The 72,089-nt window shown below is 37.6% G+C and overlaps 6 protein-coding genes across 6 annotated transcripts; 4 read left to right on the forward strand and 2 right to left on the reverse strand.

The window, feature by feature from the left end:
- Positions 1-10,285: 10,285 nt before the first annotated feature.
- LOC133788983 (uncharacterized) lies at positions 10,286-12,399 on the forward strand. Its single transcript, XM_062226685.1, has 5 exons — positions 10,286-10,438; positions 11,268-11,327; positions 11,489-11,572; positions 11,699-11,874; positions 12,005-12,399. The coding sequence occupies exons 1-5, from the start codon at positions 10,420-10,422 to the stop codon at positions 12,101-12,103; spliced, it is 438 nt and encodes a 145-aa protein (XP_062082669.1). The 5' UTR covers positions 10,286-10,419; the 3' UTR covers positions 12,104-12,399.
- Positions 12,400-16,506: 4,107 nt separating this feature from the next.
- Positions 16,507-17,265, forward strand: LOC133788984 (uncharacterized). The gene is made up of 2 exons (XM_062226686.1): positions 16,507-16,905; positions 16,984-17,265. The coding sequence occupies exons 1-2, from the start codon at positions 16,639-16,641 to the stop codon at positions 17,149-17,151; spliced, it is 435 nt and encodes a 144-aa protein (XP_062082670.1). The 5' UTR covers positions 16,507-16,638; the 3' UTR covers positions 17,152-17,265.
- A 3,475-nt stretch (positions 17,266-20,740) lies between these two features.
- LOC133792482 (uncharacterized) lies at positions 20,741-23,023 on the forward strand. The gene is made up of 2 exons (XM_062230389.1): positions 20,741-22,334; positions 22,637-23,023. Exons 1-2 carry the CDS (start codon positions 22,131-22,133, stop codon positions 23,021-23,023), a joined length of 591 nt encoding a protein of 196 aa, XP_062086373.1. The 5' UTR covers positions 20,741-22,130.
- A 627-nt stretch (positions 23,024-23,650) lies between these two features.
- Positions 23,651-41,676, forward strand: LOC133792483 (uncharacterized). Its single transcript, XM_062230391.1, has 5 exons — positions 23,651-23,804; positions 29,760-29,846; positions 40,795-40,921; positions 41,050-41,218; positions 41,290-41,676. Exons 1-5 carry the CDS (start codon positions 23,651-23,653, stop codon positions 41,674-41,676), a joined length of 924 nt encoding a protein of 307 aa, XP_062086375.1.
- A 529-nt stretch (positions 41,677-42,205) lies between these two features.
- Positions 42,206-42,932, reverse strand: LOC133790058 (uncharacterized). The gene is made up of 3 exons (XM_062227649.1): positions 42,875-42,932; positions 42,688-42,792; positions 42,206-42,609 (listed from the first exon to the last, which is right to left on the reverse strand). The coding sequence occupies exons 2-3, from the start codon at positions 42,745-42,747 to the stop codon at positions 42,268-42,270; spliced, it is 402 nt and encodes a 133-aa protein (XP_062083633.1). The 5' UTR covers positions 42,748-42,792; positions 42,875-42,932; the 3' UTR covers positions 42,206-42,267.
- Positions 42,933-43,126: 194 nt separating this feature from the next.
- LOC133790057 (uncharacterized) lies at positions 43,127-45,596 on the reverse strand. The gene is made up of 2 exons (XM_062227648.1): positions 45,022-45,596; positions 43,127-43,569 (listed from the first exon to the last, which is right to left on the reverse strand). The coding sequence occupies exons 1-2, from the start codon at positions 45,548-45,550 to the stop codon at positions 43,277-43,279; spliced, it is 822 nt and encodes a 273-aa protein (XP_062083632.1). The 5' UTR covers positions 45,551-45,596; the 3' UTR covers positions 43,127-43,276.
- Positions 45,597-72,089: the final 26,493 nt, after the last annotated feature.

The raw sequence follows: 72,089 nt of genomic DNA on the forward strand, positions 1-72,089 counted from the left end.
TGAATATTGCATGCGGCTACAGAAACAATTTACCTAAGCAATAGTGAAGAGGAAATTCAAAGCATGCATGAGCAGAGAACTTACAGAATGTTTTGCTGTGAAGAGGCTGAAAGGGTCGTCTGGGTTGGAGCCTTGTCGAAATAGCTGGTGCCAAAGCCTCAAAGGAACTTTCACGCCTGAACTTCTGGAACGCTGGGAACAATAACCGGAAGAAAGAGAGGGTTTTTTGAGACTGAGAAGGAAGAAGAAGATGGGGAAATAAGAAAATTTTCAAATAAACGGGTGGCCCGTGCGTAAGGTGGCCACCCCTTTATATACGTAAGAGGCCAAGTGAGGAGGGCCCTTGGATTGCCTTGATGTAGGATACGAGGCTCTCTACTCGAAAGGCGAAACTCCAGCCGAATATAGGCTAGGCCATTTAATGTAGTTCTCGGAAGACGTACCGTCACCAACCACGATGCTCCACGTATTCGACGCCTGCGTAATGGGCGGGATGTGAAAAGTCCACAAGGAAGCCTAAAAGCCCCCACTGTGGCACCAGGTGGCGTCATGTGCCACGAGCAGGGGCTTGGGGGGCAAATGTACACCCTAATTCTCCCATGGGCTATTAGCGAGCTGAGGTAGGGCATAATTATATCAACCACGTGGATGCCACATGCCCGGAGCTGCTGTTACCGGGTCCCACCTCTTTAGCTCGAGATAACCAAAGGCTTACTAAGGTTACTAAGGAGTCGGGTCAGGAGTATAGACACCACAGGCTAAGAAGACATCCAGCTCGAGGGACGTGCTTGAGTTGGAAGCTGTGACCCTTTATAAAGTAAACCACGCAATGTAAACGTGCATATATCAGACATCACATGTCTGATATATCCCTGAATTCTCGGACACGCAGCATAAACGTGCATGTTCAGGCACCCACGACTGGGTTGGGCCATGCGGCCCATTATCCCCCTTACCTATTGATTAGACCACACTTCATTTGTCAGGTTTTAGGAATTAATCATGAATGTCACAAAAGTGACATGATGGGTAGGAAGGTCACAGGATGACCCCCCTTGCCAACCCCCAAGTGCCTTCTCCTATAAATATGGAGACCCTGGGAGTTGCAAAGGGTTGGATTCTATTGTGTAAAGAAATACCTTGTAAAGAATACCATAAAGCTAGCAATAATATTGGTTGGTGGAGTAGAAGGATTTTAACCTTTGAACCACCTAAAAAAGTATTCGTATCATCATTTTATTAAAAAATCATTCATCTTTTACGGTTCATTACTTAGCACTAATCCCATTCTCTTATTCTATTAATTACCTGTTGGCGAAGAACCGCGTCAACAACAGGTAAGTTTAATCACTGGTTTTCTGATAGTTTTAGATTCTCTCTAAACACAAGTCCTTTTCTAAGCCTCTTTGTTATTTTCTCTTCTTCTCTCTATATCTTTCTCATGTGTTGAGAATTGCCCACACTAGTCTAGGTGGTTATAAGGATACATTGGAAGATTGTGAAGAAAATAGAAGATTGGTTCAGTTTCTTGATAATACTCTGCGACAAAAAGGACTCAAGAGTTAGAGAAACTGAAAGAATGACTCTTTAATTCCGCTGCGTATACTGTAAGTATTCTATTATTTGTTTCTCTTTGAATTCAATTTTAGAAACATGTTTTAGGCTATCTCATATTAATTTGTTTAATATTAGATATACATGAAAATAAATAAAGATCCTGTATAAGTTTTCCCAACAATATCTGCAATTCTTAAGTTAGAAAACTAAGCACTCATGCAAAAAATTCATAGCATAGATCAAAGAGACTTTACTATTCAAAAAAAAAAAAACTTGGGATGTTTTTAGGAAAGTAAAGTAAAGTGTCAAGCAGCTCGGCCGTACGAGAAAAATGTAATAACTATTGAGCAGTGAAGTGTCTTCACAAAAGTATGAGCAAAATAAGTAAATTGTTGGCCAAAGAAAAAGTTTCTACTAGTTGGAAGGGAGACTCTCTGGTCGGCTAAAGCATGGTCACTGGTATAATAAGCTGTTGCCAGGTTGATCAACATCATCCTTAGCATCAGCGATATCCTTCGGTCAGAATGATAAAGCAGGAGGAGCAGGCACAACACCAGCTGGATTGGCTGCCTCCTCGACGGCCTTTGCCTCGCATTTGGCAAGCACTTCTGCCCTTGCCTCCTCTGAGAGAAAGTCGAGTTTGAGGGGCTTGTTCAGCTTCCATATATGGTAGAAGCAGTTGAAACAAATCTCTTCATAACGAGTAAGATTAGATTCTTTGTCTTGTTTCAGCTCCTTATTCTCGCGAGTCATTTTCTCCAACTGGTTAGTCAATATCTTGTTGGTCTGGATTTGTTTCTTATTCTCATCAGCCAACTCTCTTAGAGATCCATCCCGCTCGGCAATGGTCTTCTTCGCCTGCTTGGCCTTGGATTGAAGATCTTCTTTAGATTTGGTTAAAGTTTCAATCTTGGCTTGGGCTTCCACCAATTGATCATTCAAGACCTTGATCAACTCCTTATAGTCAACTGCTCGGCGTTGGGCATGACTAACAGTGACAAGACCCTAAAATAAATAACCAAAACGTATTAAAATAAGAATGATCAATGAGAAAGTAAATGTTTCTGATAAGATACTTACACTCATAATCTGAGAGAGGCCTTTGTGGAGGACAACTTCGACGCTTTGTCAGGGTAAAGTCTCAAATGTCTGAGTTGTAGTTGCATGGTGAAGAGTATGGTCTAATAAATCTTTGTCGTATTCACCAACAACGCGAAGGGGCTCACTTAAGCAAGTTGAATGAGTAGTCTATAGACTAGCAGAAATGGGAAGTGACGGAGGAGCCAAATGTGGAATGACGACTAGCTGGTTGGATGGTTTTCCCTGGCTGTGTAGCGTGGTCTTTATAGCCTTGCTTTGTGGAGTTGAGCTGCTACCTTTTCCATTCTTCCTCTTTTGAGTAGAGGGGGTGTTGAATTGCTTGAACATAGTTGGATTTGCATAAAAAAAAAAGATAGCACAAATTGAGTTAGTAGAGGCAACGAGTGAACACATGTGAAAAGTAAAACTCTGCAGATTCATCACAAAATCCAATTACGGTTACTGTCAGCAAAACCTGAGTTTAGAATTTCGTTAAAAAACTCGTCTTTGTCCTCCGACGGTGAGATATCCTCTCTATCGAGCTCGATACTTTTGCCTTTGCCAGGCCTGGCAGGGAAGGCGGGTCGGTGAGGATGTTCACAAGGAGGCTCTCTAATAATGGGACCACTTAGTCGGCGTGGGCGAGGGGATGGAACAAGAGACAACTTGTCAGTCACTACTTCGGTATTAGCGTTGGACTGATTAGTCGTGTCTATTTCATCAGTCGTACTACCCACATCAATATCTTGATTGTTCGGTAACAATCCCACCAGTCGGAGATTTTCCAAGGAAACTAACTGTTCAATGTCATTTTCTTCTAGAGGCATGTTGGCAAGTTCTTCTGCTCGATCATACATTTCCTTGGTTGGGAGAGGTTGATCAAAAGGGCCGGCATGTGTAAAAGCCAGGTTGTTGGCTTTAATGTCTGTAGTTAGGAAGTATTCCGTGTAATACTTCCTAGGATTTGATTTATGGGCTATACCATGAAGGTACTTAACCCCTTTTTGCCTATGAAAGAGGTGGAAAAAACCTGTGTTCTTGTGGCTGGGGTTAGTCCTAAAATCAAACAAATAATGTACCTCATGAGAACTAGGCAGGTTCCAACCCTGGAAGTGGTAGAGAATGTATAGAGTAGACAAGGCTTGTATCCCATTCAGAGCAATTTGGATGGGAGACACATTGAAGTAATCTGCTATTGATCTGAAGAAAGGATGCAAGGGGATTGTGGCTCCTGGATATATATGATACTTAAACCAGACACAATAGGCTCCACCAAGATTATTTCTCTTTGGTTTGGGTGTGGGCTTATCACATTCACTTCTTCCAGACCCAAAGCCTCGATATGCTTAGTGAACATTTTAGAGTGTAGCTTAAAGGGTTTAGCTACAAACTAGGAAGGTGCAGTGTTTTCTTTGTTCCTCAGCCTACGTGTTGCAGTCTATTGAATTTCTGTGGCAAATGTCTGGGTAACTTTTCACCTAGATTTTCCAGTTTTTCGAGCTTGAGTAGGTCTTGAAGAAGCTTCAGCCTCAACTTCAATCTCGGCTTCTCCTAATAAATTTTCTCCCACACGGGGAGCGCTGTCTACCACCTTTTGTGTTGCTCTACGAGCAACTTGAGGATCTTGTTCTTGAGGGAATCAGTTAGACTTCTTTACCCTCATCGGTTGGTGCTGGTGTTGTTGCTTAAGAAACTGATCTTCGTGAAGAAAATATAAGGCCGACCGCGGGAGGATTTTCTTAAGACGACGGAGACGGCCCTTAGGAGTTTGTTTGCTGGGAGACTTGGAGGAAGAATCAATGCTTGAAAAAGTGTCCCTTGAAGCGGGAGCTGAGGTATCAGAGTCTGTTTGGTTGTCACCTCCCCTATAGCCGAAGCGATTCATCAACAAAAAATAAGGGGAGGTGAGTAAGCCAAACGGAGAATGAATGAAAACAAAATATATATACACTACTCTGCGAAAATAATTTATTCGAGGAGAGGAATCAATTTTCCCCAAAGAAAGACATTTAGGGAAGTCATAATTCTATTGAGAGATTTAAACAAGGTGTTTTAAGTGCCTAATGGTGTTCGGAGGGATAAGGTTTAGGCTATGCCGTGTGATTGAGTGGCTTTGCCGTGTGCCCAAGGGGCTATGCCATGTGCCCGAGCAGCTGTGCCGCATGCCCGAGTGGATGTCCCGTGTGCCCGAGAGGCTCGTGTGGCACGCTGAAGGGGGTGCGCATATGAGGAGCTCCGTGTGTTTGAGCGGATCGAGAGGCACGCTGAGGGGGTGCGCATCCAAGGAGCTCCGTGTGTCCAAGTGGATTGAGGGGCATGCCGAGGGGGGTGCACGTCCGAGGATCCAAGCATGCTGAGGGCTGCTGTCCGAATAGTTGGCCATCCGAGGAGCCGCGTGCCGAGGAGCCAGGCATGCCGAGGGATGCTGTCCGAAGAGATTGCGTGCCCCGAGTGGATAGAGCATTCTCGAGGAGCAAGGCAGGCGTCCGAGCAGCAGGAAACAAAGCACCCATAAATTTTTTTGGTCCCGAGGACCGAATAAGTGTCCAATCGGCTAGGGGTGGTCATGGCCACGGGTTGATGGGATAGAGGGTAAGAAGCATGGTCCATAAACATATTTTCCTAATCTTAGACTATGCAAACAAGATCAAAAAGTGGAATTCTAAGAGTTCAACAAGTCTCATAGGAATTTCATATGTTCTTCTTAGACCCATAAACCCAAAACTAAAATGTGTAGTGGGAAATCATTTTTCTTTCAAGATTTCATAAAATTGGAGGAAAAATCGATTAACCCAAAGCCTAAACTACACTATATCAGCCACAAAGTCTTTATCCTACAAAGATTCATCATGAAAAAAATCCAATAATATGTTTCAAAATAGGGGTTTTGGCATTGTGCTTTCTAGACAAGTTTTTGTGTAAATTTTTTAAGTTTACAAAGCTTAAATATAAAGATGAAGAAGGGCAATCTTACCCAAATGTATTGAAGAGCTCTTGGTTCCTTGAGAAAACTTGGATTTGCCTGGGGAAGTTGAAACACCTTGGAAGAACGAGGAGGGTTCGACCAAGAAGAAATGAAGAAATTTTTGTTTTTTGCTTGTGGAGTCTTGACCAAACCGTGGGTCTATTTAAAGGAGGAGAAGAGAGACTCACACTCACCCTGAAGATCATTGGTATTCTCTCTCCCACGATTTGAAACAAGTGACTGCCATTTTCATGGCTGAGACATTTTATTATTTAAAAAAAGGCGGGAGAAGACCAAAGGTCATTTTTGGAATTTTGGGAAACAATAATTGTTAAATTTACTGCGGATCCTTGCAGAGGGTAAGAAAACTTTATCATTTGAGAAATTCATATAATAAACTTGGGGGGCAAATGTTATCCCAAAAAATATTTATGTTCAATGACGTGGCAATCAGACGGGACAAGTGGCGATGCATGGTCAGTAAATGACACATTCATAGTCAATAAATGTGTTGACTAAAGAAGTGTAACAGTTGGATGTTGACCTGCGGAGTTGTGATATTACTGGTCAGGAAATAGATTTAGTTGACCAGTGATGTGCCATGCCTGACCAGTGGTGTTCCATGCTCGACCAATGGTTGCCTATGCTGACCAGAGGTGTGCTTTGCCTATGCCGACCAATGTGCTTGCCTATGCTGACCGTGTTGGGGTTTTATGCCCTAATTAAAACCCAAATTCTTTGTAATCTCATTTTATTATCAATAAAGAATAGAAATCATTTTTTGACTTGGTCAATCACTTTGCTCACATGTTTTATTTTCATGATTATTTGTTTAATATAAACTTCTATTAAATCCCGAGCATATAGCTAATCTTATTTATAGTGACGTAATCACAGTGGAATATAAATATGATTATATGTTCAAAATAAGTTAGTCCTAAGATTAGTCAGTGCACCGGATTTACACTGACTTGCCAATCTACGATATGATCTACTTACACATTACAGTGTTATGTTCTTTCCAGAACATTAGCAAAGTAGATAAGATCGGATGTATCTGTTACATCGGACAGGACCGATATTGACAGTTGATAAGATAAGTAAACATACCGTTATTATCTATTCTAGTCGAATCATATAGTTGACCATAGGTCAATTCAATCTCAATTATGAGTGGTTAGTATTCTAACTAATTGTATTATTTGAGTTCTTTGACTTGTTCGTTACCAGCTTACCCTACGGACTAGCCCATACTTACATCTTGGGAACTCGGTGGTATAATTGAGTGGGAGTGTTAATCATAGATATGAACATCTATAACTTCTGATGAAGAAGTGAAATGATGGTTTCCTTTTAGTTTGGTTCAAGGTGTTAAATGATAGAGATCTCATTTCAGTAATTAAATTAGTTTACTAAAATATCATTTACAAGGAACTAAGTGTTTTAAGGATAAAATACAATGAGGGGTAAAACGGTATTTTAGTCCTATCTCATTGTAGACCGTCTATAGAGGATTGAGTGACAATTATGGTTGTAACAATGGATAATTAATAGCGTATCTATATTTGTTATAAAGCGTTCTATGAATTCAAGAGTGCAATTCCGAGTCTATAGTGGAGTCACGAGGAATTAATAAGTTAGTAAATTTATTTGTTAGATTTATGATAACTTATTGGAGCTTGATTTCATAGGCCCATGGTCCCCATTATATCTTGGATAAAATCATCTACATAGTCTCAATTAATTGATTTAATTATCAATTAGAATTATCAAAATTGACCAGGTCAATTTTGGATAGTTTCACAGAGTTGTGTAATTTTGAGAAGAAAAGAGAAATTATGGCAGATTTATTAATTAAGATAAATTGGTATCTAAATTAACAAATAAGTTTAAATCAAGGTTCAAATTATAAATAATTAATTTGATAAATGATTTAAATAATTATTTAATTAATTAAATCAATAGAAAATAACACAGACCTTGATTTTAAGTCCAATGGGCTTATAATCAAATGGAAAATTTCACGGGCCTATAGCCCATGATAATTTCGACTTAGGGCTTCAAAATAGCTATTATTTTATTGATTTTTTTAATTAAATTAAATTGCCTAATTGAGTCTATAAAAGGAGTGCTTAGAGAGAAGTAAAAAAAAAAAAAGTTTGATAAGTCTTAAGTCAGATTTCTGATAGTTTTAGATTCTCTCTAAACACAAGTCCTTTTCTAAGCCACTTTGTTATTTTCTTTTCTTCTCTCTATATCTATCTCTGTGTTGAGAATTGTCCACACTAGTCTAGGTGGTTCTAAGGATACATTGGAAGATTGTGAAGAAAATAGAAGATCGGTTCAGTTTCTTGATAATACTCTGCGACAGAAATGATACAAGAGTTAGAGAAATTGAAGGAAGGACTCTTAATTCTGCTGTGTATACTGTAAGTATTATATTATTTGTTTCTCTTTGAATTCAATTTTAGAAACATATTTTAGGTTATCTCGTATTAATTTGTTTAATATTAGATATACATGAAAATAAATAAAGATCCTGTATAAGTTTTTCCAACAGACCGGTGGTGTGTTTGCGTTGTCCTGGTCGACCAGTTACTTCGGGGATGGATTTGGTTGGTCGACTGATCAAAATCTCAGAAGTTACCATCTAAGTGACTCTTCGGTGAAGCCTATGTAACAGCTTCAACCCGAATCATCGCAACAGTCGCGGGAATATCTCAAACATCCCGAAATAATAGCTATATTATTGTAATTTGAATTTGTTTATTATTCATTAATTAAAGTTGTTGAAACAACCAAGGACCCCATCAAAGCGGGATATTTATCATGTACAATCCATGAGCCTATAAATAAATGACTCATGGCATTATTTAGGGGGATCGAATTTTGGGAGATTGAAAAACACTCTCTATTTTGGAAATTTTGGGACCGTCATTTGGGGCATTCTGGGAGTATATACTGAGAGTTTAGTGAGAGAAACACTGTATCTTTTTACTTACACTTGAGAAACTCAGTTGACTCAGACTCATCTGATCTTAAGTGTAGGCTACATATATCACAACTCCAAGTGGATTATGCCATTACCAACAAATTGTGGCTGAACCACTATAAAATTATTTGTGTCGTTATTTTTTATTTAAGGCTTACTGTCATTTTGACATCTACTCATCGTTTGTCAAAATCGTGGTCAACAATATATAATAATAATAATAATAATAATAATTGACTTTATTTTATTTTAGAGTCTAAATGTCTATCTATCTATATATATAATAATAATAAATTAATTACTATTAACTCTATTTTAATTTTATTTATAAATATCTATATATTTTTATTTTTCTTTTAAAAAAATATAATAATAGTAATTAACTCTATTTTATTTATTTGTGTTTCTAAAATCACAATCTATATCTATATATTTATATAGATGAGAGCCTAAGGGGGATCATGTGACACTTTAAAATTATTTTAAATTACTCTATTTATTTTCTTATTTTTTATTCACTTTTTCTAAAAAAATATAGTTTTATTCTATTTTAAAAAAAAAAATATAATAATAATAGTAACTAACTCTATTTTATTTAATCTTAGAGTCTAAGTATCTATCTATATATAATTATAAATTAATTACTATTTACCATATTTTATTTTCTAAATATCTATTAAAAATATAATAATAATAATAATTAACTCTATTTTATTTTTATTTTTTTTCTAAAATAACAATTATAATACATGTCAATTAAAAAATATCTACATATAATAATAAATAAATAATCTATATTTTTTTTTTAATATTTTGACAAAATACAAGGTCAAATAGTTAATTTTTAAAGATAAAATGTTCAATATGGTGTGAACCCTTACACAAAACATAACTTATACATATAATTTACTTTTTTTTTTATAATTTTTAAAAAATAAAGATTTCAAACGAGTAATCAGCCAAATTAATCTTTAAACAAAACATAAATTTATTTATACATAATTTGAATTTTTTAATAAAGAAAACTTTGTAATAATAATAATAAAATCACACGTATAACAAATTGTTTGAACTTTATTTTAGACACTTTAATTATTCAAAATTTATTGAAAATCTGCACGAAATTTGATATATATAATGAACACCATCATGAAAATATATCAGGGTTAAGAGAACTCAACTTATCTATATAAAGAGCATGTTGTATGAGAGTAAGGTGAAAAAGACTCCCTATAACATAATATCCCAAAAAATTATTTAAAAACATATATTTTTTAATCACATTTTTCTAATGTATATTATATTATATTGTATTGTATTGTAATATAAATTTAGGGTATTATTATAATATTTCGTTCAATATTACAATACACTCATAAAAAAGGTACAAAATTAAATAATCGAATTTCGACCCGAAAAATAGAAAATAGAAATTTATCATATTGATTTGGTGCAAAATGCAAATGGCACGGCAAAGAGGATCCTATTGGGCTTCTTACCAAATTATCCTAGCTTGCCCACCAAGACATCTAAATTAATCCAATGAAGTCGGCTTCATCATTCTTAAATGATATCTCCAACAACGCACAAATAATTAATAATCAACAAAACAAGGTTTTCTAATCAACCATTTAATATTCGACACGTGTTTAACTACTCTAGAATCCATACAGACAATTACGGACCATCTCGCTATATAAATCCCAAATCCTGGGATGGGAGAGGTCAAACGTACGAACTTCTCTCTCCTCACCATATTCTAGACTCTTCTTCACATTAGGGTTTATCTTGGTCATCGTTGCAAATCTCCTCAGCCGTCACAAAAATGGCTCGTCGAAGCTCAGGTTCTCATATATATTCAACAATATGTGCTCTGATTCTATTCCATTCGCTTCGCTTAATTTTTTAATTCCTATTGTTGTTTCTATACACCTTGTTGAAATTTAGGGTTATTTTTTTGGGTAAACTTTTTGGAGATAGAACAAATTAGAAAGTCAAATTAATGAGTTCTTTAGTTGAAATTAATGGGTATCTTGATTTGATTTGGGTTTTTACCTCAAGTTGTAATCTTAATATGTTTCTTATTAAAGGATGGCTGTAGATGCATTTGATGGTTTTGGGGATGGTTTTTGAGTTACCTTTTCTTATTTGTGGACGAGGCTTAATCATGATGGTGTTTATGATGTTATATTGTTTAAGAATCGTGAATTGGAGGCATATTTAATAATAGAGGTACATTAGATTCTGGGATTTTCAGTTTTGGTGTGGTTTAGTTTTGCTTGCGGTCGCTAATGTGCCCCACTAAAGGATTTATGTTAACTTTGTTGTCGACAGTGCTTTTGTAGTTGCCTCTTCAATAGTAAAGTATGAACTTGAGCTTCTGTAATACGGTATTACACGATAATAATTCATTGAGTAACATTTTACTTTGTATGGAACTTGCTATGTAGCATTTGAAATGTTATTAGGCTCGCCTGGTTGTATGTGAGTGCCGACAAAAAGTTTCTATTGTTTTCTTTAATGCAAATTAGGAAATGATGCAGTTTATCAGTTGTGTCGATTTAGAAATGAGTTTTTTTTTAGTCTACCGCAGACATCATTTTGCATAAATTTTAATGTCCTGGTTACCCCCCCTTATCTTAGACTTATTGTTGCTTCAAACTTTTTTATTAGGAAGATCTGCCCCTCGTCCAGCTGCACGATCTGCACCTGTACGCAACCCTCCTCAGACAGGTATTGTTATTTATTTTTCAATTTGTTTGTCATGATAAGCAAACAGCTTTTTTCATCCAAATTTATTCTTTCTACCTGTAAATGGTTTGATGTTATTGTTGGTACTTGCATGAGCATCTTGTATAGTTGTATTCAACTTTTTTTTTTTTAATTTGGTTTAGCTAGCCGTGCTCCTCCTCCAGCTCCTGCACAACAAGGCGGCGGTGGTTCTATGCTATCGGGGATTGGATCAACCATAGCTCAGGGTATGTGAAATGAAACATATATCATATTTGAAGATGTGAGTCTGTGGATGGTTGCTTTTTATGGCAGCCATGATGAGTTCACTCTGGAGAGGATTCTCATATTATTTTGTTTTGTTATTTTTGCAGGATTGGCCTTTGGCACAGGAAGTGCAGTGGCACACAGGGCTGTAGATGCTGTTATGGGTCCTAGAACCATCCAGCATGAAACTGTTGCATCTGAGGCTGCTCCTGCCCCAGCACATGCTGCAAACAGTATGGGTGGTGCAGATGCATGCAACATTCATTCCAGGGCCTTTCAAGATGTATGTATATTTCGTTTCTAAACTCATCTCTCCTATCTGAAATGTACTTTTAGCCTTGCAGAGGTATGCTTTTTTCGATAAAGGTGGCTTTGGCTGTGATAATGGTTTAACTTCTGGGTTTTTCTTGCAGTGTATCAGTAGCTACGGGAGTGACATTAGCAAGTGTCAGTTCTACATGGATATGCTGGCTGAATGTAGAAAGAATTCTGGTGGCGTGTTGAATGCTTAAGAACCATCCTTTGGAAATATCAGATATCATCACGCGCTTGGTTTTGTACTTTGTGTTTTTGTGATGATGAACTGATACAAGAGTCCGTGAAGCTATTATTTTGAATAATTCATTATTGGGAGATAAAACTAAACTTCGATCCATATAAGTACTCTTTTTATTGTTGTGGGCACTTGGATCTAAGTCAAGTGATTCTTTGTCATCTTTATATTCTGAAATAGTGAACTCTGTTTTGAGTATTTTGATGGATTAGTCATTTCTTTAATAAATCGATAGTGCGTTCAAGTCTTTTCTTAGCGAGATGTTATTTTTCCTTTCTCGTTGTTGGGTCTCTTGGTTGGTTGATACAGATAGAATTATCTCAGGCCGTAGACTGATAGCTCAGCAAGGGAACGGAAAGCAATTCAATGGAAACTTGAAGCAGAATTCTGTATTTATGCTATGTAAATTCAAGAATCTCAAACCTGGCAAAGATCCTTTATCTAAATCTTTCACTTTTTTAGGTAGGGATCGCACGTAAAATGTAAATTTAAAGTTAATATGAGATGGAAAAGTCATATCATTGTTCATGTAGAGATGTTAACTGGGGGTGGTGATGTGTGATTAGTGTTGGTTTATAGGTTAGTGTTGATTTTGTGTAATGCAATATATTTTAAATAATGTAAAATTAAACAATATTTAGTACTTGTGAAATGCAAGACTATAAAATATAATTATAATTAGGAAATTTTTTAAATTACAAGATTATTGAGTTTTTTTATAATATATATGTATATTTTCTCCAAATTTAAAGTAACAGCATAGTAGCAATTTGGAGTAACTTTTACCATATTGGTTGGAGAAGGTTTCTCGCAAAGTTAAAATTGGTGCTCTGCACGCAGTCAAGGCAAGGGTGAAAGCTGGAGCTAATCCAATACCTACCATTTTTGACATCTTTACCTCTCGCCACTCTATATATAAATAGATCATAAATGTGGGTATCGGACTTGAGGCAATTTAAGAAAAGTTAAAAGTTTAAAATAGTTTGCATTGTTTTGCACTGGTTTTCACCCTCAAAATAAGTCAATTTTGCATTGATATGCATATTTCGTTCGAAATTTTACAATTTTATATTTCTAGATTTAAAAAAAAACCCCACAATATCATGTAAAGAAGTGTTCGAAATATATAAATTAGTATATTAAAGCAATATTTTGGTGAGTTTAAGTTTTGAATCATTAAAATTATAATAGAAAAATTGATAGTGTTAATAGCGAATTAGTGCTTTGATGGTTAGGGTAGATGGTGTTAATGACTGATCAATAGAAATACTCTAACACTCAGCCTTTGTCATATATTCCATACATCACACTTGATAGATATCATATTTATGGAATACGATTCACTTTCAAGATGCCTTGGTGGTGAAATGGTAGACATGCGAGACTCAAAATCTCGTGCTAAAGAGCGTGGATGTTCGAGTCCTTTTCAAGGCATAATATTGAATATTGAGAATGCTCATTGAATTGGAATAAGTTCAACAGCAGATCACGAAATCTTGGTGATTTTCTCTATCTAATGAATGGGGAGTCCGCTTTGAAATCATCCACCCTACACCCACCCCCCGAGTATATGCTTCAACAAGAATCACACAAGGGTAGATCGATACAATAGAAACCTCTAATAAAATGCCTAACCCAACAGATAAAGTACATTACATAGTCCGTTTTAAGGATTGGTGACTAATCCATCTAGTGACTTTGGCACTAGACGTTCCCAAAATGGGTACTATCGGGTCGGGTGAATTCAATAGTAGACGCATGTTGACATTCCAGCTTCCCTTCTCTTTTCAGGGCCTATCCGAAAGAGAATCTAGTACTTATTGGTCGTGAATATCTGAATAGGACGAACCGCTTCGTAGATATCTTTGCTTCGGAACAAAACAATAAGAATTAGTCGGTCAATTGGAATGTGTATTATCCATATAGGGGATCTTTCAATTGAGAAGATCCATCGACCTGGGATGAAGAGAAATGTCTATCTATTTTATTTAGTTATTCAGTTAAACCAATGATTCATTATTGTAGCAGATAGCAACAACCATTTCATCCGGGAAAAGCCATCTTTTTCTCAACAATGTCTTTGTCATTTGATCCAATAACATTCCGTTAGATAAGAACAACTTTGATAAATACTGATAACTCTCAGTTGGAGTATTAGAATAGAAAAATCCATTAGATAATGAACTATTGGTTCTAAGCCATCTCTGGTGATAAATCAACAATTCGAAGTACTTTTCTTGCGTATTCTTGAGAAACCAACGTTTATATATAGATGTAGGAAGATTTGTTTGGGAAGTAAGAAACCCCTTTGACATCTCTTCATCTGCAAAGAATTCTCGATGTAAAAACACAAAGACAAAGGGCTGATCTTTGAATAGGAAAAAGAGTGGATCTCTAGGTCCCAAATGAATTGGCTTATTCGAAAAAAGCCTTGTTCTTTGGAAGATCTATCTCGTGTCTAGTACTGCATGGTTCCACTCTGCAAGCACTCCGAATCATTATGTTGAAGCCCATCCTCTTCATCATAAATGATCTGCTTGCCTCGAAATGACTTGGCCCAATAGGGAAATCCCAATTCATTGGGGCTTTCTATTTGATTGTATTGAAAGCCCCAAGGGTGCCATATTCTAAAAGCCCAAACTATGTGATTGAATAAATCTTCCTCTATCCATTGCGGGTCGAGGACTCCTTCTCCTTCCCTTTCTTCAAACTTTGATTTGTATTTTTCATAGAGAAATCTCTGATGAACGATTATTCAAGATCCATTTGGCATCATATCTAAGGGATTCCTTAGTTCAGGCCGAAGAAGTAATGTCACTCGATCATTATCAAACTCGCTGCAATTGTGTCTATGAGGATCCCACTAGAGTGCCTTCTACTTCTAGTAGGCCATGAACTAGATCAGAATCATTCTCAATGAGTCCATAAGAAGTGATCCCATTTTTTTCATCGAGTTTGAGTAGAGACCAAAGGTCTTGAGCGACCGATCCGACAGAACAACTCAAAAGATAAAGAAGTATCGTTAATTTCTTCATGCTCGTTCCAAGTTCTAAGTACCAATTGTACAAATAAGAATCCCTTTCATTACATGATTTCTTCTTCATATAGATAGATATAGGATCTAGGGAGCAATTGCTTAGAAGTACACTTTGTGCAACAACCCTTTCTATCTGATAGAAAATGATCCCATGATCCTGAACCGATCTTACCTGGGATCGCAAATTCTAAGTTTGTCTACGAAGAACAGATCTAATTATATTAGTGTCTATAATTGATTTCTTTTGTGTAATACTAATCGATAGGGCCTCATTAATAAGTGCTACAAGATCTCGTACATTAGAACCCATGGTTATGGACCCAAATCCATTAGTATGGAACATTTTCTTTTCCAAGTGGAATCTCCTAGTATATGAAAGAGTGAAAAAGTGCTTTCGTTGTTGTGGAATAAGAAGCCTTCGTATCTTAATGCATGTATTTAGTTTATTCAGAGCTATTAGAGCGGGATCCACTTTTTGGGGAATATGAGTCGAAGCAATAACAAGAATATTTCTAGTAGAACATCTTTTACAATCCCTGGAGAGTAGTACACTAATAGACCGAAGGATGAGTAATTCGACTCATTCATATCCAGATTATGAATGTTTGGAATCCATAATGCAAGGAGACATTGCTTTTGTAATGACAAACAGATGACATTGAGTTCACTAGTCGGGGTTCACAATCCCCGTGTGTTTTTTTTCTCATATGGGATGTGTTGCGCTTTGTCCTCGTCGGTAGAGGAAGGGAGAAAGGAGGGGAAGGAGAAGCGAAAATGACAAGAACAATTTTGTTGGAATTAAACTTTGAAAAATTGGCTTGTAATAATTATTAGACTTGGCATAGTTAATTAATATGGGGTATAACCTCAAATTTCCTCTTTAAATCAACCCCAACATCCACATTTACTTTCACAACATCTTCACCAATTCGACACCATTTTTCTTGAACCTTGGCTGTAATAACTTATGTACAGGACGCCCATTTTAATAAGTCAAAAGATGAAGGATTTGGCTTGCCGTGAATAGCCCTTTTCCTTGTATACTTGATTTGCCATGACACCGCAGCAAAAAACTCGAAGTCTTCTTTTGATATGTTCTTTTTGACACTCCAATCCTCACAGCACCAACAATTCGATTTCTTCTGTCCCCAGGCCGTTGCTCCCAACTCGGCGTCGCCTCAAGCTCCATCCCTCCGATAACCTCTACTTTCCATTTATTATTATTATTATTATTATTATTATTATTATTTATGTACAGTCACGCAATCTTGAATAGGGACAAATTAGTGTGTAATAAGTAGTGATGGGATAAAAACACTTGCCATCCTCACCACACAATCTTAGAAACACTAACCGATAAGGCCTCTCTTCACCTTCTCTTGCGCTTACTTCTTCAATCACTACTTCTGTCTATATTCTGAATTTGAAACCATAACAAAATATTTACAAATAAAAAAATGTTATCACTAAGACCATGTAAGAGCCAATGTCAATCAACATTTCCCCCTACAATAACCCCATCATCCAAGCTTCATCAAAGACTAACCCAAACAACAAGAACACTTGACATGAGAAGAAAGGTCATTCGATGTGCTAGCACTAGTCACGAGGGAGGAGGAGAAAGCAAGACCCAAAACAGACGAACTTTCCTGACTATAGAAGAAGCTGGACTTGTCGAAATTTCTGGCCTTAGTCCTCATGAGCGCTTTCTTTGTCGTCTCACGGTACATAAATCTCTTTCTTTTTTATTTACTATTATGTGGTGATGTATTCACGGTGTGTGTTGTTTTGTTCTGTTTTAGATATCGTCCTTAAACCTGCTAAGAGTGATATCAGAGCAAGAAGGATGTTCTATCGAAGAGCTTAATGCTGGCAAAGTATGCGACTGGTTTGTGAAAGACAAGCTCAAAAGAGAGCAGAACCTTGACTCTGCTGTCCTTCAATGGGACGATTCTGATCTTCAACTTTGATTTTCTTTTTTTATTATTATTTACAGTAATTTTATGTTCCACTCAGTTAAATTGTAAGGCATTTATGACATGCTAAATTATCATAATCTTATTGATTTTTAATAGACTACTAAATGATCAGCGTGGTCCATAAAGCCAACCAATTATTGAGTTCATTTTACACTACTTCATAATAGCAATCAATATACAAGTAGAAATTTTCCCCCCTGTAATCCAATTTTTTATATTTCCAAGATTTCTTTTTTATTTTTCCTTTGGGGGCTAAAGAATAAAGAGATGTAGACTAAATAGTTTTCAGAGTGAAACAGTTGATGCACAAGAGATCAGCTCTAGAATTTGACTGTGTAAGGTGGCATTGGTCATAAGGATGCAGCTGAGGGAAAGACGAACCTGCCTAGTCCACCTTCATTTGCACCCGGGTCGATTTTGATTACCATATAATTATTAGGGAATAAACTTAATTTGCACCCTTGGTTTCATTGAAATATAATTTTGGTACCTTCTAATAAGAAAAATTCTTATTTGGTACCCTCTATTTATAAAATAAGTTAAAAAAAGTCCTTTCTACTCTAATTTGGTTAATAAATTATTCATAATACCCATAGTAACCTTAGTTATAAATACTTAATAATAAAAATATATTTGAATAAAAAAATATCATTTTAAAATTACAAAAATAATTAAAAATATGTTTTATTAATAAAAATAAAAATAAATAAAAAAAATATATTTTTCCCTCTTTCTTTCTCTCTCTTCATGCGTGGGGGTTTCTTCTCTTTCTCTGTTTGTAAGAAAGTTGTGTATTGGGTTTCCTTTGGCAGAGTGGTGAGACGCAATGACGTTGGGCGATTGTTGTGCTTCCTCATTGACATGGGGCTGGTGCTAGGGGCGGTGAGACGCGATGGTGGTTGGTTGCTATGGTGCTTCCTTCGTCGGCGTGGGGATGGTGCTAAGGGAGGTGAAACATGACAACGATGTTGGATTGGAGCTCGAGGCTTCTTTCTCATCAGCGTGAGGTTGTTGCTCATGGAAAGAGGTTATTGTTTGCTATGTGTGTCATGGCGACGTGGGCTCGAGGCTGCTCCTTTAACATTAGTTTGTTTTCAGCGGCATTGGCTTTGAGCTTCACTTTCAATAGGGAGGGTTGCAGACGTGGCTTGTGCTCCTTGTAGCCATATCTCGGTTGCTATGCCATTGGTAATGGTTTTCTTGTTATGTTGTCTCTGTATTTTGTGTTTTTTGTTGATTTACTTTAGTTTTCGGTTTTTATTTTTTATTTTGCGAAGACAAAACCTTTTGTCTTTATTTAAAGAAATATTGTTATTCATGCATACATTAGATACATAATGTAATGCCTCGAAATCCCTAATGCGGTTTAATTGCTGGATTAGTAGGCCGGGATGGCCATAACTGTTTAATTATGCCATTAGATGAATATATGCATGTTTATGTGAATTATATTATAATATGATGTTATATGCATGCATGTGGGTCCACATTCGATAATTTTGATATTTTGGTAATTTGGCCTGTTGAGGGCATATTTGTATATTTGGGTGCATATTGTGATTTGTGAATGAGATCCAATTATTATGGAGATATATTCGAGCTATTCGGCATGAGACGGTCTTATATTATGAATTAGTGGTTTTGTCATAACGGGGGTCTTTTATTGGGATATTGAGTTATGAGAATGTTATTTGATGATAAACTGGGAGTTATTGAGATCAGGAGGAAATTCTGGAAGTTTTGACTATAATGTCCCCGGGGGTGTTTTTGGGGCCCCGAGCACTAGGTTTTAATTGAGGTTACTTAAGCTTGAAGTAGCTCGTCAGATGGAACGTACGTTAGAAAACCTCTCGTTCTTCCCGTTAGTTCATTTTTACCGTTCGAAGCGTTTTCGAAGAAATCTCGAGTTCTAGGAGTCGGAATCAAGCGAGGATCGAGGCATAGCGATCCTAGGAAAGATTAGAAGCTTCTTGACCAAAGGGTTTGATGAGAAACAACCCAATCAAAGGTAATCTAAGTTTAAAGTTTTGAGTTTTTAGAGTTTCTAAGCTTATAATTGGCTTTTGTGAATCGTTGAGTTTTTGGTTCGTTTGAGCCTTGGGATTTGATGGTTTTGGATCATTGGGAAGCTTGGGAACTTTTATATGATGATTTGGAAGTGTTTAAGCATGTTTTTGGGAGGTTTGGGATGAAGGAGAACGTATTTGGGGATGGCTTTGGGTTGGGGGCCGCGGCCCTAGCTCGAAGAAGCAGGTGGAGCGATTTTGCCTTTGCTGGGGGCCGCGACCCTAGGTGTTGGGCGCCGCGGCCCTTGCTCCTGGAGTGGCTGGGGGCCGCGGCCCAAGGTGTTAGGGCCGCAGCCCTTGGACAGGTTTGAGCCCGTTTGAGTGTTTTGGCCCCGGGAACTTGGTTTTTGGCCTCGGGATCGTTTCTACTACCTGGATTAGTGGGGATTGATGTCCCGGAGGCTAAATCTTGGTTTGGGAACCTTTGTTAATCATTTTATTGATGGTGTCCCATATTTGGTTATCACTAGGTGACCGCTAAAGGACTAAGGTCAGATCGTTCTCGAGGGTCGTTCTTTTATTCATTCTCGCTCAAATCAGAGGTAAGAAAACTGCTCCCCATATGTGACATGCATGGTTATTCTTGAGGCATGCTGATTGTGTAAATGTGGACATGGATTGATTATTGAATGCTTAGCAAATCTTGCTCACTTGTGTATGGTACTGACTAATTAGTCAGATTTGGCAAAGGTGTCAGTATCAACGGTGAAGCTGGGACTTATTATTCAAGTTCAGCAGTGGTACTTGGCACTGGTCACACAGTGCTGACTTATAAGTCAGGACGGCCTTAGCGTGGTTAACGCAAGCCAATAAAGATTAGATCTAATTAACATCTGCATTAAATGACTCAGAAGAGCGTTAATGTCGGACCGACCTCAAGTTCGATGAAAACTAAAAGCGCTTGTGTGACTTACCCACCAGTCACTCATTTGTTAAGTTAGAGACTTACCCATCAGTCTCTCATCTGTTTAAGCTAGTGACTTACCCAGCAGTCACTCATCTGTTTAAGTTAGTGACTTACCCAGCAGTCACTCATCTGTTTAAATTAGTGATTTGCTTGTCAGTAACTCATTATGGTTTACCAGAACCTGAAATGATATTCACTCATCTGTTTAAGAGCTATAAGCTCTGTGTGATTATAATGATAATCAGTTGATAATATCTATATGCATTATTGTGTTTTCTTGCTGGGCCTTGGCTCATGGGTGCTATGTGGTGCAGGTAAAGGGAAAGAAAAGCTCACCCAGCCTTGAGTGGAGAGCTTAGGTGGTGATGTGTACATATGCGGTCACTTGACCACCACGACCAAGGAGTTCTCAGAGGAACTAGGGGGTTTACCCTATTTTTGTCGCTTAGGTCGGCGGGTTTGTAAATTTGAAACAGTAGTGACCATTTTGAGTTGTAAATAACTTGTAAATGTTTTTGATGTGCCCATGAACAGTTTTATGTATTTAATAAAATATATCCATTCATTTTTATTGGTTTTCCACCTTAGCCTGTTAATAACACTTAGAAGCACGTTTTTAACCAAAGGACTCAGGTAGCGAGTCAAATTTCTAGTTCACCATTCACCGTAACTGTTCTGGGGTAACCAGGGCATTACACATAATCACATCTTCCTACATAATCCAAGGAATCCATACACCATCATCACGTAATTAAATAAACAAAAATAAAAATAAAAAGTCACAACATCACAAAGAATTAGTAAAAGATGCATAAACTTTTCTCTTGATCTGTAAAAGCAGGATTATTAGATATATTACATTCTGTTATGGGTTTAGTTAAATAAACCCCCTTGTAACTAGTGTTGGTTAAGTTTGTCTAACCAACTTGCTTTTATTTTTTCAGCCTTATTATTGAAAATGCTATATATTGTACCTGATTCTTTTTTATAGCCCCATAAATTTCTCAGCTTCTTCCGATCTCACCTTCCATGGCTTGAACTCGGAACAACAACTCTCGGGAACAACTTCCTTCCTCCATTGATTTCGGCGTCCCACTTACTCATCCGACCATGACCGCCGGCAATGGCACAACCACCTTCACTTCGAATAATCCATTGGATTTGCCTCCTTATGAACGACCTGCCCCTGAAGATGCCAAAAATCCCTACTTCATGGGCACAAGAAATCACCTGGGCCTCATTCTTGCATCACCACCACCCACGGACACAAACTTCTAGTAGTGGGCTAGAGACTTCAAGCTTTCGGTTGGTGCCAAGAACAAGTATGGCTTCCTCATTGGAACATTATCACAACCCCCACCTGACCACCATCTGTTTGAATCTTGGAATAGATGCAACCAAATGGTCATGTCTTGGATCATTCACTCGGTTTCTCTTGATATCAAAAGTAGTATAATGTTTCTTGATACTGCTGCTAAAATGTGGACTGAGTTGAATAGCATATTGAATTAAGGGAATGGTCCTCGTATCTTTGAGCTTCAGACTTCTCTCATCACTCTTCATCAAGGTGATGACTCTGTTAGTGCCTATTTCACAAAGCTCAAAGCCATTTGGGATGAAATCAATGAGCTTCAACTTCGCACGCCTTGCACTTGTGCTGCTGCTGCCGATTACCTTGAGCTACAAATCTTGAGCAAGTTCTTCAATTTTTCATAGCCTAAATGAATCTTACCATGTCATTCGTGCTCAGGTTCTTCTCATTGAACCCTTTCATTCCATTTCCAAAGTTTTTTCCACAATTGTACAAGAAGAGAGACAAATAAGGTTGTGTCCCTCCACCACAACCAATCTCATTGCAGCCACTGCTGCTCCAGATCCCAACCCTAATTCCAATTTCACTCATTCCACTCTTCTTCCCTCAAGAACCAAGAAAATGCGCCCAACTTGTTCCCATTGTCTAAAGTCGGGACATCTCAAAGAAAAGTGTTATTTCATTCATGGATTCCCTCCGAGATATGGCACTAAGAAACCTGAATACACTACAAGATCGGCTGCAAATCAAGCTGTTGCATCTTCCTCCACATCACCTATGTCGAGCAATCAAGCAACCATATAGAGCCTTCTTGCTCTGCTCAGCCAGCAGCTCCAATGACCTATTATCTCCAATACCGATCCCACCCCAGCAGTATCTTCAATTTCTGGTAACTCTGTACCTTCCAAAACTATTTTTTGGGTAGTAGATAGTGGTGCTACTCTCCACATTTGCTGTGATATAAATTTATTTAACTCATTTACCAAAAAATCAGTTGCAACATTTATTACTTTACCTACTGGTTTACAAATCCAAGTATGCAAAACATGGATTATTCATTTAACTGCTGCCTTAAGTTTGCATGATGTGTTATATGTTTCGGACTTCAAATTTAATCTACTTTCACTCCCTGCTTTATTAAATACAACTAAATTCACTCTTTCTTTTTCTCATTCTCACTGTCTTATTCAGGAAACAACACAAAGCAAGGTGATTGGGACTGCTAAGAGATCCGACCACCTATTTCTTCTACAACAAGAGAAGTCACATGTACCTTCTTGTTCTTTTTCTTCCAAAGATACTTGTATTGATGTTCATACTTGGCATAAACGCCTAGGATATCCTTCCATGAAAGTTACTAATTCTTTTTATAAAATTTTAGATTTTCCAATTTCTTTAAGTCATACGCCTTGTCATATATGCCATTTAGCAAAACAAAAGAAGTTGCCTTTTGATTCTAATAATAATATGGATCCTCTTGCTTTTGATCTAATACACATGGATATTCGGGGTCCTTACTCTATTCCAACTTTAGAAGGCTACAAATACTTTGTTACCATAGTTGATTATCACACTTGATTTACTTGCGTTTATATGTTAAAGTGTAAATCGGATGTTCAAACAATTATTCTACAATTTTATACTTGTATTTTAACCCAATTTTCAGCACCTATAAATGCCATACGATCGGATAATGCAAAGGAACTCAACCTAAGTTCTTTCTATGCAACAAAAGGCATCCAATTATATCATTCATGTGTTGAGTGTCCTCAACAAAATTCAGTTGTTGAGCGCAAGCATCAATATATTCTTAATGTAGCTCAGGCTTTAGCATTACAATCTCAATTGTCTCTATCATGTTTGAGCTATTTTATTACTATAGTTGTATATCTTCTAAATAGAACACCTTAAGCTCTTTTACAATTTAAATAATCTTTTGAAGTCTTAAATGGAAAGCTACCAGCTTATGCACATCTTCAAAATTATGGATACCTTGCTTATGCTTGCACACTTGATAGTAAACGAAAAAAGTAGGTGATGGGCTCCCTCCCCGACAAGGAGCTAGAGCTCCTCCGTCTCGCCACCGACGCCCGTCTTCGACTGTGTGAGCTGCTGCAGGTGGGGTAAAGTGTAAATCCAGTGCTCCTTACCACATTTTGAGACTTGAAGAGATCTTAGATAGAAGCAAAGCTACACACGGACTTCATGGCAGCCAAGGCACTCCAGCAATACCAGCAACGTCTTCGCGAGGAACGCGCAAAGAGTGTTCTTGCCATTAAAGCCGTAGAGGAGGCGAAAGAAGATGAGGAGCTTGAGGCGGAGCTAGAAGTGGGGATCGAATCATCCTCCGCACACCAAGGTAAATCTCTGATCATTCTCACTATGTTAGGCGCGTAGGGGAGGGAACTAGTCCCGACCATACCTTATTTTCTCCCTCCCTCCTCAAGTGTGGCCAAGTTTCAGAGCGTTGCTAGTCTGCGCAAGAGTATCAAGACTACCAGGATCTCATCAACGTGTTCCTTCACAGCCCAAAGAGAAAAAGGCACCTTCCCGGCTTCATACCTCTTAACGAGTCGACGACCATGTATGTGTCTTGGTTTTTTCAGTACGAGACCAATTTGACACAAGAGATGGGTTGTCTCATATGTGAATTTGCTAGTACCCTCCTCCTTTCTTTCATGCATGTATTATCCTGTATGATTTTCTTTTCATTTATCGTGACTAATCAGGGTGATTCCTTTGTACAGATAGAATGGGCCTTTCAAATTTTGTCTGTGTTTTCACCCGAGGACACGTGATCGCCTGAGTAAGACACATGCCTCTTTTTTATAAGGCAATGCCCGAATGATATGTCCTCGGGAGGTCAGTCCCACAGTTGGAGGTTATTCTCCTCGGATAATGAGAGGGCATCGACATCTCTCCTGGGCCATGTCCCAAGAGCTATGAATGTCTTCCAAAGGTTATATCCCGGGGATGCTTGGTAGTCCACATTTTTTCTTGCCCTAAGGTATATTCCAAGCTGAGGACCTAGTCCTTGGAATCTTAAGGATAGGCCAGGTGTCAGCCAATGCGAATTAGCTGCCTCCGAGGAAGACCTGACAACCTTTTTTGGGCAATCTACCTACAGTGTTGTCGATGGTATGACTCGACAACTCACACTCCCACTACACCGCCTGATACGGAAGTCGTATAGTATGCCCTGACAGTTCCAGGGGCATGCTCCCTGTAAAGTGGTTACTTTTCTGTAGTGGGCCCCGCAAATCTCACTTGGGTCGTGGTCTCTATCAATGCAGCCCAGTGCATTGAAGTGTATTAATACCCCAATAATGGGAAGAATGTGTATTAGTTACTTATGATTAACATTAATGACCCCATCCTCTATAAATAGGGCTGGGAGTCTCATTGTAAAGGGTTCAGTTTTTTAGAGAGAAAACTACTTGTACTCAGAGCAATCTAAACGCTGCCTGAGAATATACCATTGAAGCTTGCATTCACAAGCTTACAATCCTCTTAATACCAAAGACTCGTGGACTAGGGTTCTTTTATAACCTGAACCACGTAAAAATCCTTGCGTTCTTATAGTTTACTTCTTTAACCTCTCTTATTAAGGTTGATAGTGAAAAAGGTAGTCAACAACTATAAATTCAAGGGTTTAGTCTAAGTTTCGAGATTTAAGAGCAAATGCTTTTAAAGTATTGAAAATTTGTTAAGTTCATTCCTAATCTCTCAACTTAAAGACATTAACTTAATTAATCAAACGCCATAATTAATCAGAGTCACTGTGTGGTTTCACTACAGTGTTATCTAAGCAAGAAGGCTCGCTTCTGGATAAAAGATTTCCACAAGCAAGCGCAAAGGAATCTGGGTAAGACAAATTATGATTTGTTTGGCTACAACACGATCATGACTAGTTTGGATAACTAAGATATAAGCTAATAATTAGAACTAGTCTTAGAAGGTTTACTCAAGACCGTGGTCCTAGAGGGTTTGCATACTCATGACTAAGGTAAGCTGTCTGGCTAGCTATCGTGACGACTATGAACTCCGGCTAGCCACTGAAAACTAAGTAAGAAACCAATTCACCACTAGTGACTATGTAACTAAGGTCGGTTGGCCATCGCAATATGTAAGAAGTCTAGTTTAACACCCGTGACATAAGAGTCTGGTTAAACTCCGTGACACATAAGTACGTTGATTTCGAGTTCGGCTAGCTACCGTGATGACTATGAACTCCGGCTAGCCACCGGGAACTAAGTAAGAAACCAATTCACCACCAGTGACTATGTAACTAAGGTCGGTTGGTCACCGCAATATTTAAGAAGTCCGAGTTAACACATGTGACATAAGAGTCCGGTTAATCTCCGGGACACATAAATAAGTTGATTTCAATTCCGGCTAGCTACCGTGACAACTATGAACTCTGGCTAGCCATTAGGGAACTAAGTAAGAAACTGGTTCGCCATCAGTGACTATGTAACTATGGTCAGTTGGCCGCCACAACATGTACGAAGTCCGGTTAAACCCCGTGACACGTAAGTAAGTTAATTTTGGAATAAAATCTCTATGACTAAGAAAGTATGTCGAATTCTTCTAGGAGTCTGGGTAACCAGTGTAACTAGTTTACACCCGCCGACGCTATGGTAAGATATGCTAAGATATGTTAATTTTTCAACATTCCCCGGCCCTTAGGGTCCTCTTGAATAACATCAACACACCATTATGTTGAAAGTTCCTCCGGAACCCTAAGTAAGTATGTGTGTTAAGATATGATGACCAAGTAAGTATGTATGTTAAGATATGAATGACTAAGTATGTATGTATGTTAAGATATGAATGACTAAGTATGTATGTCGTTAAGATATGAATGACTAAGTATGTATGTATGTTAAGATATGAATGACTAAGTATGTATGCAAGTTAAGATATGAATGACTAAGTAAGTATGTATGTTAAGATATGAATGAATAAGTAAGTATGTATGTTAAGATATGAATGAATAAGTAAGTATATATGTTAAGATATGGCTGAGTAAGTAAGTATGTATGTTACTAGTTAAGACTATATGCATGCTCTGGGATTTTCTGCATACAGGTGTACTTCCAGGATATGAATTTTGGTTATGAGGCATGACCATAAGTTTTCCAAGACGTTCACACGTTCTTAAATTGTATGTTAGGGTTCGGTTTCATCAGAATCCTATTATTGGTTAGTTATCTTCCTAGTTACAGTTAGTTTAAGTTCTTGCTTCGTTTATGTGGTTATGTTTGTTAAGTTGTTCTTATTAAGCGTTTGTTGTTTCGTGTTGTAGGTAAGCTCAGAGGCAAAGTGGATTCGTGAGCGCTAGAGTTTATATGCGAGGATGCACATGTGGACCGACCTTTTGGGAATTTATGTTTTAGGAACTAGAACCCATATGATAACTAAGAAATTATTTTGGGCTTGTTGAATGTTTTAAAATTATGACACTGTAATTTACTTTTAAGTACGCGCATAGTTCCAAACTATTGCATGTTTTGAAATTTTTTTTCTATATGGATTTTTGGTTACCTTATTTTTAGAAAATGGTTATGTTTTTTCGTAAATTATGTTAAGAAGTTTTACGGGAAGTTACAGTAATCGCTAAATAAAGTGGGAGCTTTATTTATTAAAGATTATGAGTACGGTCTATCTTCTGTTTAAGACAGAGCAGTTTATCCAGATTGTTAAGTGTAGCGATACAAAGAGATAGATGTACAGTGTATAATATAGATTGTATTGAACTGGGACACGATGAAAGAAAGAACTTCTAATAATCTCCATTAAAATATAGAAGTTCAACATTCATCAATCGATGGTTGTTTAAGGCTTGACCTCAATTCTGAAGTGAGTAATGAACTCCTATTTGTGCTTCTATTATGAATTTTGACTTATCGGGTAGGGTTCAATATTCATACGACCGAATTCCAGATATCTTAGAGTCATAGAACTACAAGTGGTTGGGAACATACTTCACAGATATGGAATATGCTCCTTACTTAAATGAAAGCATATTAGTTGTTCCTTTTAGTGTTGATTTGGGGCTTGAACATAGATTACTCAACATCAGTTAAAGAACAGAAATTTAATTCTATAATTAAATTTATAGAATAATGTTCATTAGAAGAACAATGGAACTAATTGATAAAAACATAATTAGAGAGGATAATAGACATTAAGACCTAACTCTAATTATGAACAATTAGCAGATGATCATAACTCATGCAAATGATTAAATCAATGGACGACTATATAGTTATAGCTTCTAATAATATAAGACTGTAGTTTTGAGAGTTCAACTATGAATTTCTAGTGGAATAATTCATAGTTAATAAATTAATTAATGAAACTAAGAGTTAGTGAAATTAATTAAATTATTGGACCTTAGAACTACGGGTCCATACTGTCCTCATACTAGCTCGATAACACAGATGTATGATTTTTTTATTAAAATGAAATATTTAAAAATAATAAAGTAATATTATTAATCACACAAATTAATATTATTTGTGAAATAATTAAATAGCTTTGTCTCGTGAATTCATTCAAGGGAACATAAGTCATTGGATAATGTCCACCATGGAAGACTCTTCAACTGCTCCCATAACTACTACTGCTGTTACAAATGCTTATGCTCTAATTGCTACTACTCAACAATCCAATTCCCTCAATTCTTGGAATCCATTTGCGAATTCACTCAATTTGTCTCTTACTGTAAAGCTCGACCGACTGAATTTCTTGTCGTGGAGATCTTAGGTCACACCCATAGTCATTCGCCCAGATTCGAGTTGGGGCCAAGATTGCTGCTGAGGTGAAGCAGGCCAAGACGAAGTACAAGCAGCTTGAGGACACTAATTCCCAGCTTGGAAAGGCGTTCACCAAACTCCAACTAATGAGACGAGGGCAAAAGAGCAAGCCCTCAAAGTGATCAAAACTCAGGACCATCTTTAGGCCATGGTTGATGACCTCTAGGCTAAGGTTGATGGCCACGAGGTCAAGATGCATTCGACCGTGGAAGATTTATTCTACATGGTTTGATGCTTCGACCAAGAGGGTGACTTCTTGGTTTTGGAGGCAGAGCTGTGGGATCGTTAACACACCAAATTTCAAGATCGCCTAGCCAATGAATCCTAGGAGACAGTGGATACCTCCGGAGCTGCTAGGGATGGCAGGGAGGATGAGGTGTCCTCTCAAGGGCTAGTTGCTAGGTCACAGGGTTGAGGAGCCTCCTAATTGTCATCGTTTTTATTGTTATTTTTTTTATTCTGGGGATTTTTAATGCCCATTGTAATTAGGCCTTAAATGCCAAGACAATCCACCAATTTAGCTTTATTCGAGGTTAATATCCTTGTTCTATATTTACTCTTTTCGAATCTTTATACAATTTCGTTTGAACACAATGTGTATTTAAATTCTACACATGCATAAATTGATGATAATTTCTTCACTAATATTCATCCCACCCACAATTTTTATGATGGGTTTGTCAATCTTGAATACACCACTTGGAAGAGGAAATATCAGCTCCTTCTTTCTTGGTTTCATTCTTCCACGTCTGAGGGTGTTCTTACTTCCATCGCGACTTTCACCACCTCCTACACTGTGTGGAAAGCTCTTGAACAACAATTTTCCAGTCAATCCAAAGCTCACCTTTTTCAACTCAAGGGATAACTTTCTCACTTCTAGAAAGGTATTCTTTCCATTTCTGAGTATGTTGACAAAGTTAAAATTCTCTGTGATAGTTTGTATGTAGATGGATTTACCATGGATGATCAAGATGTTGTTCTTCATCTGCTCAATGGTCTCGGCCCTGATTTCGATTAGGTGGTGTCAGGTATCACTTCTCGCAATGATTATCTTTCTTTGGAAGAAATTCAAGCCTTATTAATGTCCCATGAAGGCCGTCTTGAAAGGCACCATGTGATGGGAGAACTATCGATGAAGATGTTTGCTGATCTTACCCTTGCCCCTCAAAAAAACTATAACAATAGAAACTACCGACCATATGGTGCTTTTGGTCGTGGTTCTCCCTCGAAAACTAGTTGAAGAAACTATGGCAGAGGTGCTCCTCATCCTCCTTCTAGTACCACCAAGTTGTTATATCAAGTGTGCCTCAAATCTGGTCACTTTATTGTAATTTGTTACTATAGGTTAGATAAAAACTTCATTACTCCTAAGGCTGGAACTCCCTAACCCAGGGCCTATCTCAGTGAGCAAGAACTCAAATGTGATCCTCAAGCCTATGTCACTACTTATGTTCGTGATTTTGGGGATGATACAACTTGGTTTGCTGATTCAGATGCTACAAACTATGTGGCTTTTGGCATGGAAAATTTGGAATCTACAACTCCTTATACTGGTTCTAAATCTCTTGGTGTAGGGAATGGTAAGTGTTATCCCCAAAAATTGGAGATCGATGACGTGGCAATAGAAGTGACAAGTGGCAATACATGGTCCGTAAATGACACATTAATAGTCAATAAATGTATTGGCTCTTCGGAGTTGTGATAAAGTGATCTGACCGACCTGGTAGAGATTCTGTCAGACTGATAAGGATTTTTTGACTGACCAGTCAAGTGTCATGACCGACCAGTCATGTGCTTGTCTGCCCAGTCATGTGCTTGTTCGACCAGTCATGTGTTTGTCTGCCCAGTCATGTGCTTGTCCAACCAGTGAGGTGTTGGTCCGACCAGTTAAGTGTTTGGCCGACCAGTGAAGTATTTGGCCGACCGGTGGTGTAACGCCCTGGATAGCCAGGACCGCTACACTGTGTACTTATAAAGTGCAAGACTTGCTAATCAAGTCATTAACTTGAAAACGTGTCATTAGCTCAAGTGTTCTAGGGTTAAAAGACATTTTGGTCTCAAAGGATATATTTTATAAATCATAAACAGTTTACAGAAGGGATCCCCAAAAGATCAGTATTTAAAAGCTGGTTTGCAAAACTCAACAGTTAAAGTAAACATTAGCCATACTAAGGCAAAGTACAAGGTTCTGGTCCTCTTGTCCCTGTAATCCCCTCAACCGTGGCGGCTGAGCGGCTAGCCATGTACATTCACCTTGTAGAGCTCTCCAGTCAGGGCTGATCGATCTTGCCTTTTCCTTTACATGCACCACGCAGCACCCGTGAGCTGAGGCCCAACAAGAAAACAACATACACAACATTTACAGCAATCTCAAACAGACATTCTAGTAAACATGTTCAGTTATTCAATCCATAGCATATAAGCATACTTCAAGGTACAAGCAACTTCAACTACACTTAGATTACTCAACAATCTCATCTATAGCCAATACAATACTCAATTACACAAATACTAGGGTCGACACGTTAGGCCGCACCCTCTGTTTAACCCACTGACTCTGGCCCGCTTAAACCGAGCTCAGTGCATAATAAGTTGTCCTCGGATACCAGTGTCCGAGCCGTGCCAATTGCACAAGTTAACCGTGGCACGCTTAGGCCGTTGGTTTACAACTTACATGGCATAATACCATTCTTTCAATCATATATATATATATCAGGGAGCCCTTAGTCCCGTTCAAATATTCAACCGGGTGTAGTTTTCTTACCTTTAATCTTCACGGTTTTGGATTACGAGCAACACCCCTCAAGCACGATCCGTTCCCGAGCCTAAGCCTTTATCACCTAGTCACAACCAAAGTATAGGGTTCCATTAATATTCAAATATAGGTTTCCGGTTACAAAACTAACTCCCGGGAACCCGAATTCCACCAAGCACGGTGGTGAAACCAATCCCGAGCAAACTAGACCACATTCCCATGCCTAAAATCCTTAAAAGTTCATGTGTACAACCAAGGGCTACGGCCCTTGAAGCTTAGCTGCAGCCCTAGCCTCAAAACAGAACCAAGGCCAACCTGAACAAAGACACGCACCTTGGCCCTTGCTTTGGGTGCCGCGGCACCCACCCTTGGCCGAGCCTCCTTGGCCCTTTTTCATCCTAGGGCCGCAGCGCTCTAGAACAGAGCTGTGGCCCTTCCATTCGAACCCAGAAAAACCACCATTTCAAGGCTCAAAACCTCAGCCAAAACCATCCCTAAACTCCCTAATTCAACACCCAACATCATCAAAGCTTACAAACCAACTTAAACCACACAATTCAACAGAAAATCCAGCCCAACACACACTAGAATTCTCTTTTTTTTTTTTATCTCTGAAACCTAAGAACATAAGCACCCAAAAATAACCAGTCAAGAACTCAAATTCAAACCTCTAATTCATAAATTAAAGCTTACCTCTTCAGTTAGATCCTTTCTCTGTTCAAAACCCAGCTAGATCCCAAAGCTTTCCAACTCAAATTCCACCCTAAACATTAGTGGTACAAGCACCTCAATACCCAGCTGAAAACTCAAGGTTAAACTTAAGAAAACATGGGGTTTAATCCTTACCTTAGCTTGATTTGTTTCCCCTGAGTAAGTCTGGAGCTAAGCCTCAGAAATTCCCACTCAATTCCTAGCAATTTCCCCTAATTTACTCAAGGTTAAACTTCAGAAAACATGGGGTTTAATCCGAGGAAATGCACGCCCGAGCGGTTGGGGTGCATGGCCAAGCGCCTGGAGGGTGCGTCCGAGTGGTTGGCGTCCGCATCCGAGCGGCTTAAGTGAGCGTCCAAGCAGCCAAGTCTACATCTGAGCGGTGTGTGGGCTGGTGTCCGAGCAGTGGGGCTGCGTCCGACCGGGTGTGCGCTGCGTCCGACCGAGTGGCGTGCGTGTCCGAGCGGGATGGAGTTGCGTCCGAGTGGCTTTGGTGTGCATCCAAGCAAATTGATGGTGAGCATCCAAGCAGCTTGGGGCATGTCCGAGTGTCCGGGCGGTTGGATGGAAATGACCGATCGACCATATGCATTTTTTTTCCCAACAAGCTATTTCCGAGGAGCTAGGCCTATCAACCAAAAATAGTGACCGATCGGCTATAAGGTTCGAAAAAACAAGTTGAATTTCAAGGGTTTAATAAACTTCATGATAACATCAATGATTATCCTATACCCGCGGGCCCGAAAGAGCAATGGAAATGAGAAACTGATAACTACCATTTTCATGAAAGGAAAAGTTCAATCGTGGGTTTAATACAAAAATGAAGGTTACCGACCGGATGGAAGTTTTTGGATGACCTCAAAAACATTTTGCTAGAGAAAAAATTTATCATACGAAGTAAATCGTATAATAAACTTGGGGGGCAAATGTTATCCCAAAAAATTGGAGATCGATGACGTGACAATAGAAGTGACAAGTGGAAATACATGGTCCGTAAACGACACATTAATAGTCAATAAATGTATTGGCTCTTCGGAGTTGTGATAAAGTGATCTGACCGACCTGGTAGAGATTCTGTCAGACCGATAAGGATTTTTTGAATGACCAGTCAAGTGTCATGACCGACCAGTCATGTGCTTGTCTGCCCAATCATGTGCTTGTCCCACCAGTCATGTGCTTGTCCGACCAGTGAGGTGTTGGTCCGACCAGTTAAGTGATTGGCCGACCAGTGAAGTATTTGGCCGACCGGTGGACAAGCACATTACATGAAATGTAGTGTTTCAGGTGACTCAATTTCTTGCGATTTCGTCCTCCTTTCCACCTCAGGTACACAACTCATCTACTCCTCTATTCCCTACTACTACTTTTAGTACCACACCATTGAGCTATATTACTGATGCCTATACTACTATTTTACATTCCCAACCCATTTTTTAGCATACACTTTGGCATGGTGATTGTGATCGAACCAACTGAAGTGCCTATAAATGTTACTACTGCACCAACTAGTTCACATGTTACTGCTACTAGTGGTCCTCAAATGGAATCAATGAATCCACCAAACACTTCCTAAGTTCCTCCATGTTCTCTTGATGTCATATCAACACCTCCAAATGTTTCAACATTACCATTAGCTGCTCAACCTCTTACTGAAAATGAATCTTAGCCTGTTGATTTACATTCTGCTCTAGCACAACCATCTCGCTCTCATGCTATGACCACTAGATCTCGATGTGGCATCTATAGTCCTAAAGCATATTCGTCCACCAAGCACCCATTGCCTGAGTCTTTGTTACCGAGAGAGCCCACCTCAACTATGAAAGCTTTACAAAGTTCTGAATGGTACAATTCATTGAAACAATAATATAAAGCCCTTAAGAAAAATGGTACATGAGCTCTTGTTCCTTATCACCCATTTATGAATTTAGTGGGAAACAAGTGGGTTTTTAGAGTGAAGTTGAAACCCGATGGCTCTTTAGACAAACACAAGTCAAGATTGGTTGCTAAGGGATATCTTCAAACCACAAGAATTGATATTGTGGAGACTTTTAGCCTCATTGTCAAGCCAACCACGGTAAGAGTAGTTCTTTCTCTTACTGTCACTTCTAATTGGTTGTCAAGCAACTTGATGTTAGTAATGCCTTTCTAAATGGTCATTTGATTGAGACAGTTTATATGCAACCCCATAAGCAAAACACAACAAAGCCGATAAATTAACAATTTAATGGAATATTACTGCAAAAAAAAATAAAAAATTTAATGAAATATATAAGCTAACTATTTTATTTTTTAAAAAAAAATCAAAAAATGAAAACTAATATAAATGAAACAATAAATAAGATTTTTCCCCGAACTATCACTACTTTCAAAACGTACCTCCAAACTTTTTCATGCGTTCAAAATTCCCCTGAACTATGCATAAAAATGTAGGATTTCCGTTAGATTTCATCATAGGTGGTTAACAGAATATGACATAATGTGACATTGTCGCATCAATACCACGTGCAGAATAATTAGCAACTTTGCCCCACAAACTTTGACCACCACCAAATTGTGTCCCTTTTATTAAAAAAATTAATTTAAAATTGAAAAAAAATAATTTTTTCTTAAAAAAATAATTAAAACCATAAAAAATTCATTTAAAGATTAAGAAAAAAAAAACTAAAACATTAAATCATTTAATTCACGTCTTTTTTTTTTATTTCTTCTTCTTGTATGTTCTTGCAGTTCATCAAATACAAACTCATATTATAAAAAAATATTTTTGGTAATTTCCAATTGTAAAATTGAGCAAATAAGTGTCTTTAACAACCATAAATATATGCACTAAGAATGAAATATATGACTACAAAGAGTAGTTTCTTAGTGGTGACAATTACCATTACCATATAGGGTGCCGCTCGTTGTCGACCCTTCAAATCCAGATCTGTGCAACACAGACAGTCTTTGGTCCTTGTCCACTCGCATCATGCGACCTCTGCATCTATTTTAATTTTAAAATAATTATTTTTTTATTAATTAGATTTTTAATTTTAAAATTTTAAAATTTTGAAAATTTTAGTATTTTTTATTTTCTTAATCTTTTAAGTGATTTTTTTTTAATCTTTTAAGATTTTAATTATTTTTTAAGAACAAAAATTACATTTTTTTATTTTTAAATTAATTTTGTAATGAAAGGGTACAATTTGGTAGTTATCAAAATTCAGAGTCAAAATTACTAATTATTCTATACGGGGCATTACCATACTAGCGGTCAAAATGCAATGTAATTAGTCTGTCAACCACATTAAACAAAAACGAACTGATATAATATATTTCAGTAACATGCATAGTTTAGAATAATTTTTTACAAGCAAAAAAGTTTAAGGACACGATTTGAAATTAGTAATAGTTCTGAAAAATTCCTATTTATTCTAAAGGAAATTAATATATAACTAAACTAACATTTTTCAAAAAAAAAAAAAAAAAACTAAACTAAATGAACATTACATATCAAATATGAATTGTTCAATAAAAAAAAAACATAACAACACATGAAACAAACTAAATAACCTAAAAGATTACAATATACACCACCCTTTCAATACTTGATGATAAAAAAACAGCATAGTGTAACGATCCAAAATTACTAACAAGACTTAAGGACCTTGATTAGTGTGCCGGGAGGGCATAATTGGTTTATGTGTGATTTAATAATTAAATGCATGGTTATGTGGCATGCATGACTATATGATTATATGGTTATGTGAAATGCATGTGTTACGAGTATTAAATATGCATGTGGGCCCTATTTAGCTTATAATGACATATTTGTAATTTTGGTCGTTGAGGACATAAATGTGATTATATGTGATAAATTGTTGAGACCACATTATTATGTGGATATATTTGCAGTATATGGCTCGAGACGGTCCTAGTGAGCGGATTGGCGAAATAGTCACGACAGGGATTTATACCTGGCTCGGGGGAGCCTGGGGGTATTTTCGGGGAATTTAGAAAATATATTGGGGATTATTAGACATTGGGTAAATAGTTGGAAAGTAATTTGATGATATGATTAATTGGGAACACTTGAGGAATTAGCAGGAATTGAGAACAAATGACTATTTTGACCCTTAGATTAATTAAATGATTAATTAGTATGTGGAGGGGAAAATTGGTCTTTTCCAAAGAGGGGATATATTCTGATTTTCTTAGGAATAAAACAAAAAGAAGTAGAAATTCCCTGCCCCTTTCTCTCTCACGTACTTCTCTCTCTCACTCTCCCCTTGTTGAAGTTTGAAGCTAAGGAACAAAGGGGCATAAGCTAGACTTTGGGCTGGTGATCTTTGAAGGATTTGGAGAGGAATTAGCTGGGAATTGGAGCTGGAAAACAGCAGAGAATTCAAGAAATTAAGCTAAATTGGTGCAAGGATTCTACTGGGAAGTTGGGCTACCATTTGAGGTAAGAACCTTGGTATAATTCTCTATATTTTGCTAAATTGGTTTAGGTAGAATTATGAGTTTTTGAGTGTAAATTGAGTGTTGAATTAGGCTGAGTTTGTGAGGTGATAAGAGTTGAAAGATTGAGATAGTGATGTTGGTATTGTAGCTAAGGTTTTGATGATTAAAAATGTGTAATTTAGTCTTGAATTATGGCTGGTTTAGTGTTGAATTGAGGGGAGTTGATAGGGAAATTTTGGGTTAGTGTTGGTGTTCTTGGCTTGGGAGAAGGAGGAGGAAAAACCCATAATTTCTGGGTTCGAAGGGGGCGCGCCACGACCCACTAGGCTAAGTCGCGACCCGCCTCTCCTTTAGGCTGGGGTGCTTGCTCTTTGACTTGGGGGCAAGTCGCGACCCACCTGAGGTTTTTAGCCTTATAATTGTTTCAAGAATTGGTAGGGCTCAGGGGTTCGAACCTACGTGCTTGGGACAATTTCTACTACCCGGTTTAGTAGAAATGGAGGTCCCAGAGGCTAGTTTCTGTCTCCTAGGTATTTTATTTTCGATTGGAAGTTGGTGGATATCATTGACCTTTGTGACTCAGTTTATCGCCAAGGCTTGGGGCTAAGGATCGTGCTCAGAACCATTTCACTTTCTCCGCTCGGAATTAAAGGTAAGAAAGCTGCACCCTTTTGTGTGGCTATGTTGGGACTAGGGTTCCCTATATTTGAATACCAAAGTTGTATGATTATGTTATGCCATGTGAGCATGAAATAAACGACCTAAGAGTGCCAGGACTGATATTTGCGCACAGGACGCGGCTAGGCCACTGACAGCTGATGTTAGCTAGATTAACTCTAAGCTCGCCCTAAGCGAGTTGGAGTCAGTGGGTTAAATAGAGGGTGCGGTCTAAGGGCGTCGACCCTGAGTATTGTATGGTGATTATAATAAACTATTGAATATTGATGTGTTTACTATTGCTAATTTAATGCTTATAGCTTGTTAAATACCGGGATGAATGGATTGTGAATCACTGATTGTCCTCTCTAAATATGTGCTTGTCATAATTATTGAATATTTGGTTAACTACTTTATGGATCATTTATTTGCCATTACTGTCTATGCTATGCTATATGGTTTTCTTGCTGGGCCTTAGCTCATGGGTGCTACGTGGTGCAGGTAAAGATAAGGGCAAGATGGACCAACCATGAGTTGGAGAGCTCTGGGGGCGAGATGTACATTGTCAGCTGCTCGTCCGCCACGACCGATGGATTATATAGGGACAAGAAAATCTAAAATGTGTATTTTTCCATTAGAGTGACTTTCGCTTGTAATTAACTTTTAAAAGTTTGTAAATTTTCCTTTAACCCTGTTTTTGGGATCCCATGTATTAAAACATTTATTTAAAAGAAAAAAATTATCCGTTTATGACCAAAATCTTTTAACCTTAATTCGATTATGACTTTAGGGTTACATTTTCAATTAAACGACTTGATTAGCAACTCTTGCACAATTATAAACACACAGTGTAACGATCTTGGTTATCCAGGGCGTTACACATAGTCAAAAAGTAAAATCAAATCGTGTAACTATTTTTTGAAAAATAAACTAAAAAGTTATTTAAAAAAAGTCAAGACCAGAAGCAAAACAACATATACATATATACAAAACCCAAAGTTTATAAATTAGGGTAGTTCTAGGGTGCACCCTTTAAAAATGAGCATACTAGTGTACTCCTCCTGTTTTTTGATATCGGGGTGATTTTCAGCAATTTTTTTTATGACCATGTATATTATAAATATTTAGAGTATTCTGTAAATTTTCAAGAAATTTCGAATAATTTAAAGTGTCGAAAACAATGTTCAAATATTTTGTTACACATGTGACTGTTTTTTCTTATTCGCGTGGAAGATAACTTGTTTGAACCATATTTTCGATATTGTAAATTATTCAGAATTTTCTAAAAATTTGCAGGGTGCTGTAAATAACTACAATTTACACGATCATAATAAAAAATTAGGCTAAAAATCATTATAGTATTGAAAACATGAAAGAGGTGCACCGGTGCTCTAAAAAAACATGGGGTGCACTATAGAAATTTCCAATAAATTATACACAAAAATAATAATAATAATAAAATCTACATTTAACTCCATCTTATTTACTTTAGGTCTTTTCACATTAACCATAACTAATTAACTCTGATTTGATATGGAGAAAAATTTGGGGCCGGGAAATTAGTTAAAGAAAGTGAATGATGATGAAAGTTACTAAATAAAATAGGAGTAAAACGTGGGTACAGGCTGTTCATTACCCATTTTCATTCAAAATTAATTAAAAAATAAAAAAGGAATGCTAACCGAATTATTACAAACCAAATAACCAATAATAAAATATTTGAGACTGACTGTAATAGATAAACGTACTTTATAATATATATATACTAAATCTTAATAATGTAATAAAGAATTTATTTTGGTAAATTATGTAATTTTTCCTAAACCTAGGGTAATGGGGTTTTGTTGAAGTATTATATAAAAAACACTATATGACCTAAGACTAATCTCTAATCACCTCTCATTCTCCACTCCATTCCCATCAAGAGTGAGAACACAAAGAGAGAAAATATTATCATAAACCCATAATTCTTTGAAATCATGTATGTTATCATAAACTCATAATTCTTCTTATATCGTGCATCATGAAATAAGGTATGTTATCATATTTGTTCATTGTGAAAAATTAATAATCTAACATAATCGTGAGATATTATATTTATGAAGTTGAGTGCTTACATAAGAGTTGTGTTTTTGACCGAAAATATTGCTGGGACATGAATTTATTTTATAGTAGTATTATTTTTAAAAGACCCCAGTAGTTTATAGAGAAGGATATATTTTTGAAACAATAATAACACAAAAATTAAGTATATATTTTAATAGACCCTAATAGTTATTTTAGATATTTTTTAATTATTAATTAGTTTATTTTAAGAGTATTTTGGTTATATTGAAAAAAGATTTAATTAAAATTAGGATTAAGGTATTCATTTATTCTATTTTACAAAATTTAGGGTATAAATTATCATTTTTTTTTGCCCAAAATAAGAAAGCTTCATTAATTTTGCAAATCTTGCAATAATACAAGAAACATGAGAAGCAAACAAATGACGATCAGAAGCTATACACGTAGTCTTCGCTAAATAGTGAGCGACGGTGTTAGCAGACCATTTAATGAGTAATTTTTGCAATACACAAAGTCCAAAATAATATTTAAAATGCGGATAAAAAGTTGGATTAAGGCTATTTTATTTTGTTGGTACCAACCCAAAAGTTCTTACACCTACATTTAGGCTGTAGATTTAAAAAAAATATAAAAGAAATACTATTTCTTATTGGCGGTTTTAGTTATATTTTTTAAAAATAATTTTTTTCCCTCTTCCCCTGCATCTCGCCCAGCCTCTTAGATTTTAAACTGCTTCCTTTGTTTTAATGTGTTTTGCTAAATAAAATGTTGTTTTTCTAAAATGGTGCAAACTAGCTAGAAGTGCTTCTCAGTCTCCAGTGCCAGTGACCGACGGTAAGGCAGAAATGGGTGATACGAGTTCACTAGATATGGCTTCGAAGGTCTGTGGGGAAAGAATAACATTTACCGAAGAACAACGACCATCAAAACATTTGAAGACCACATCTATAATGACCGATTGCTACAAAAAAAACAAAGGTTTTTATTTTTTTATTTAAAAATATTATTTGGTACAATTTTTTATTATTTGGGTTCTTTCATTTAGGTTAACTTTATTATAATTTCTTTTGTCCTGTTTTCTGATTTATTTTAGAAGAGATTTATTAGTGATTGATTCTTGGTTATGGCTTATGTTTTGTTGGTCGTGTACTGGTTGTTGATTTTTGGTTTACACTTGGTTAGTATAGTTTGTGATACTTTTTAGGTTATTTTTTTTCATCTGTTTGGTTGTTTTGTTATGGCAACCTTTTAGCACTACAAACCATGGAGATATTTGAACAAAAGAAATAAATAACCAATGAAAACGACTTTCAATATGTGTATGTATGGTAGTGGTTTAGCCCTAAACCCTTAACATTTGAAATTAAATTGTCTTTTTATGATTATTTATATCTGAATTTTACTTTTGATAAATGACTTCGACCCTTGGGAATTACACTTCAACTCCCATTTCCAAAAGAGAATTGATCCATCTATAAAATCAAACTATATGTTTCTTCAACTTCTTAATTGTGCCCACATATCAATAGGATGTCAATTTAAGCCGCAGGCAGGGTCTCTGTGGGGACCCGCTCCTAATGGAGCGAGGGCAGGGAACATAAGCCCCGTTCTGATTTCATCCCGTTTACATTATAATTTATATTTTTAATATAAATATTATTAAAAATATACCTAATGGAGCCCCGACCCCAATAATGGACGGGGACGGGAGATTTATCCCCGCCCCGTTATCTCTCCATGCCATCTTCTCAAATATATCTGCTTTTGTTTCTATCATTAGTCCTGGACATTGGTATATACTTTTCCACAATTCATATATTATATTTCTTTAAATTTAATCACATTGTTTTAATTCATTTTGTAACATTTGTCTTCTGCTATATATTGCTTCGTAGAAACTTCAAGATGTATAAGGAATATTCCACCAGCTCACTATTTGATGAAAGTTGAGTCGTATAGCTTGCTATCAAAGTCGAAGGGAAAATACGCTAGTTCTTCTTTTGAAGCTGGAGGCTACAAATGGTAACTAACAAGCTCCCATTACTCATACCTATTAATTACTTAAATCAATAATTAGACAATTTACGATCAACTACGAATTGTTTTACTTTTTTTTTATTATATATATATATATATATATTGCTACACAGGAGATTGTCATTTTATCCAAATAGGTTCAATACTGACAACTACATATCTCTGTACTTGACAATGTGTGAGACGAATATTCTTCCTAGTGGTTGGGAAGTTAATGTTAACTTCACATTGTTTGTCTATAATCATACACACGACAATTACTTGACCATCCAAGGTGCGTATGTAATGTTAATAAATTATTATCTATATTTCATTAATATACTTTTCTATATATATATATGTGTGTTATTTTTTTTGATGTAGCTGTGAGGCGTTTTCATGAGATGAAAAAGGAATGGGGTTTTGAACAATTAGTGTCACTGGAAACTTTCAAAGATGTATCTAATGGATATCTGCTTAAAGACTCGTGCGTATTTGGGGCTGAAGTTTTTGTCATAAATCACACTCTCAACTCCGAATCTCTTTCTTTATTTAGACGTGAACGAGTAAGTAATCCTACTTTCCGTTGGGAGATAAAGAAGTTTTCTAAGATGGACAAATCTTATTACTTCTCTGAAGTGTTCACTTCTGGAAGAACAAATTGGTATGCCAATATTCAAAAGATGTTAGTTTTGCTTTCTACTTTTGGTTCAAATTCTCTTTTCAACTTTGATTGTTTTTTGGTTGTTGTAGGTATTTAAGGATCAACCCCAATGGTATCAGAAGTATAGATGGCAAATCATTCTCAATGTTTTTATATGTATTATCAGATGATAGCGCTCCAAATAATCACTACAAAAATCAGGGCCTATACCGAGAAAAAATGTCCTCGGTATAAGCCCAAATGTCCTTGGTATATCTTCTACCGAGACAATGTCGTCGGTATAAAGTTGTCGGTACAGCCGCGTCGGTAAAACAAAACGTCTACCGACGACATTAAAAATGTTCTCGGTATAAGTTTTACCGAGGATAATGTCCTCGGTAGAAAGTGACAAATGTCCTCGGTACAACAAACCTCAATTTCTCATCGTTCTGGTATATACCGACATCTTGGTGGTATATACCGAGGACAATGTCCTCGGTATAGACTTGTCCCCAATTTTTTTTTATATTTGTTATTCCCTTATTTATTTATTTATTTTGAATTAAATATAAAAAAATAGAATAAAATTAAAACACTTATATTAAAGATATAAATAAAAACATAAGAGTGTATTCGCTAAATCAAAATAAAGACTTGTCTTAAACATGATAATGTAATAGTCAATTGTAATAAAATTCATACATAAGTCCTACTGAGTCGGTGCTCCAACATCGGGATCATCGGGTGGTGGTGGGGCAGATTGAGATCCCGGGGTGATACAATGAGTCCGGACATGCTCCTCTAACTGTCGAAGACGCTCTCTCATCTCAGACAACTCTTCATCTCTAGTTTGTGAAGGACGAAAATCAAATGGAGTTCGGTCCCTTATGTTAAGGATACGTCCATATCCTTTCTGGTGGCCCCGTCGTTTTCCGAAGACATTTTGTACCAAAGATATGTCTTCATCTTCAGGCGCACTCGAAACTGGTGTGGAACTCTCAGTATCAGTTGCCTGTGTCTGCTGTGTGTCGCGGTATGCACGCAATTCCTCCTGTGATACAATGTATAATGTAATTAAAATTTTGAAACAATTAAAAATTTGAAAAATGTTTAAAAAAACTTAACGTACCCAAGTATTTTTGGCTGTCTCTGTCACCCACCCTGTGCCTGATTTATGGTGAGTATCCATCCAGCTATCCGGGATGGACTCAAGTTGCCCAGTCTCTAAATTGCGCTGTCACGTACATATATTTTTATAAAATTAATAATTAAACGTAAATAAGAAAAATAAACTAAAAAATAATTAATTAACTAACCTTTTTATAGCGTAAGGCTGGGATTGACTGAGAACCTCCATAGCTAAGCTCTTTCAGTTTCCTTCTATTTACCTTGTTGACCACAGAACGTTTCTGCAAAAAGTTATCGTTAGTAATATATTTAATTAAGATAGTTAAGTTTAGCAAGAAATTAATACCGTAATTTCTGGGCATCGGAAAAAATCAATTGCTTTTTGCCACTGCGTATCCGTGCAACCACCATAACAATTTTGTGGCCCATTAATCGTTAAATGCTCTTTAATATCGTACTTCCAGTCAGAATACTTTTTAGCACACGAAGTATCAATGCCTCTCAAGATCCCAGGCATATGCCCTTCTCCATATCTAGTACGCCCAATATCAAACAAATCATCCTAATTTACAAACATTTATTAGTAAATATCATATATAACATAAAATGAGAATTAACATAAAAATACATAAACTACTTACTTCCAAATGTGCAAGTATTCTTTCTTTCGAGGCATTTGGTACTTTTGACCATTGAGGACAGTCCGGATCTGTGTACTGTCGAACAAGTAATCCGAGCTCTCTTGAGAAATTTGAGCTGTACTCTCCGATCTCTTTATATGTTCTCCCCCGCACATCCCACTCGAGAGGGAGAGGACGCCCCAACTGTTCCCTCTTTTCCCGCGTGTTCAATCCCTTATGGCGTCCACGTTTACTTGGAGGCGCTATTGTATGCAAATTCAATATTTTAAAATTAATATGGATTAATTGTTAAATTTTAAGGAGTATATCAATGTGTAAAGTATTACCTCGTTCACAATCAGCTGGGATATCTGACGGTCCACGTGGAGGATCGCATCCTCCACCATCACCCCCGTGAGATTGAGCAATAACATCAGCCATATCTGTCAAATTAATCGATATTAAAATTACATTTATCAGTTAAAAATGACAATATAAAATTATTTATTGTTAAAAATAATTACTTCAACATATTATAAAATTACCACTTAATTATCACTATAATAATCTTCACTATCATCATCGGTTTCTATGTGTTCATCTTCCTCTTCATCATCTTCATATTCAACCTCCTCCTCCTCCTCCTCCTCCACTTCCTCTTCCTCCTCCTCCTCTTCTTCTTCCATTTCCTCCTCCCTCTCCTCCTCAATTGCAACATTATCTATCTCAACAAATTGTAATGGAGCCCCCGTACGTTCAAAGCTGATTTGTGGCAACGGTCCAAGATCAACGAATAATTGGAAATTAGAGGAACTAGTGTCCTGCATAGCATCTACTTCTACATCATCCGCTTGTTCTTCAACTAGTGGGATGTCCCACACATTTCTGTGATGCACTTCTTGGACGACTTTCCAATGAGATTTATTTTTAAGGTCTTCAATGTAGAAAACTTGGTTAGCCTGAGTTGCTAAGATAAATTTATCATCTTTGAAGGCCTCCGAACTAGTTTTGATACTCGTTATGTTTTGCTCAAACTTTAATCCTGAAGACCGATTAGTGTCAAACCATTTGCACTTAAATAATACAACAGAACAACCAGAAAGATAAGACATCACTAAAACTTCTTCCAACTGGCCGTAATAAGTACTATTTTCGACACCCGCTATAGAGACTCCACTATTTTGAGTTTTGCGATTCTTGTCTCTGTCATAACACAAAAATCTTACTCCATTTACAACACACCCAGGGTACGACGCAACACGAGTTGAAGAATCGTTTGCTAAAGAGATTAATTCTTCATCTACTTCCAAGGATCCTGTTTGTCGAAGATGATAAATCTTATTATAAAACCAATTAGGAAATTCCTCTCTATGTAATTGGTCTAGGTTTTCAACACCTCTAGTCTGTAGAATTTCCCTATGCTCTCTGCAAAAAACAAAAACAACTAACTTGCTCTTTTGTACGCTTTCTTTTTTGGCCGCCATAACTGACATGCTTACCAGGAAGAGAATCAGGTATAAAACTCATTTGTGTGAACATTTCTTGCATGGTTAATGGCTTTGGTGGTAATCTTTTTTCAACGACACCATATGTCTTCTTGTCCCTTCTAATGGCATGTTTGATTGGTAAAAAATGTCTATGACCATAAAAAGCAACCTTCTTTTGTAAACGAATAGATGGTATTGCCACATTGCAAGTAGAGCAAGCATGATAACCTTGAGCAGTCCATCCAGAAAGGCTACTCCTTGCTGGGTAATCGTTTATAGTCCACATCAAAGCTGCCCGAAGAGTGAAGAAACTGCCATCGACTGCATCTCGAGTCTGTACACCAGTCACCCATAATTCTTTTAACTCATCAATCAATGGTCTTAAGAAAACATCAAAATCTTTTCCTGGCGAATGAGGTCCCGGAATTAATAAACTCAACATGAAATTAGTTTCTCTCATGCACAACCATGGTGGCAAGTTATATGTCGTCAACACTACCGGCCACATACTATAAGACAGACTCATATTACCAAAGGGATTGAATCCATCTGCAGCCAATCCAAGACGCACATTCCTGGGTTCCATTGCAAATGTTGGATTATTTCGGTCAAAGTCCTTCCAAGCTTTCCCATCAGCAGGATGACGCAATACACCATCTTCTTTTATACGTTGCTCGTGATGCCATCTCATATGTTGAGCAATGTGCCTCGATGCATATTTTCGCATTAACCTAGGGGTTAAAGGAAAATAACGCATCACTTTATGAGGCACTTTCTTTCCCTTGGTGTTCTTGTCCACCCATCGATCCTCTCCACAAAAAGGACATTTGCTTTTTTCAGAATGTTCTTTCCAAAACAGTGCGCAATCATGCTTGCAGACATGGATTGACTCGTAGCCCAATCCAAGCTTCCGCAACAACCTTTTCGCTGCATAGTGCGATTTTGGAAGCTTATTTGGGGCTGGAAATGCATCATGTAACAACTCCAGCATTCTATCAAATATTTTGTTGGGAATTTTTCCCAACACTTTGAAATACATTAACTTCACTAGGAAATTCAATGAAGTGTAATTTTGACACCCGGGGAATAATGGAGCCTCGATCTCAGCAAACAAATCGTTATAATGTTGCCAACTCCTGTAGTCTGTTGTAGGTATCTCTTGAACGCGCTCATTCTCCGCTTGTTCGTCATTGTCATTTTGCATAAGATCAGTGAGAACATCCATCATTTCATCTTCATCATTTTGATCTATCCGAGCTCTCATTGGTATTATTTCATCCTCTCCATGCCAATGCCAATTGGTATATTTCCGTAGAAAACCATTTACAAAAAGATGATTTTCTAATACATCAATCGTCTGAAATTCAACGTTGACACACCTCCTACACGGACATTTCACCAATCCCCTTGAGTCAACGCACTGCCGGGCTCTCTGGAGAAAATCCATCACACCAGCCTCATACTCATCGGATAATCAATCTGTCAAATTAATCCAACTCTTGTCGATCGACATTGTATGAATGTAGCACTGCACGGAACACTAATCATCAAACTTACAATCAATTTGTGTGTGTCCTAATTCAGAGAGAGGCAAATGTAAGAGTCTTCAATGACTCACCCTCTCTAAACGGGTCTAAGGCTTCTTGTGATGAACACTAAAAAAATATAATATTATCACTAGGTGATAATAACACTATTATATCTTTGGTAATAATTTCTTATTACCAAAGAAAAAAGCAAATATAATTAAATATGTTTTTTTAATGTCTTATGCTTTTTGAAGTTAATTATGTTGTTTTATGATATCTAACTATAATATATTTCAGTGTAAATATTATTAAAATTATTTAAATTTGACATATTAATTTAGTATTTATTAAATTACATATTTTACTTATGCTTTATTGAATAGTTTGATTAATTTAAACAAAATTTCTAAAATTTGTTTAAAATTTATTTAACTACTTTAGGATTAATTTTTATTTTTATTAAAATTTAGTTGCATAATGTTAATGTTAATTTTTTTAATCTTAATTTTAAAATATATTATTTATATAAAAAAATAAATTATTCAAAAATTGAAAAAAAAATTAAAAAAAAATACAAAAAAATTAAAAACAACTAACAAATATTATTAAAAACATATTTTTTTAATTTTAATTTTAATAATGATTAAAACTAACAAATATTAAATTTAATTTTTAAAATTTTAATTTTAATAATGGTTTTCTAATAATATATTTGTTAATTTTATTTAATCAGAACTAACACATATTATTTTTTTACATATTAATTTAGTATTTATTAAATTACATATTTTACTTATGCTTTATTGAATAGTTTGATTAATTTAAACAAAATTTCTAAGATTTGTTTAAAATTTATTTATTTACTTTAGGATTTAATTATTACTTAAATTATTTAATTAATGTTTATTTTTATTAAAATTTATTCACAATATCTCTAAATTTTACAATTCTAAAAAAATATTAAATATGTTTACTAATATGTTTAATACACATAAAATTCACCAAAACAACATAGAAATTATTTTAAAAAAAATACTAATCAATCATATAACAATTTTCCAATTCCTAATATCATTTTTACTAATATATATTTTGAAAACCTAAAAATAAATACATTCTATCTAATATAATAATTTCATATTTTTATTAAAATTAATATTATATTATTTATATAAAAAAACATAAATTATTCAAAAATTGAAAAAAAATTAAAAAAATACAGAAAAATTAAAAAAAACTTACCAATGCCTTCAATATCTTGCTAGCAATCTCTTTAGTCCAACAAAAACCGAATACCCAACCTTCAAACAAAAATTACAAAATATCATTATACAATTTCATAAATATATATATATATAAAATGAATAAATCGTTAGAATTACTTTAAAATTTATTACTTATTTAAATAAAATTTCAGGATTAATGTTTATTTTTATTAAAATTTGGTTGCATAATTTTATTGTTAATTTGATTTAATCGTGATTAAAAATATATTATACAACTTATCAATTCACTATTTCTTAAATTATAAATTTTATTGAGTATTTTTAATTCTAAAAAAAATTGGGAAGCATAACGGCTGTATTTTCAAATATCCCAAAATTTAAAAACCTGCAAATAATACATAAAAAAATATCCAGTCGCAGAACATACACAAAGCAATACAAATATATTATAAATGACTATATAATTTATAATTATTACTCTAAATTTTATTAATTATTCAATTTTCTATTTAAAATATCATAATTCTACTAAAAATTAACAACAAAAACAAAGCATCAATATTCATCAACACTAAGAATAAAAAAATTAACAACAACAACAAAATTCAAATTAAATAAACAAAACTCACTCAAATAATCAAAATTTATTAACCAAATCTAATAATCTAAAACTAAAATTATTTAACCCAATCTAAAAAACAAACAATCAAATATTAAATTTTCATATAAACATATATTTATAACTAAAAGTCAAATTATATACCTAAAAAATAAATTATTAAATTAATAAATTTTCATACTAATAAATTAATTATTTATCATATGATTAAACTAACTAAATCTTAAAACTATATATGTATTTTACAAAAATACTACACAATATATTATTTCCTCTAAATTAGATATCACTAAATTTTTAACTAATTTTCATCACAAATTATTATTTTTACCTATTTTAATTACATAATCAGAAATTATATATATAATATAACAAATAACAATATATTAACAATATTAAACAAATTATAAATAAAACCCTAAATATATTTATGCAAAAAATATAAATAAAACCAAAAAATTACAAAGGAAATGTGAAATACCTCTAAAACCGCTGGTATACAATGCAAATCCTGAAAAAAAATACCACAAAAATCTCATTATAAAAACCCAAAACTGAAATTTTTTTTATAAACTTATACAAAAAAAAAAAAACTGAAATATTTGTAAATAACTACCTCAATAGACCTTATATCCACTTAAATCTTCTTTGGAATGTAAACTTTGACAAAAACCAAACTTTGTGGGGGCCGAAATCCAGGAAAATAGAAACGGGGGGCGGAGAAACGGTTTTGGGGTTTTTTCCGTTTCAGAGAAATGAGCTCTCTGTTTGGGGAAGATGAAGATTATAAAGACCCTATACCGATAACATGTTCTCAGTATAGGGTCCTCGGTACAGAAACTAAAATGAAAAAACCGCGTAAAAAAGGCGGTAGTCTGAATTATCTATACCGAGAACGTGTTCTCGGTAATATGTTCTCGGTATAGAACGTTTTTTTTGTAGTGAATGCAGCAATTTATGCTAAGTACTATCTTCGAGTCATTGACCAAGTCAATTCTAAACACAAGGAGCATTTAGGTGATCATTTTTTTAATGGAGTAGTGACTAATAATAGACCAATAACAAGAGCCCTTAAACTAATGCTTTTTTTTATTAAATTTCATTCGGTTTACTTTTCATGTTCTACAGCTGATCACTGGTTTCGTGATCATGAAGGTTGGGGTATCCCCAACTTTATGTTGCTAGAGGATCTTCACAAATCTTCGAATGGTTACGTTGTGAGGGATACTCTGATCGTGGAAGTTGAATTCGTCGTCATGTCACGAACTAAGCAGGTTTCTCTCAATCCAGCAGAATTCAATAGAGCCAAGAAAATTTAGTTTTGAATTTTCTGTATGTTTACTAGTATTTATTTTCAAAAAATAAAACATTTGTCATTTAAGTAGTCTGTAATTACATGCTATGACTATGACCACTTAATTAGTTCTACTTATACTTGTATAATTTTGAAATTGTGTTCCGAAAAATATATTAAATTCTATAGTTTGTTATTCCAATTACTTTATCAAATACATTTATTTGTGAATTAATCTCGCACGAGATTGATATTTTTAGTTGTAAATCATGAATGAAACTATTATAATTTTACCACTTTCTCGCTACTATAACAATTGGCTGTTTAATTGAAAAATAATAAAACGTCACTTTTGAGTTAAAATTACAGGAAACCAGCTTAATATATTATTTTAAAATGCTTCAAATCGTTTTTATAATTAGCATGGGAAGTATTTTCGACTATAAATGTTCTAGACGATCATCTATTAACAAGGGCAGAAAAATTTCTCAACGCCTTGCTAAGCAAAGTTGTAGGAATGAGGAACACATTATTTGTAGTGACATCTGTCATTGTTGCTAGGATCCAAAGTCACCAAAAATGGCCAATCAACATTGCTGCAAAATATACCCCAAAATTAACCCTAGAATCCGCTCACCAAAATTTAGTGTCAAAATTTTAATCAAAGATGTAAAATATCTAAGTTTTTTTTTTCATACATTTGTTATCGCAAATTCCCTATATATTTCCAACGAATAAACTAAATGGCATAGTGCTCCCACATTTTCCACACAACTATTGCTCGACAAAATAGGTCAAACGTCTCGTTGGAACATTACACCCTAATGCAATGACAATAGTATTAACGCAATCACTACACCAAAAGAGAGCTACACTATTACTCATTTGCGTCGATCCACGCAATTGAATGACGTAATTGTTATATTTGGGACAGAAGCGTTGACTCAAACTCGATGCTACTATATATCAAATACGACAATTATTAAGTCGTTATTTATACTCTCACCAACGCTAAAGATTTTAAATCAAAACGCATGTTTTGATTTTATTGGAGATATCGTGAGTTATAAACCGATGCTAATTTGGCAAACGCGTCGGTTATGCACTGATGCTAGGCCAAAATATTGATGTTATGCAAACCAACGCTAATGGCAGGTGGAATGCTGAAAATCTAGGTTTGTGATAGGGTTTCAAGACCAGTAGCTTGATCGTGCCAGGGTCTGGCATGACCGCACTAGTGCCCCAGAAACCCTAAATCGACTATAGGTGCGACCGTGCCAGGTGCCCCACAAGGGTGTTTTTATGAAATTTGTTAGTTTTGTTTGGGATTTTTAGGAGCTGTTTTGGGGACCCATTTGGGGGCACGGGGAACGATTCCCCTAGCGTGTTAGCAGGGTTTAGAGGTCCCAATAGTTGATGTTTGATTCCCGAGCACATAGTTAGATTTTGGTTTCTAATTAGCGTATAATAATTGTTGTGACTATGGTTTCAGAATTCTTGAAATAGGATCGCACTCAAGGTCCTCTCGTTTCTATCATTGGACTCGAGGTAAGAAAACTGGCATACGTACATAGAGCGGGCATTGGCCCTGATATTAATACGTACATGGTTATGACCGGGAAATGGGAAAATTAGTTAAGGTTATGTACCCTTGTTGCATATCTGTGTTTGTTGTGTTTATTTGTATTGAATTTGTTGTGATTTCTTGGTATAGACCATATTCAGCTATAATCATGCAGAATGTAGGTTGTGATGGCAGGGCCACTATTGGAGTATAAAATACACTCACTAGTCATAGGTCGTAAGCTCGGTGCCTAGTGGTGCACCTTGTTTGGCACAGGCCGTGTTAGTTGATTATATGATTGAAATGAATGTGTTTATAATCTACAAATCATACTAATTATTATCCATATTTAAAGCCATTATTATTATGCTTGTGGGGTTTTCTCTGGGCCTTGGCTCAGGGTGCTCTATGGTGCAGGTAACAACAAAGGGAAGGTAGACCAACACTGAGTTAGAGAGCTTGGCAGTGGCGCATACATGTTCGGCCTGCTTGACCCTCTGGGTCATGTTATCTGATGGACTTAATTAGGGTAAAAATCTGATTATTGTTGCTTAGGTTGACTTATTTTGCTAACAGTGGTTGTATATATATATTTAAACATTTTGGGATCCCATGTAAACCTTTTATAATTTTAATGAAAAGTTTATCTCTTTGAATCAAATTATAGCGCTTTGGCTTTTTGTTTAACTTTAAAGCACACTTTTGAGTCCAAATTTATTGCTTAGTGAGTTGAGCACTAATTTAAACACACAAGGTGACAGTCTTGGATTAGTAGGGTGTCACAGCCCCTCCCCAACCCTGTAAGCATTCCCGAGCCTCTCTCTGCCCCTCTCATTGCTCTCACTGCCCCTCGCATCCTCCACAACTTCGAGAGCTCTCTCCACCCCCTTTGCCCCTTGCTGCTTTCATAGCTCCGAGAGCCCCCACCTCGCGACTTCCATAGAGGTGAGTTTGTGATTTTTTAAAAAATAATGTTAGGTTAATTTTTAGAATTTGAATTAAATTTGAGAATTGAGAAATTGATAGTGTTGTACCTAAAAAACACGAGCACAATCATCTTGTTCGCGGTACAGCTGGCAGGCAATTAATGAAGACTATTCGGTCCTTAGAATTTTGTATAAGTTCTAGGATGAGTAGCTCGAGTAAAGCCCAGTTAAGATTAGACATCAAAGAGATTTCTAGTCCGAGTCGACTGGATGTTATGGAGGTTGACTAGCACCATCCTTAGATCGCCTAAGTCGCATATCGAGCATCTTTGTGTTTAGGTTGTCATAACCTATAAAATTCCAGATCAAGGAGTGCATTCAACTCACCGTACACATTTGGAATGCACAAGCTCAAATTCTTAAGGACTCGGAGACTCGGACTCTTGACGCTTACTAAAGTGGGCCATTGAACTCAACCGGTTAGAGATTTTATATAAACCATAAACAACTATAAAGGGGCAGGCCCTTGCTCATTTTGTGGATGAGTGCATCGGTTTTCACAATGAGCCTATGATGGAACCGATCCAAGAATTGTGGAAATTGTTCATCGACGGATCATCAAACAAGCACGGGCCAAGAGCTGGAGTAATGTTGATTACGCACGAGGGGCATCGCTTTCACACAACTCTCAGATTTGTATTTCACGCCTCCAATAACGAGGCTGAGTATGAGGCATTGCTGGCTGGAATTCAGAATACCAAATAATTAAAACCAAAGGCCATCCAATGTTTTAGTGATTCTCAGCTCGTGGAAAACCAGGTGTTGGGGATGTATCAAGCTCGTGGGATCAAAATGGTCACTTATTTAGCCAATGTAAAAAGTGAATTGTTAGAATTTGACTTTTACTCCATAGGGCAGGTCCTGCGTGAGCAAAATACAAATGTAGATGCTCTTGCTCGGCTCGCCACAACTAAGGAGGTAGACATATTGAACGTAGTCCTAGTTGAGTTCCTTTACAAGCCCAACATAGATGAAGGGCCAAAGAAAATCGAGATGATCCAGGAAGGATCGACCTGGATAACTCCAATAGTAGAATACCTCACCACCGAAAAACTGCCCGAGAGGATCGCAAGGATGCAAGGAATTTGTTGTACTAGGTCCCAAGGATTTCTAGTAATGTCCTTTGGATTAACCAATGCCCCTACAACATTCATAAATTTTATAAACATGGTGTTCAAAGATTATTTGGACAAGTTTGTGATTGTCTTCATTGATGATATACTGGTCTATTCTCAGTTAGAGACAGAGCATGAGCAACATCTTTGATTGGTACTATAGAGATTGAGGGAGCACATGTTATATGCCAAGTTTAAGACGTACGAGTTTTGGATACCTTTGGTGACATTTCTTCGCCATATCATTAGTAAGGATGAAATTATGGTAGATCCGGTCAAGATTGAGGCAATGAGAGATTGGCCAAGGTCATGGAGTGCCTTAGAGATTAGGAGTCTCTTGGGTTTAATGAAATACTATCGACATTTTGTGGAAGGATTCTCGAAGATTGCAACTAGGGCTGGCCATGGGTTGGGTTGGGTGGGTTGAGGGTGTTTGAATGAGCCAACCCAATTACATCGGCCTAGAGAATTCTAGCCCATTTAAAACATTTTTAATATATAACCCAACCCTACTAATTACAATAAGGGTTAGGCTGGGTTGGTTTGGGTTGGGTTATAACCCATTTAAAAAATCTATCAAAATTATCAAAATCAATAATTCAATATAAAGAAAAGATGATCAAATTAAAATCTAAAATGAAGACAATCATATCTTAGTAGTTTCCACTACTAGCTAGTACTTAACAACTCAAATATTACAGTCATCCAAATTCAAAATATTGCGTTTAAATCATTATAATCATTCAAATTCAAAACACAAGTAGATAGTTCATAGAAATTTAAACAAAGTAAAATGCTTGAATCCATCAATCAACAATGGAAATGGGTGCATTGGCCTTCTTCTTTGTTGCTGCCTTGTCGTTAAGTTGGTTGTCTACAAATCAAAAACCAAAGTTACACACTTATTAAAAATAAAGCAATAAAGAAAGAACATTGTTAAGAAGTCATTTTGTTTACCTTCTTTAAGAAACTCTTAAGCTTGCATATCATCCAAAGACTCCCATGTTGAATCCCTTCATGACTCCCCTTCAACCAATTTTGAGTGCAAACTAGTGCCTCAACCAATATTTCTCCTTCATGACTCATGAGTTTGTTGAGTTCAAACTAGTGCAACACTTGATTTTTTGGCCAGAGAAGCAAGTTTAGTTTGTTGAAACAAAGCCAATATATGTTCATCATTCAAAAATTTGTTTGTATGACAATCACCAAAAGAAATTAAAAATAACTACGGAAAAATTACGATGTATAAGTTGATAATTTATAAACAAACATGCACTCGATTTGAAGTAAACAAAGGTAAACTCTTAATCATCCACTAGAAAAACAATATCATTGTGTATTAAGGAGTACATGCTTCTTTTTTCTTTTGCCTTTTTTTGCAAAAAATGGTACTTTGTGTTACATTTGTACATCGTAGATTAGTCAAACACAAAGGAAAATTTCCTTATTTAGCACTATTATTTACATTTGCTTCTAGCTTAAAAAAATGTATTTGAATTCTGATCGAGCATTAAAGTATGTGGCTGCTAATTAGTGTAATAAACATTCGAGATTTGTAATAGTTAAAAAAAAATATGGACTAACATCACATCATTTCTCTAGGCACTGCCTGACTCATAGTTAGAAGGGAGGAAACGACCAACCAAAGCCAGTAGGAACTGCACCACGATTCTATGCACTCACCCAAGGTGATAAAGGAGTTGGGACTTCCAACTTGGTGTCAGGTCAGCTTCTTGTGGCTAATAACTCAGCATATGCATTGATGGACACTGGTGCATCCCATTCTTTTATTGTTGCATCTTATGTTGATAAGATGGATAGGAAGCCTGAGCCTATGGAAAAAGTATGTGGTGTATCCTTACCTTCAGGGGAGGATATGATGGTACTGTCTTGGGTTAAAGTCGTACTAGTCTGGGTAGAAGGTCGGGAGTTGACTGTGGATTTGCTAATTTTAGATTTACATGAGTACGATGTTATTTTTGGTATGGACTGGCTAACCAAATAAGGGGCGGTTGTGAATTGTAAACGAAGAAATGTGACTTTTAACCCACCTGAGGAAGAACTGTTCGTTGATAACTCTACAAAATAGAGTTATTTTACAATATTTTATATGCTAATTGTTGCTTAATTCTTGAGTTTTTAATTAATTTATTAAGTTTTTAAGTAATTTTATATTTATTATACTTATTGTAATTTTCTAGATTTTTATATGTTTTTATAGATATTTTAGTGTTTTATGTTGTAATTTAATTATTTGAAATTAGTATTTTTAGATTAAAAGTTAAAAACGTAATTTTATTGAACTTAATTGCCAAATTAAATTAAATTTTAATTAATATTTTCATGGATTTAATATGGTTTATTTTATAATTGAAAATATTTAATTATAATTTAATGTTTACTTATTTTGTAGGATGAGCTTTGCATTTTTGATATGCTTGAAGAGAGAAAGGTGTAGTTTTAAAAAGAAAATAACTAGAAAAAAATTGCATTTTTCTTAGGCCCAAGGAGGCCTGCCCAGATCTGGCCCACCCTTCTCTCAGCTCCACCAGCCCATTTCTTCTCCTGCCAGCAGCATCTCCCTCCGCCTGGCCTCCCTTGCACTAACCGAACACCCACCCCAGCAGGTAGTCGTACACCACCAAGACCACACGCCATCTGCCCGAAGCACACAGCTGCTTCCTCACTTAGGCCTGTCTTCCAGCCCAGCCGTGTGAGCCAATGGGCCTGCCAGCAAGCTTAGGCCTGCTCCAATTCCTTCCCAGCCAGCACGTGGCCCAAGCCTAATCCAGCCATCCCAGCTGCCACTAGCCACCAGCCACCAAGCCACCACTTCTTGAGCCCATAAATTGCCTAAGTGTACCCTTTGTTCCCTATGTCCAAAATGCCAACTTTTTACCCATTTTTCTACACATTTTCACCACAACATCATCATTACACCCTATAATTTACCTCTACATACCATATTTATTTTATTTAATTAATCTAATCTATTTAATTAATTTAAATTGATTATTTTAACAATCTCATTTTGGCTATAAATATGGTATTTCAAGACCATTTGGGGGTGCTTAATTTTTGGTTACCATCTTCTTTTCTCCCATTTTCTCTCTACCATTCTATCTTCCATTTTGGGGTTTTTCAAGAGCATTTTCAAGTATGTATGTCATTTATTTGGTAATTTCTACTCTAGTTAAGTGCTTCTAATATTTTTCATAAGATTATTAAGATCATGATGAAGCAGCTTGTAACTAGGTAATATTTATGTTGTATGTTGATTTCCCTTGTAATGCAACAAATTTTATGGATTTTTCTTCTTCATATATGTCTTTCATCTTTAATATCTCATATTTTGGATTGTTAGATAATATGCACTTTGTTCTTCATTTTGCAAAAACATAATATTATGTGTGTAAGATGTGTCATTAAATTGTACACATCCATGCTTAGAACAAAACTATTATGTTTTGCCTTATAAATAATGTTATTTGATTTTTTGTTGTTTTATTAGGTTGATTCACATTAAATACTTTGAAAGTATAATTTTTGAAAAGTGAAGAAAAATCCTATTTTTTTAGAAGTAATTTGTGCTTAAAATTATAAATCTATTTGTAAAATGATAGTTTGAATTATTTTAACTATCACTAAAACTTGGGAATCAATATACTAATAAATATTATTAAACTTAAATTTTGTGGATTCTAGTATCTTAATAATCTTTTCTTTTAACACTTATTTTCAAATCATTATTGGTTTATTTTTATTCTCTTAAATAGCTTTATTTTTCAATCTCTTATTTTATGTTCATAACATTAAAACTCATCAATCTTTGGAGCTAGGTTAGAATTTATTACTTTTGATTTAAAATAGTTTTCTTTTTTATTTTAGACAACTCCTTTGGGTTCGATCTCGTGCTTACACGAGCACTATATTCCATATACGATTCGTGCGCTTGCGAGTATAAATTTTTAAAACATACCAGTTTTGGGTTCATCATTCGTGTTCCAAGGCACAACCTGAGAGAAGAATTTCGCTATAATCTCCACCTTGAAGGCTAGGAAATTACTGGACGATGGATGTATCGGCTACCTGGCGAATGTAATAGATAAGGATATGGAGTCTAAGCTACAAACAATTGAGGTAGCAGTGGTGTGCAAATTTTCGGAAGTGTTTCTTGAGGATCTTCTAGGGATACCCCCAGATCGGGAAGTCGAGTTTGAGATCAAGTTAATTCTAGGAACCACACCTATTTCAAAGCCACCGCATCAGATGGCACCGACAGAGCTCAAAGAGCTGCAAGAGCAATTACAAGACTACCTGGATAAAGGATTTATACGACCAAGTCATTCTCCTTGGGGAGCCACGATACTATTCGTGAAAAAGAAAGACGAATCCAATGTGTATAGACTACTGCGAACTCAGCAAGGTGACGATGAAGAACCGATACCCATTGCCCAGAATTGATGATATATTCGATCAAAACCAGGGAGCATCGGTATTCTTGAAGATCGACTTGAGATCTGGGTACCACCAGTTGAAGATCAAGGAATCAGATATTCCCAATACCGCATTTCGAACTCAGTATGGCCACTACGAGTTCGTGGTGATGTCTTTTGGCTTCACCAATGCGCCCGTGACATTCATGGATCTTATGCATAGGGTACTGGTTGAGTATCTAGACAAATTTGTGATCATGTTTATAGACGATATACTCGTATACTCAAATTTGCGAAGCCAGGAAGAACACGCCAATCACCTGGAGCTGATCTTACAAAAATTACGTGAGAAAAAGTTGTACGCTAAATTCTCCAAGTGCGAATTTTGGCTGACTCAAGTAAGTTTCCTAGGGCACATGGTATCAGGAGATAGAATTGCAGTCGATCCAGCCAAAATCAAAGCGGTGAAACAATGGAAGGCCTTGAAGAACGCACAAGAAGTTCGTAATTTCTTGGGCTTGACAGAGTATTATAGTTGCTTTGTGGAAGGTTTTTCCAGAATAACAACGTTTATGACCGCACTAACTCGAAAGAACATCAAATTTGAGTGGACGGATAGATGCAAATAGAGTTTTCAAGAGCTAATGACCTGATTAACGACTGCTCCCATACTCACTATTCCAAAGGGTACGGAGGGATATGCTATTTATAGCGATGAATCTAGTCAAGGACTCAGAGCCGTATTAATACAACACGGGAAGGTGATCGCATATGCCTCCCGACAACTAAAAACTTACGAGAAAAACTATCAAACTCACGACTTGGAGTTAGCAGTGGTAGTATTCGCATTGAAGATCTAGAGACACTATCTCTATAGGATACACTACGACATATACACGGATCACAAGAGTCTGAAATATTTCTTCTCCTAGAAAGAGTTAAACATGAGAAAACAGAGGTGGTTAGAATTGTTCAACGATTACAATTGCGATATACTGTTCCACCCAAGCAAGGCTAATAAAGTAGCTGATGCATTGAGTCGACAGCCAATGACTTATGTAATTTTGGTCAAGAAAATACCCCATGAACTAAAAACCGACATCTCCAAATTGGATTTTGAGATAGTGGTGGGAAGATTGGCAAAGTTATCCATGCAACCCATGATCATGGAAGCAATCCAAGGGGTACAACTCGCAGATTTGTGGATCCGACGACTGGTGCATGAGACTATGAAAGACATGCGACCAGGGTTTCACATCTTGGAGGATAGAGTGTTGGGTTTCAAGGGTAGATTATGCGTGCCTAATGATAAGGAGATCAAGAAATAAATCTTTTGTGAGGCTCATAATACTCCTTACGCAATGCACCCAGGAACCACTAAGATGTATTAGGATCTCAAAAGATACTTTTGGTGGGTAGGAATGAAGAGAGATGTAGCAGAGTACGTGGCACACTGTTTGACATGTAAAAAAATAAAGGCCCAGCATCAGCGACCCGCAGGGTCATTGCAGCCGCTAGAAATCCAGGAGTGGAAATGGGAAATGGTCACCGTGGACTTTGTTACCGCCACACACTCCGAAGAGGCATGATGCAATATGGGTTATCGTGGATAGACTGAAAAAATCTGCTCATTTCTTACCCATTAAGACAACAGACGATGCATATAGGTCGGCAGACTTGTACATTGCTGAGATAGTGTGATTACATGGGGTTCCCATCTCTATAGTGTCGATCGAGATGAGCGATTTACCTCCGCGTTCTGGAAGATATCAAAAATGGGATTGGGAACTAAACTCAAGTTTAGTACTGCTTTCCACCCATAGACAGATGGCCTGAGCAAATGAACAATTAAGAACTTGGAAGATATGTTGAGAGATTGCGTGCTAGATTTTCAAGGTTCGTGGAGTGTAAAACTTCCATTAATCGAGTTCGCTTACAACAATAGCTATCATGACTCGATAAAAAGGGCTCCATATGAGGCACTATACAGAAAAAAGTGCCGATCTCCAATCCATTGGCATGAGACCGGGGAGAGAAAATTCTTGAGATCAAAAGAGGTGGACCAAGCTACGAAGGAAATTAGGTCGATTCGTCAGAGGATACAGACTTCTATAGATTGCCAACACAAGTACGTCGATCGTCGACCGAGACCTTTAGAATTTGAATTTGGGGACAAGGTACTGTTAAAGATAGCTCCACTGAGACGAGTTATGAGGTTCAGGAAAAAGGGGAAGTTGAGCCCTAGGTACATAGGATCGTTTGAGGTTCTGGAACGCATTGGAAATGCAGCTTACCGACTAGCCCCTCCACCTACGTTCTATAGAATTCAGGATGTATTCCATGTTTCAACCTTAAGGAAGTACGTGAATGACTCCACTCATGTGCTAAGCTATGACAAACTTAGCATAGATCCTCAGTTAAGCAATGAGGAAAAACCGGTCGTGATTCTAGATCGGAAAGTTAAGGCGTTAAGAAACAAAACAATACCTTTGGTAAAGGTGTAGAGATGTAACCACGACATTGAAGAGGCAACCTGGGAAACAGAAGCTAAGATGCGGGAGCGGTATGCCCATCTGTTTTGAGTTTTGGGGACAAAACTTTTATAAATTATAGGTATTGTAACATCCCGTGTTTTGAACACCCGTTAGTAGCCAGTTGGAGCCGGTGAAGAATTATGTGAAATATTATTTTGATAATTAATATTATATGAATTTGTGATGATTAGTGAATTTTATAGGTGATGTAATGATCCGGTAATGGATCTAGCTCTATGTAAAGAAAGATTGGTCTCGAACCAAGGAACAAACCCTAATGGGAGAAAAATATCGGATTAAATAAAATAGGAAATACAATGGCATAAAAATATTATTTGTGTTTGGCAACTGGGACTTTATAGTCGAGCCAATAAGTTTAAGAAAAATTGATTGAGGTTTGAATTCCAATCAACCGGGCGTAAGAATAAGAATTTCTTGGTCGGGCCACTAAGGGATTTTTTTTTCAATTTGATAAAGTTACCAAAATTATGTGATATGTGAAAATTTTATTTTTGGGTCACATTTAATTTAATTATTTAAGCTTGGATATATTTAAAATCTATATGTTAAAAGTTAAGGGAAAATTAGAGCACAACATTCCCAAAGGGCCCTTGAATCCCTTAAATGTGAGGTAAAATAAACAAGGGCATAAAAGTAATTTCCAAGGGTAGAGAGAGAGAGAGGAGTGGGCAGCAAGGCTAGGTCCTAGGGCTCTCAAGAGCTAGGACACATATTGTAGTGTCCCAAATTTACTAATAAATCTTAGAGCCTTGATTAGTGTGCCGGGAGGGCAACAACTGATTTAATTATGTTATTATATGATTTTAATGATTATGTGATTAGAAATACATGTTTAGGTGAATTAAATATGCATGCGGGCCCCATTTGGTTATTAAAGGCATATTTGTAATTTTAGCTCGTTGAGGGCATAAATGCAATATTTGTGTATATTGTGTTTGATACCACGAGTGAGTGGTGATATATTTGTGATGCATGATCTGAGACGGTCCTAGGGAGCAATTTAGTTAGAAAGTCACAGCGGGGTCAAATACCATGCTCGGGAGGAGCTTAGGGGTATTTTGGGAATGTTATATGTGTTCAGGATTTATCGAGTAATGGGTAGTAATTTAGCAATTATTTAGACATGTCAGGATTAAACGGTGATTTATAGGAACGCTCAAGGAATTAGCAGGACTTGGCAATTGATGAAATTTCCCTTGATGATACTTGAGGACTTATATAGATTTAAGGGGAAATTTAGACTTTTTTTTTTGGCAAGAGGATATACACGGTTTAGGGAGCTGAGACTCTAGAAGGACTTAGAGGAAAATGGAAGGAAAAGGAACTCACAACTCTTTCTCTCTCATTCGGCTCACCTTCTCTCTCTATGGTGCTTGGTGTTTGAAGAATTTTTGAAGGATTTTAGGCTAGAAATTCAAGGGTTCAAGGCTGGAACTTGGGAGGCTAGAAGCTTGGAACTCAGGGAATTAGTTCAGAGGCTTAGTTAAGTTCAAAGGTAAGCTCTTAAACCTGATCATCAAGTTGTATCCTGCTGGTTTTGTTGTTAGAACTTAAGCTTGCATGAGGTCTGGTTTTGATAGCTGTATTTGGTTTGAATTTGGGTGTCTTATGAGAGTATGACTGGCTTAGAAGTTTAGTTGTGATGTTTAGACTGTGGGAATAAGAACTCTAAGCTTGGTTTTGAATTTTGGCTAGAACTTAGTATGAAGTTGTGTGGTTTTTGGTTGGAGAGAGGAGGAGAAACCCAGAATTTCTAGGTTTGAAGGGGGCGCGCTGCGACGTGTGTGCCCTATAGGCCCTGGGTGTGCTCTCGGGTTTGGGGGCGCATCGCGACCCTAGGGGGCAAGTCGCGGCCCGCCTCCCCTGTGGCTTGGGTTCTTGGTCTCTGACTTAGGGGAAATTCGTGACTCTTGGGGCCAAGTCACGGCCTGCCTGGGGGTTTTTGCCTTAGGTTGGTTTCTAGGTTTGGTAAGGCTCGAGGGCTCGAACCTGGGAGCTCAAGACAATTTTTACTACCCAGTTTAGTAGAATTTGAGGTCCCGGGGGCTAGAATTATATCTCAAATTTATTTATTGGTTTAGAACTTGATGGATGGTTATTATGAATATGTTGTGACTAGGTTTTCATCAAGGCTCGGGATAGAAGACTGTGCTCGTGATCACGGTGCTCAAATAACTCGGGACACTGGTAAAAAAACTATTGTACCCGTAGAGCAGGGCATGGCCCTATTGTTTGTATTGCGGGGCGTGGCCCTATTGGTTGAATTGTAGGGTGTAGCCCCAGTGTTTAAGTTGAGTATATGTTTAAATATCTGTTATTATATTATGTGATGCATATTTGTGAGGGAACGACAAAGGCTGGAAATGGCGAAGGCCGAGAATGGTAGGGAGCCGTGTACGACAAGGGGCCGAGATCAGTATTGAGCACGCAGAGTACAGGCCGTTAGGAAAGACCCTCCTAGGATGCTGGAGACATCCTCTCGGTGAAGACCACGAACCCAGGGCTTGGTAAAGCGCCTGGGACGGCATGGGCGCTGTGTGTTTAACTTGTTGGTTGTTTGTGTTAGGAAAAATAGTTTTGCCTCAATGGAAATGGTAAGATAATTACAACTCTAAAAAAAATATTACAAATAAATAATTGTTGATTAAATAAAGTTACAACTCTATGACTAAAAATACAAATAAATAAAAGAAGAAATAGAAGAAGATAAATAGAGAAATACAACTCTATGCAAAATAATACAAATAAAGTAAAGTGTTTGAAACAAAAAGAAAAGAAGATTACAACTCAAAACAAGAAATACAAATAAACAAAATAGAATAAAAAGAAAGAACAAGAAAAAAAAATAGAAACAACTCTCACTCACACTACCAAAGTGAAGAGTGTTGGGGATCACCAACTTGAACAAGGTTTGAAACCTTTGTCCAAAAGCTTATTTCCCCCTAACTCAAGCACTAAGGGATCTCTCACAGATTTTTAGAAATGCTTTTTGGAATAATCAAGCCTCAAGGTGTTTCTAGCCAAGTGCTCTAATGGATAGAAATGTTGTGTCTTACAAGTGAGCATTAGGCTCCTATTTATAGAGTTTTGAGACACCCTTTGAATTTCAAATTCCACCAACCCCCATGGTTGTTACCAATGATTAATTGGATGTTTATGAAATTAAAATAGAGAATTTGAGAGTTATTTGGCTGTTGGAAACGTTCAAAATTGGATAAAACTGAAAATTGGAATATAATGTCAGCTACTTGGGCCGCGGCCCACAGAATGTTTCTGCCTCTTGGGCTGCGGCCTGACAAACATGCGCCGCGGCCCAAGACCTTTTCTAGCAACCAATTTTTTCAATTTTTTTCAAAACGTTCCAAATTTATTCCCACTTGATTTTGTAAGTTCCATACACAATATGGGTGTTAAAATCACATCTCTATCAGCCATTTCACATATGGGTTTAAGAAATTCATCTCAATATTGTGTAACAACAAATCTACACAATAATGGGTGATATTTGGAAGTTACAAATTTGTAACACCAAATATGTTACATATTTGGATATATCTCATATATCTAAATATTGCAACTCTCTATTATATGTTACAATATGTGACACCCTTTGTCACATTTATTTAATCTAAAACATTATATTATAATATAATCTAATATTACATTATATTATAAAATAATATAACAATTTGTTATATGCCGTTGATAGATGTGCATATGTTATTTGTTTTATGTTGAGTTTTCTTGCTAGGCTTCGACTCATGGGTGCTCTATGGTGCAGATAAGGGTAAGGGAAAAGGTCGACCAGCCATGAGTACGGAGAGCGTGGAGCGACAGGTACATGTGCGGCCTGTCCGGCCGCCACGACTAGGGTTATTTTTGGGAAAATGTACTGTAATAGTTGATTTGTTGCCTAAGTTGACCTTAAATGTATTTTGAGATGTAGAGTATTTTCTAAACAGTATTTTGGGTTCCCAAATGTTTAACTCTTTATGTTTTCAACGAATGACCACATTTTTATTTTAAATGCCTTTAAACGACTTTCGTCACAATTTAGCTACACTTTTAACCTAAAACCTCGATTAGCGAGCTTATGGCACGATTTAAACTCACTTAGTAACGACTCTAAGGAAGTAAGGCGTTACACATACCCCAAAGAGAATAGGAAGAGTCTTACCCATTAACAAGTTAAGGGTGTAATCATTGTTTTGTTTTTTTTTTCTCAAAACAATTTTACCTACTGTTATTCCCAAAAATTGGAGATCAATGACGTGGCAATAAAGGTGACAAGTGGCAGTGCATGGTCAGTAAAAGACATATTAATAGTCAATAAATACATTGACTCCTCAGAGTTGTGATAAAGTGATCCGGTAGAAGAGTTTGGACTGCTTGAAAGATGTCATAACCAAGCCAAGTGCATCCTAGGAGAGCTAAGGAGAGTGCATCCTAGGAGATCCCAAGGGGGTGGTCCGAGGAGAGCTAAGGAAAGTGCATCCTAGGAGAGCTAAGGAGAGTGCATCCTAGGAGATCCCAAGGGACTTTGGTCCGAGGAGAACCCAAGAGAGTGGTCCTAGGAGACCCCAAGGATGTGGTCCTAGGACACCCCAAGGATGTGGTCCTAGGAGACCCCAAGAGAGTGGTCCTAGGAGACCCCAAGGATGAGGTCCGAGGAGAGCCCAAGAATTTGGTCTTTATACATATGTCCAACAAGTGCATGGTTTCCCAAATAAAAGAGTGCCATGTTAGAGGAGAGATATGGCATGCTAGAGGAGAGTGCCATGTTAGAGGAGAGGAGTGCATGCCCTACCACCATGCACTTGTCCGACCCACAAAAACATGTCCGACCAGCACTTGCATGGGTGGTCAGTAGGAGGTGGATCAACTAGCTAGAGGAGGATTAAGTCAAGATTCCCAGAAACAACTTCAACAAGATATGCGGGAATCTCTCATTCTTCCCACAAATGGGGGGTTTTGTTACATTTTGAATGTTTTTTGTAATTTAAATGTAATAAATATAATAAAATATCCTGATTCTAGGAGATATCAGATGTATGACCCTAAGCCTATAAATAGAGGGCTTATGGGATTAGAGAGGGGTTCTGCTTCTTCTTTCTAGAGAGAGAAAATTTGGGTCTGAGTATTCTAGAGAGAGAAAGTGCTGGTATTTGAAAGGATCCTTGTATTTTTGCAATCTGTACTGAAGAAACTCAGTTGGCTCAGTCCATCTGATCTTGAGTACAGATCTATAATCACAACTCTAAGTGGATTAGGCTATTACCGATTGATCGGGGTTGAACCACTATAAAAATCTTGTGTGTTATTTACTTTTCTTGTTTGAACTGTCTGTGTTATTTAAATTCTCTTGAAGGTTTGTCGTATTTGACGTTCTCACGTCGTTGGCTAAAAACACAGTCAACACCTACCATTTCCCCCCAAAATCGAGGCACCCTCTTCCCCTTCCCTTTTCATTTTTTTTCTAAGTCTGAAAAAACAAAAATTAGAGGCTCTCTCACTCCCTCTCATTTCGTTTCTCTCTCTTTCTCTCTCAAGGAGAGACTCCATCGAAGCTAGTGTTTAACCCTAAGCAAACCGAGATCAAGGTAAGTGAAATTGTAACGCCCTGGTTACCCCAAAACCATTACGGTGAACGTTGAACTGTGAATTTAACTCGCTAACCGAGTTCTTTGGTTAAAAACGTTGTTATCCAAAAAACAGGCATGGATGACATGGAAAAAATTTAATACACGTGGCTGACATCTGGCAGAATTCGTGCTCGACTATCGACCAGGAAGACATCTATTGTCAACGTTCGATCTCTATATATGACCAGCCTGGTCGTACGCATGCTATACACGGAGAAAATCTTATGCAGTTATGATAGAATCCGAAATTATCTCCCATGATTTCCTGAGTATCCGATTATTTAGGAAATAATATCTGTAACAAATGAATGTAAATCTTCCTTGAGCCTATAAATAGAGAAAGATAGCTCAAGGGAAAAGGACTTTTGGCTTTCGAATTATCTGATATTAGAGTTATTCTATTTGATATATTGTCTTGTTCTTCAGAGGTTGGTGAAGCTCATTGAACCCTAGTTCTTTGATCACTCCTTTGAATTATATATCAATAACAGTTCAAGTGGACGTAGGTTGTTACCAGATTCTGGGGCCGAACCACTATAAACTCTTGTGTTCTTTATTGTTTTTGTCATCACATTCATTTCAACGTATTTGTCCACATCAAGCAAATTTGACTTCGTGTCAGTTGGCCAAAATCAGGGTCAACATTCTGGTGCTTTCATTGAGAGCTTGATACATTATCGTTGAAAGATCAATGGCGAAAACTACCAAGAAAACTGGACAGGCGGCCGGCGCTGCACCATCTCACCCGCCTCCTCCTCCTCCAAACGTGATTGAGGATGAGCCACATTTGGAATTTGATGAGGAATAAATGGATTTTGAGACGCTGAAGAATACCCTGGGGGTATTACAGGATGAACTGGCCAATCTGAGGGCCAGCCAGGAAAGTGCTGCCGAAATTATGGCACGGCAGCAACAGGAAATTGAACGGCAGTGCCTGGAGCTGAGTGAAAGATAGGCGGAGATGGACCATCGCCAGAGGGAGGCCATGGCAGCCCTCGAAGCAGCCTTACAACTGGCTAGGAACCAGGTTGCACCTGCTTCGCAGCCTGATCAACCTACTAATGGGCCGCCACAGAGGGGTTCTAATCCTAGCCCGCCTATCCAACCCTCGAGCCCACAAAGGCCCGAGCAGCCACCGGTGCCTCAGGACGATGTCCCGCTAAGGGACCCTGAAGCACAGCCTCTATCCCAAGCTGGTAACGACAATCCCCCGCAACAGAGGCATAATAGGACCGGGCAGCCACCTCGCAGTCCTAGACGCCATAGGGGCGACGAGCCAAACCCTCCAAGCAGAGGACAGCGTCCACCTGTTAACAGGAGGGACTCAGAGTTAGGCTCTGCGGTCCGAGGCCCCCCACGGCATGATAATGCACGGGGACCTACTGACCAACGCAGGCCACCCTCTAACGCTCAAGAGGTTCCAGCCCGGGAAGGCAACCGAGGGAACAATCAATCCCACCATAGCCAATCAAGATTCAGAGATGGCCATGGTTATAACGAGGCCGACTCAGGCAGGGGAAATGCCGATCGGAGGAATGAAGAAAGAGGTGGAGGCAGAAGCCTGCCACCTCGGGATGACCAACCCGAAAGACGGGACGCTGGGGGGCAGCCCAGACAAAATAACGTCTTCAACCGGCTCAGAGCTAGCGAGCAGCGGAGGAGAGACGAGGATTTAAGAGACGTACTCAACGATCTCCAGGAGCGGCACGATGAGTACGTCCCCCCAGCACCAGAGGCCCCGGAGATCCCTGGCACCATGCAGGCCCAGATAGATGCTCTCAACCAGGCAGTGCAGCAGCTGGTCGGAGGAAGAACATCTTATATCGACCACGATAGGAGAAAGGGCACTCCTTTCGTCCAGAGGATAGCTATGGCAGAAATTCCTAGCAAGTTTAAGATGCCTACGCTTCCGAACTTTGACGGGTATGGTGACCTGGTGTCTCACGTCAACAAGTTTGAGATACAAATGGACATTCAGAAAGTGTCTGAAGACGCTCTATGCAGGATCTTCCCTGCAACACTTTCTGACACTGCACATGAGTGGTTTTTTAAATTCCCTCCTGCAAGTATAGTTTCCTGGGAAATGTTCGTGAAGGAGTTTTACGGACAGTTCTATGCGGGTCGTGTGCACCCGACTGAGGCAAATCAGCTGGTTGAAATACGCCAGCAAGACGGAGAACCACTGAAGGACTACGTCCAGCGCTTTATGCAAGCAGCTGCTGGAGCGAAAATAGTGGGAGACGAAGGCAAAATGATGGCCATAACCGCAGGGGTTAAGCGCCGCACGCCTCTCTGGGACAGCCTCAGAAAACATGGGGTCAGAACTACCCAGGAATTTTTGGATCGAGCTGATCGATATATCAAGCTTAAGGATGCCATCGCCAATGAAGGGAAGCCCCCAGGCAAAGACAAGGGGACTGTCGAGCCTGCCAAAACCGCCAATGGGTCCAACCCAATGGCAAAAGCAACGGGAACGACAATGACAATGGCAAGAATGGGGGGAAACGGCTGCACAATGAGCCTTCCATCTTTGACAATAAATGAGCCAAGGGTAATCGTTATGAACCACGGTTCACTAACTACACTGCCCTTATTGAGTCTCGGGAAGAGGTTTATCAGGCCACAAGTTCTAGTGTGCCTTATAAGAAACCTGCTCCCATTTGGAAGGATATTTCGGAAGAGATACTACCAAGTTCTGTCGTTATCATAACGATTACGGACATGATACCAATGAATGCAACCAGCTAAAGGATGAGATCGAGTTCCTTATTAGACAAGGACTCTTGAGAAGGTATATACGGGCCTCAGGAAATTCCCAAAGAGAAGCTCCAGGTGGCAACGGGCAAGCGCCCACACGCCAACACTCGCCACCTTTGCAGCCTGATCCCGTAACTGGCACATTGTTAACCATCTGCGGAGACCCGCACTTCGCGTGAAACAGCGGAAAGGCCAGAGAACGATATGCTTGGACTCTGCGCCACGATCAGGACATGGAGATGATGACTGTGGATGACCGCGCGCCAAAAAAGGCTCGATCAGAAGAAGGCGAAATAACCTTCTCTGATTGCGATGCCCAACATGTTCGGTTCCCACATTCCGATTCGCTGGTCGTAGATATCCAAATGGCCAATATAATGGTGAAGAAAGTGCTAGTTGACATAGGAAGTTTGGTGAACATCCTGTATAAGTCTTCATTGGAATGCATGAAGTTGTCCATTGAGGACTTGGAACCCTGCAACCAAACAATATACAGCTTCTCTGGTGAGGGACTCGCCCCAGCAGGGTTAATCAGACTACCAGTGACAGCAGGTACAATGCCTGCTACCAGGACATTACTCGCTACCTTCATAGTAGTCGATTGTCCTTCGGCGTACAATGCCGTCATTGGGAGGCCTATACTGGTTGATCTACGGGCCGTCACCTCTATATGGCACTTAGCCATGAAATTTTTGACAGACGCAGGGGTAGGACGCGTGTTGGGAAACCAGAGGGAGGCTAGGGAATGCTACAATACCTCATTCATGAAGGCAAAGAAGGGAACGTCAAAGAGCACTCCCCCAGATAGGTTGCAGATGGCTATTGATACACAAGCCCAATCCGGTGATGAAGTCACCAAATAGGGTGTTGCCCAAAGTGAGGATAGAGATTTAGATCCTCACTTTGGGGATTTTGAGGAAAATTTTGGACCCGTCGAGGACCTGGAAGAGGTCCAACTTGACGAAAAAGACCCGACCAGAGTCTTGAAAGTCGGGAAAAACCTAGAACCAACCACGAAGCATGCGCTGGTGGAGTTTTTGTGGAAGAACCAGGAAGTCTTCGTTTGGTCGCACAAAGACATGGCTGGGATAGATCCTGCAGTTATTAGCCATGTCCTGAACATAGACAAGATTTTTCCACCCGTGCAACATAAAAGAAGGTTGCTCGATAAGGATCGATCGAGAGCCTTAAAAGAAGAAGTTGAAAGATTAAAGGAGAATGGGTTCATCACGGTGGCATTTTATCCATCGTGGGTCTCTAATCCAGTACTGGTTCCCAAGCCTAACGGCAAATGGCGAACCTGTGTGGATTTTACAGATCTCAATAAAGCCTGCCCGAAGGATTGCTTCCCACTCCCAAGGATCGACCAGTTGGTCGATGCTACTGCAGGACACGAGATACTCTCCTTCATGGATGCATACTCAGGCTACAATCAGATTAGCATGCATCCCCCTGACGAGGATCACACCAGCTTTCAGACCGATACAAGATTATATTGTTATAAAGTGATGCCCTTCGGACTGAAAAACTCGATATTACATATTCACCGCGAGCAGCAGTAAAAGGACAAGTCTTGGCTGATCTTATTGCAGAGTTCACCGAACTCCCAGACAAGGAGCAGTGCGAAAAGCCTAGTGCGCCTGAGCCCCAAGATGAAGCTCCTTCGTGGAAGTTATTCGCAGATGGATCGTCCAACGAATCTCACGCGGGAGCAGGAGTGATCTTGATAACACCAGAGGGGCATCGATTTCACTGCGCCATTAGGTTTGACTTCACAGCGTCAAATAATGAAGCCGAATACGAAGCACTCCTCGCTGGATTAAGAATGGCAAAAGACATGAGTATAAAGGTGATGGATATTTACAGTGATTCACAGCTGGTAGTGAATCAGGTTCTAGGGGAATATCAAGCACGAGGCCTAAAAATGGTGGCCTACTTGAACAAAACTAAAGATTTGTTGGCCCAGTTCAAGTAGTATACCCTCCAGCAAATACCTTGGGATCAGAATTCAAACGCAGATGCCTTAGCCAAACTCGCAAGTGCGAAAGATGCTGACACTTTGAATATTGTGCCAGTAGAAAGATTGAGCGAGCCAAGCATATGAACAAATGAAACCAGTATGGAAATCCGGATGGGTGACACATGGATGGTGCCTTACTTGGAATATCTTACAAATGGTGTACTACCGGCAGATAGGAACAAAGCCAGAACTCTTCAAAGGTAGGCTGCTAGGTATTTACTGGTCGATGGTGTTCTATACCGAAGGGAATATTCCATGCCATTGCTCAGATGTATTACACCAGAGAAAGATAAAGAGCTAATGAGGGAAGTACATGAAGGCTTCTGCGGGGATCACGCTGGGGGGCAAAGTTTGGCGAAAAAGATTTTGAGGCAGGGCTATTTCTAGCCGACTATGAACGAAGATTCAATAGAGTTTGTGCGAAAGTGCGAAAAGTGTAAGAGATTTTCCAAAATCCCGCGCGCAGCTCCAAACGAGTTAAAACAAATGCAGAGTCCTTGGCCTTTCGCAGTATGGGGTATATACTTGATTGGATCCCTGCCAACGGGAAAAGGCGGAGTGAAGTACGCAGTTGTAGCAGTCGACTACTTCACCAAATGGGCCGAAGCTGAACCACTCGCTACCATAACGACCAAGAAAGTTCTTGACTTTGTCATCAAGAACATTGTTTGCCGATATGGTTTGCCTCAAAAAATTGTCTCAGACAACGGAACCCAGTTTGACAGTGACTTATTCACAGACTTCTGCGAAAGGCATGGGATTATTAAAAGCTTTTCTTCAGTCGCGTATCCACAAGCAAACGGGCAAGTCGAAGCAGTGAATAAAACACTTAAGGACACCCTGAAGAAAAGACTTGAAGACACTAAAGGAGCATGGCCAGAACAACTGTCTGAATTACTCTGGTCGTATAGAACTTCTCATCGAACAGCGACACGTCACACCCCGTTTTCCTTAGCATAAGGGTATGAAGCTATGTTACCTGTCGAATTAGATCCCCCCTCACATCGACACATTACATACAACCAGAGCCAGAATAGCCAACTGATGATGGAGTCCCTAGATTCAATTGAAGAAATACGAGAAAAAGCCCAACTCCAAGTTGCTGCGTACCAGCAAAAGGTCGCTCGGTATTTTAACTCAAAGGTGAAGGAAAGGAAATTCAACGTCGGCGACCTAGTGCTACGACGAGTTTTCTTGAATACCCGCGACCCCACTGCTGGAGTGCTTGGACCAAACTAGGAAGGACCTTACCAGATTGAAGAAGTCCTTCATCGGGGCACCTACAAACTTGCACGTTTAAATGGAGATCTCGTTCCACGCTATTGGAACGGTGAACACCTGCGCAAGTACTACCAATAAACAGTCCTTTTTAAAGGACTGGCTTGTATTAATTTTTACTTTTTACAAGTTTCGAAAAAGGGTTAGCCACGTTGTATGGCTAATCGCTTATAAGTGTAAGATCTTTTTAAGATCACTCGTAAAGACATGTTTAGTCCATTTTTAATACGAGATTATAAGGGACTGTGCGCAGCCAGTCATTCTTGCCAGCCTTT

The sequence above is a fragment of the Humulus lupulus genome, chromosome 7 (genome assembly GCF_963169125.1).
Source record: "Humulus lupulus chromosome 7, drHumLupu1.1, whole genome shotgun sequence".
Taxonomy (NCBI): domain Eukaryota; kingdom Viridiplantae; phylum Streptophyta; class Magnoliopsida; order Rosales; family Cannabaceae; genus Humulus; species Humulus lupulus.

Excerpts from the sequence above, each read along its gene's own strand:
- LOC133788983 (XM_062226685.1), top strand. Across the intron at positions 11,328-11,488 it reads ACGCAACCCTCCTCAGACAG|CTAGCCGTGCTCCTCCTCCA; the intron begins GTATTGTTATTT and ends AATTTGGTTTAG. Across the intron at positions 11,573-11,698 it reads TGGATCAACCATAGCTCAGG|GATTGGCCTTTGGCACAGGA; the intron begins GTATGTGAAATG and ends TTATTTTTGCAG.
- LOC133788984 (XM_062226686.1), top strand. The coding sequence starts at position 16,639 with ATGTTATCACTAAGACCATGTAAGAGCCAATGTCAATCAACATTTCCC. Across the intron at positions 16,906-16,983 it reads GCTTTCTTTGTCGTCTCACG|ATATCGTCCTTAAACCTGCT; the intron begins GTACATAAATCT and ends GTTCTGTTTTAG.
- LOC133792482 (XM_062230389.1), top strand. The coding sequence starts at position 22,131 with ATGGATTCCCTCCGAGATATGGCACTAAGAAACCTGAATACACTACAA. Across the intron at positions 22,335-22,636 it reads AGCAGTATCTTCAATTTCTG|GAAACAACACAAAGCAAGGT; the intron begins GTAACTCTGTAC and ends TGTCTTATTCAG.
- LOC133792483 (XM_062230391.1), top strand. The coding sequence starts at position 23,651 with ATGGCAGCCAAGGCACTCCAGCAATACCAGCAACGTCTTCGCGAGGAA. Across the intron at positions 29,847-40,794 it reads ATCTCTTGGTGTAGGGAATG|AAACTTCAAGATGTATAAGG; the intron begins GTAAGTGTTATC and ends ATTGCTTCGTAG. Across the intron at positions 40,922-41,049 it reads GAAGCTGGAGGCTACAAATG|GAGATTGTCATTTTATCCAA; the intron begins GTAACTAACAAG and ends ATTGCTACACAG.
- LOC133790058 (XM_062227649.1), bottom strand. The coding sequence starts at position 42,747 with ATGGATACTCACCATAAATCAGGCACAGGGTGGGTGACAGAGACAGCC. Across the intron at positions 42,610-42,687 it reads AGACAGCCAAAAATACTTGG|GAGGAATTGCGTGCATACCG; the intron begins GTACGTTAAGTT and ends ATTGTATCACAG.
- LOC133790057 (XM_062227648.1), bottom strand. The coding sequence starts at position 45,550 with ATGCGTTATTTTCCTTTAACCCCTAGGTTAATGCGAAAATATGCATCG. Across the intron at positions 43,570-45,021 it reads TTCTGGATGGACTGCTCAAG|CGCCTCCAAGTAAACGTGGA; the intron begins GTTATCATGCTT and ends TGCATACAATAG.